At 46.8% G+C, this 72,089-nt stretch overlaps 1 pseudogene; it reads left to right on the top strand.

Annotated features, from left to right (window-relative positions):
• The first annotated feature begins 14,422 nt into the window (after window positions 1-14,422).
• LOC148474660 (fatty-acid amide hydrolase 1-like) lies at window positions 14,423-57,390 on the top strand (annotated as a pseudogene).
• The last annotated feature ends 14,699 nt before the right edge of the window (window positions 57,391-72,089 follow it).

The raw sequence follows: 72,089 nt of genomic DNA, 5'->3' as shown, positions 1-72,089 counted from the left end.
CGCCCCCTTTTCAGGAGCGCGCACCGAAGGTGCCCTGCCTGCCACTGGAGCTAGAGTGAACACTAGTTAAGGTGCATATGGAAAGGCATGTTCAGAGCAACGAGAAATGGGTGTGTGTCATGTTGACACATCCCATTTTTAAGTGACCACATCCATTTTTTTGACGCGCACATAGGGGGGGGTCTCCATTTTTAAATTTGCCCTGGGCTCTAAATACCCTTGTTACGCCACTGCTTGTATGTTGTTCTAATATTAATTATATTTGTATGAGCATAGACTAAGAAGTGGGAGGGGTCATGAATAGTAAGGGGAGGAGGCTTTGCCTGGAGCCAGATGCTGACGTGAGGTGGGTCTGTGTGCTCTTGAAATTCCAGGGCCTCTCTTTAGTCCCAGTCCGGCCCTGGATCAAGGAAAGCCAAGCCTACCAGGTTGGTATCTACAAATCTAGGCTGAAAAATGGCATAAGAGTATTTTGCAAGTATACCTATTTGTGATTTTAGTTGAAATAAATACATTTTGAAAGTAAGAGTCAGAGCAGCAGTACAAACGCACAGTGCTTATATCATACCTCCCAACTGTCCCGCATTTAGCGTGACAGTCCCGTTTTTCTGGGACTGTCCCACTGTCCCGCCCGCGGGCCACAGTGTGCCGCGGTGGGGGGGAAGTTGGGGGAAGCATACACGTTGCTCTGCTATGCGTGTGTGCAGAGGCAGAATAGACGCTGTGCGCATGCGCACAGCATCTATTGAGAGTACAGGGGGGAAGCCCGGGGGCTGCCCAGCATCTCAGAGATGCTGGGCACGCCCCATTAGTGATGCAAATGGGGGCATGTCATCAGGCCACGCCCCCTTTACGACTAGGCTACACCCCCTTTTGGGGGGCGCGCAGGTCCCGACTCTCTCCCAGCAAATGTTGGGAGGTATGTTATATGGATCCACTGGGGTACGGAAACATTCACAGGGGTATGGCCTGCAGCGTCACAGTGCTTATATGGATACACTGGGGTACAGAAACATTCATTGGGGTACAGTCTGCAGCGTCACAGTGCTTATATAGATACACCGGGGTACGGTCTGCAGCGTCACAGTGCTTATATGGATACACTGGGGGATATGGCCTGCAGCATCACAGTGCTTATATGGATACACTGGGGGATATGGCCTGCAGCGTCACAGTGCTTATATAGATACACCGGGGTACGGTCTTCAGCGTCACTGTGCTTATATAGATACACTGGGGTACGGTCTGCAGCGTCACAGTGCTTATATGGATACACTGGGGGATACGGCCTGCAGCATCACAGTGCTTATATGGATACATTGAGGTACGGCCTGCAGCGTCACAGTGCTTATATGGATACACTGGGGGATACGGCCTGCAGCATCACAGTGCTTATATGGATACATTGGGGAATACGGCCTGCAGCATCACAGTGCTTATATGGATACACTGGGGTACGGCCTGCAGCATCACAGTGCTTATATGGATACACTGGGGTACGGCCTGCAGCGTCACTGTGCTTATATAGATCAGGGTTGCCTACCCTCCCGATTCGGGCGGGAGCCTCCCGATAAACGGGTGCAGCTCCCGGCCCCCCGGAAAGGCAGGCAAGCCTCCCGCATGTCTCCCCCTGTCTCCCCCCCGCCAGTACCTGATAAACCCCCTTCAGCGGGGGGCCGCTGACGCGATTTGCGTCATTTTGGCCCCGCCGCCTGCTTTACAATGCCTGTATTTCGGCATTGTGTAGCGGGGGCGGGGCCAAAACGACGCGATCACGTGGCCACGCACCCTGTCACACCCGGAAACTGTCTTCAGCCCGCCCGGCCACGCCCTTTTGCTGGCCACGCCCCCTGTTCTGCCGATCTGGCTGCTCCCTCCCGGAAGGAGCAGCCAGATAGTCGGCAAATATGATATAGATACATCGGGGTACGGTCTGCAGCGTCACAGTGCTTATACGGATACACTGGGGGATGCAGCCTGCAGCATCACAGTGCTTATATAGATAACACTGGGGGGGATTTGGGCTGCAGCATAATAGTGCCTATATGTACAGCACAAAAAAATATACTTTTTAACACTTTTTGTTTTTACTTTTTATTTTATTTTTTACTTTTCTTGACTTTGTTTTACAGCCCCTGGATGGACTGCACACCCCCTGGATGGACTGCACAGCACACCTCTGAATGGATAGCGCAGCACATCCCTGGATGGACAGTACAGTGCCAGATTAATGTCCACATGGGCCTGGAGCTGAAATTTATGAAGGGCCTATTGTGTGCCGCTGCAGGGGGTGTGACCAGCGCTGCAGCAGTGTGACTGGTGATGTGGGGGCATGACCAGTGTGGTATAGGTGTGATTTACATAGGGGTATGCAGGTGGCGGAACTACCGGCGGTGCAGCTGGTGCATTCCACTGGGACCCACTGCATTAAAGGGTCCTGCAGCTGGCTGCATTATAATGAGTTAGATTGAATGATTATACACCACCGCGTGACTCCAACCCGTCCCAGTGGTAACATTATGGAATGATGCGCTGCCTGTGGTCTTGGATGTGATCTGGCTGGAGTTGGCTGGGCCCCCTCTCCTCCCCTTATATCCTCTCTCCTACTTGCTCCTCCCGATCCCGCCCTGCTTTTCCCCGACTGGCCTGGCTCTTCCTCTCTGAGGTAGTCCTTGCCACTGGTGCCTGGGATCTGATGTCACAATTTCGTGACTGTCCCCAATGTTAAAAAAACCCAAGGAGGAGAGGAGGATCCACGAGCTGCAGATCTGGGATCACGTAAGTAAATAGTAATATAAGTAATATATTTGTCATCCTCTCCCTGTCACCCAGTGCCTGTCATTTTCTCCGTCACCCACTGCCTGTCACACACTGCCTCTCTCCCTGTCACCCTCTCCCTGTTACACACTGCCTGTCACCCTCTCCTTGTCACCCTCTCCCTGTCACCCACTCCCTCTCCCTGTCACCCAGTCCTTGTCATCCTCTCCCTGTCACACAGTCCATGTCACCCTCTCCCTGTCACCCTCTCCTTATCAGCCACTGCCTGTCACCATCTCCCTGTCACCCTCTACCTTTCCCTGTCACCCACGGCACTAAGAACTTGTGGTGGGGCAGAGGAGGGGGAATTGGTATGAAATACCGCCGTGCCTAACCATAATCCCCCCTCTAAGTGCCCTTCCCCGCTGCCTACACCTAAGTCCCCTGGGGGGGTGCCTAACACTAACCCTCCCTCCCCCCAGCCTAACCCTAACCCTCCCGGGGGGGTGCCTAACCCTAAGTCCCCCCCGGGAGCCCTAAACCTAACCATCCCCCCCCACGGCTGTCCGCTCGCGGCGCCCGGCATAACTACGATCGGGATGCCAGGCGCCGGTCTCCCGGCATCAGGGAAATGCTGGGCGTCTACATCTAGACGCCCGGCATTTCACCCTTGCCAGGATATGACATTCGGGAAGCCGGCTTCCGGTATTTCGGTATTTAGGCAGTCGGCTTCCCGATTGCATACCGAGGAGGGGGGCCCAAAACATATTTCTGCACATGGGCCCACCAGTCACGAGTTCTGCCACTAGGGGTGTGGCCTGTGTTGTGGGTGTGTTTTGACTGTATACAGTGCCATAACTACAGGTAAGCGACCGGTGATGCTGCACTGCTCTGTTTGCAGCACTGTCGCTACCCCATGGTCCTTGTTACTGGCTAGCAGGGTGCTTGCACCGTGCAGCCAGTATCACTCCTGCAGTGCTGCCCAGTCAGACACTCTGCAGTCTTTGCAGTGTCTTCAGGATGCTCCGGGCGGTGTTGCAATTCCAGGCCCCTCTACAGGACAGCATGACGTCATGCACTTGGGGGGCAGTGCCAGACACAGGGCGGTCTGGAGTAAGCTGATTGCATGTGTGTGTGTGTGTGTATGGGTGTGACATGTATGGATGGCTTGTATAAAACACACTGACCCGTTTATGTAATCAATGTTTCAGAACTTGTATTTGTCCTTTTGGTAATCCTGACAAAGGAATGAATACAAGTTATGAGACGTTGATTACTTAAATGGCTTTTAGTGTGTTTTATACAAGCAGACAGTAAAGCTGACTGAGAGAATGCCACGAGTGTGCAAAGCGGTCATCCAAGCAAAAGGGGGCTACTTTGAGGAATCTAAAATATAAAACATATTTTGATTTGTTTAACACTTTTTTTTGTTTACAACATAATTCCATATGTGTACTTTCATAGTTTTGATGTCTTCAGTAGTAATCTACTAAATAATTTAAATAAACAAAAACCATTGAATGAGAAGGTGTCTCCAAACTTTTGACTTGTACTGTATATATATATATATATATATATATATATATATATATTATATATATATATACTCCTGTATCCACCTAATTTAACACACACATATATATATATATATATATATATACACAAAACATACATAAATAATACACAGAGGCCCTGATTCAGACCCGCTCGCAAGCGCTATGCACTCGTGAGCGGGTTGATGTTTGGCCACTGCGCATGCGCGAGACCCGGCTAGCGATGGGCGCTCCGTCGCTCCGGGTCTCGCACCAAAAGGGGGCGGCTGTCGAAGTTGATCGACAGCTCGCCCCGTTTTGGAGGCGGGCAGGGGGGGTGGCTAGCCAAACAGAGGCGTTCCCAAGGAACGCCTGCCGTTTGGAGGCGGCCCCACTGACATCACGAGTGATGTCAGTGGTGAGCTTCCGGCTCTATTAAGAGCCAGAAGCTCACTGGGGCTTGCGGGATCGAGACCCTACCGCAAGGGTCTCGTCGCAACCCCCGATGGTTGAGACCATCGCGACCATCACCTGGCAGCTCGCAATAGCTGTGGATGATCACCCACAGCTATGCGAGCGGCCAGGAGGCCGCACAAAAATAATAAAAAAAACGCCCTGATTCAGAGCGAGCGCTCTTTCAGAGAGTCCAGCTCTGAATCAGGCCCAGAGGCCAAACCTTACACTGACCTGTTAAACTGAAGTGACATGCTGGGCTGCAGTGCCTTCCATCCTGAACTAGGCGATTGGTCTGGTGCACAGTCACAGGACACAGCTTTGCAGTAGGACAGCCCAGGAGGCGGAGCTTAAGGCACATAGGGGCAGAGCTTCAACTGCCAGTGGTGGGCGGGGCTTAGGTCGACCAGCCGAGAGGGGGTTGTGGGGGTTACGATGGGCTCAGCTTTGTGTGGTCGGGAGGTGAGTGAGCTGGACAGTAAGTTCGGCTGTCGGTGGTGACGGGAAAAAAAACTTTATTCCTGTCTGCACTGCAGTCAGTGTATCCTGTGGGCCTATTTTCAATGGGAGGCCTGGAGCTGTAGCTCCACCCGCCCAATTGTTAATCCGGCCCTGGGACAGTACAGCACACTCAACCAGCCAGCCTTCCCTGCATGGAGACTCGGAACCTGAGCCTGACTTGGATCCTACTTGGAATCATTATGTTTGGGTTGGTCCGGTTCTACACGTGACAGTATCCCACACACGGAATGACAGGGTGGGGCAATAGAACTGAGACTGGTGTACTGTGAGAAGACCAAAAATGAGACAATACAAAAATATCCGCTGTAAATCAACTGAACATAAGTCATGTAAGTCGGTGGGTTAAATATCATTGCGTCAACTGACCCACAACTTCTTGGAGTTAAAGAATTGATGCCCATGGGGCAGCTGGATCATGAAGACATCACACTCTAGACCATTTGGGATTTGGTGGCTTTGGATGCTGTGTTTAGAAGAACTGTTTGGTGGAAGTGTCATGGGATCCAGTGAGATTTCAAGCTTTGCGAAGAGTACTTGGTCCCGTTCCACTGCTTTCAGACTGAGTATTGACTTGTCTTTAAGGACTTGAAAGGGGAAGTACTGAGGATACTAATAGCTGTGCTGGTGTTGATCCCTTGTGATCAGTTGGAACTCTCAGAGACACTCAGTTGATTAGGAGGATTTTGCTAGTTAGAGAATATGGACAAAGGTGGGAGGGTCAACACAGCAGAGAGTGAATTTCATCAAAGCACATATGCTTAGAGGGACAGATTCACATATTTGGAATAACAAGGAGAAAATGATTTTAGCCAATGCAACGCACAGAACAGGTCTTTGCAATATGGTCTCTAAAACAACCACTAGGTGGTGCAACAGGACGGTAATGTAACACTTAGGGGCCTATTCATTAAACATTAAAATTATCTGGAGATAATTAGCTTTAGAACTCTCATGGAGTTCTTGCTAATTATAGGTGGAATTCATCATTCCACCTCTCCATAAGTATCTATTCCGAAAAGCTGTCATTTTTGCGATGACAGCTTTTCGGGAAATAGATACTTTTCCCTGCCTACACTACCTTATCGCATCTGGAAACAGTGCTGCGCATGCGCTGTTACATCTGTAAAACCAGCGCATGCGCAGCACTGCCTACAGATGCGTTAAGTTTCGTACCCCCCCGATCCCGCCCCACCCCTCTCCCCCCTCCGCTCACCTTCCCCCCCCCCCCCGACTTACCTGTCCGCACAGCAGCCTCCGGCTCCGTCCTGCTGGTCTGTCATGTGGTTTCCCGGCAGACCACATGACAGATTAGAAAAAAATTTTTTTTTTTCTTTTTCTAAACTTTCTTGTGCTCTGCTGGGGAGCACACATGACAGACCAGCCTCCGGAGCCTGAGGACGGAGCAGAGCGCCGGAGGGACTCGTCGGGGGACCTGCACACGCTGATACAGGTAAGTGGATCCTGATATTCGCCACCTCACAGTGGCGAATAGTAACTGCATCAAATTCCGAAAATTTATAATTTTCGGAATTTGATGAATACCACAATTTCCACATCCCCATACTAATGTATGGGGAGTGTGGAAATTAACGCAGGGGAACTTAGCAAGGAGATATCTGTGATATCTCCTGTGTTAAGTCTGTTCATGAATACCAAAATAACGTTATTTAAGGAAAATTTCCTTAAAAACGTTATTTTAGTGTTGATGAATAGGCCCCTAAACCAGAAAAAAATCCTTATGTGGTTAAAAGGTTTAAGGCTTTAAATGTAATGTGATAGTTCTATAATATAAAAAAGGGGTTGGGGGTGGAGTCGAGTCCGCACTCTTAGAGAAAAGAAAAGCAAAACGTAACTTTTAAAGAATTTTTTTTTTTTTATAGAAGTTGATGTGCCTTACATTTTCTGTAATGGTTAAAAACACAAAAGGACAGTAGATGCAAGGAGTTTCTACATGCAACCCTGATCGCTTACATCTCTAAGAAAACATACAGTACATGCATGCAAATGTGACTGAAATCACATATGTAATGGGTAGAAGAGACATAGGACCTCATTCAGAGGCGGTCATAAGCGGCCGCTCAGTCGTACGCCTAACGACCGAGAAACTGAAAAAGGAAGCAATCGCACAGCCGGTCGGTCGCAACCAAAGTGACGCCCATACGTGAACAATACACCTCCTCTGATAGTAGCTAGCGATTGAGTCAGTCGTCGTCAGTCGCTGTATGTTAATTTTCTTCTGATGGTTGCGGCCGCTTGTGTTGTGTTGATGCCCACAAAAATTAACAAAAAACCATATAGAATAAACCATCCTCATGAAATTTATTTATTCTTATTATTTGCTAATGCAAACTCAGCTGAATCAATTACAAGCTAATTAACAGTGTTATTAGCTACAACAAACAATTATTAGTTGCTTGCATTGTGTGGCACAAAATAGAAACATCAATCCTAACATCAATAACATTCGATAGTATCGATTGTACTCTGGGGCTTGTGGGAGCTCCTACCCTACCTTAAGCTGTACGATCAGCCAGGCCTCTAACCTGCTCGCAGAGTGACGTTTTACTACTTCCGGCCTTCTATGTCGGTCGTAGCAGGTAATTTATGTACGCCCCTAAAATGCCCTGAAAACGTTGAGGAACGCCTGCGTTTTCAGACCACCACCCCCGTCAACACCCACAAACGGCCTTTCATGTCAATCAACTCTCGGAAGCCACTTCCTGCTCATAAGCCGTATGATCGACAGCATTTTGGATTGCAAGGTCTCGTACGTACATGCGCACAACTAACCGTACGCATGTGTGGTTTTGAAACATCATATGCGTACGACTGAGTGGCCGCTTACGACCGACTCTGAATGAGGTCCATAGGCCGGGATGTACTAAAGGCGAAAATGCTGAAAAACCCCTGAAAGTGCATTTTTCGCGGGTTTTACTGCATTCCCCAAATGTACTAAGCACCGGAATGCGCCCTAAGAGGTATATTTACTACAGTGCAGGTTTTTAGAAGTGGAGATGTTGCCCATAGAGTGTACTGTCATGGCCGCCCAATAAATGGCACCTCTTCCCGGCAGCTGAGAAGCTGCCATAACCATGTACTAATGGAGAGCTCAGTGTCAGACCATCAGCTGCCGCTTCCGTCTATCTATAGCCTGTCTCCGCTCATTGGTATCGCTGCCCCTCAGCAACTTCTTATGCCAGTGTGACACATACGGTGCCCCCCCCTCACCCACAACTGCCTGTCCCACTTTCCCCTGGCAGCAGCCCTAGCCACGGACCTGTGCAGCAGTCCCTGTGCCCCTCCCTCACCCACAACTCCTTGTCCCACTGCTCCCTGGTGGCAGCTCTAGCCACAGACCTGTGCGGAGGCCTGAGCATAAACACGGCTGCAGATCTTCCTGACCTGGATGTCAAGAAGGATGCACCAGATAGAGCTGCGAGTAAGAGGGCATGGGAGGCGGGGGCCTGGGGCACCAGCGACTGAATATGGGGGCAGATCTTTGGTAAAGCAATCTTCCCGGCATGTGAAGTAGGCGGCAGTAGACTGGGAATTTTGCGATTTGTAGTCCCACCACAGTTGCAGTCTTACAATATCTTGACTCAAACTCAGTCCGTGGTTTTCCTCAACAGTGGTATCAGGTGGCTTTCGCCTCCATCAGGCGCCTCATACTAATTGCACTATACAGGTCACTATCTTATCTGTCCAGCTGGTTTGGTGTTGTATTGCAGCGTCTTACGCCATGCATGGCGTGAGACGCCCTCACGCAATCGGAGACGTGCAATAGCGTCTCCATTCAATCCTATGGAGACGTACTCCCGCGGACGTGCAAGTGCGTCTCCATAGAACTTAATGGAGATGCGATCCCGGACGTCCCTGTGGTGCGTGGCTGTATATACTATATGATAGATAAATAGATAGATAGATACCATATTTATTTTCCCTTTTTTAGGAGGGGTGGCCAAATTATAACTTGCCTCCGGGCATCTGGGATGAATTTACGCCACTGCTTTAAACCCCTAAGCTGTAGGACAGTGGCACATCATAGCTGTATAGATAGTAGAGGGTTAATCTATTTCAGTGTGTAGCCAATGATAGCTATTAAGGCGTGGTGTGGGAGGAGCTACAGTTTACTTAGGGCAGCTGCAGATATGAGACGGCCTCTTTTCAGCTTTTTCCCCTCTCTCCCAATTCTTTATTTTAGTTTTTCTTTGCCTATTTTTGATGTTGCTTTTTTTCTTTGACGTTGGGCGGGAAAGAACTGCAGCCGGGAGGTCAGTGGGCTGATTAATAGGTCACTCCCCTTTGATATACCTTTTGGCTGATTGTCGCTGCTGGGGTCAGCAGCCTTGGTTGGCTAACCGTGCGTTGGAAGGTATGGGGCAGTCTCGTGTGACCTATGGACTTTCTGAGTGGGCAATTGGCCCTGCAAGTTTTTCTAGTCATCTGATTGGGTAGTTGCTGACCTCTGATGGCTGCTGTTTCTTTCGGCCATCACCATAGTGAAGTTATTGATTGATTGATATTTAATAAAAAGGCTGACCAGTTTAATATATGCATTAAGTTAATGTACTAGTGTCAGTTGTCGATAGGGCGTTAATCTTTCTTTTTTTACTAAGGGGTCTATTCAGCAATGATTTTTTTTCAGAAAAAATTCAGAAACTATCATTTCCGCATTTTTTATCTAAATCCACTATTCAGCAATGGGATAATGGAGAAGATAACACAATTATCTTCTCCATTAATTCCCATCTCGCAGAGTACCGCACTGTACGGATCAGTCATTGATCTCTACAGTGCTTCAATGCTTTTTTCTATTCAGCAAAACAAAAAGCGTTAAATTGCTTGAAAAATATTTACTTTATATAACGTCATCTCAGAATGGCGTCATACACAGAAAATCCTTACATTTCCCGAAAACTGCAGGGAGAGAGGGAAATTTTCCCATGTCCCTGCAGGATCTTTAAACTCCGCCCAGTCTCCATCCCTGCTTTGTGGTGACCGGCAAGGGTAAGAGTCTTCTACAGGGACGAACTGGGGTTGTAGATCAGCCCCGGCAGTTCCCCCTGTGCGCGCACTGTAGGCACGTGAGCACTCGCAAAAGGGGTGTGGTTATGTTTCACAGGGGTTTGAGGGATCATAGACCCGAAAGTCTCTCCATCACAAAGAGCCGCTCTTACCAAGAGAGCGGTCCTTTGTGGTGGTCATCATGCATACTGGGGTTATGAATGCCGGCATGCATGCGAAGGGCGGCAGGATGCATCCCGCCTGCGATGCTTCATGCATCCCACCCAGTGTGTAAATATTGCTCATCTGGTTTTACGCAGGTTTCCTAAAACATAGGAAAAGCTGACATGCCCATTTGTCATTTAGAATGGGAAATAGATATTAAGGAATGATATAACACTGATACCGTACATTTGGTTCTTATACTGTTCCTTTCAGTAAATAGGTTTAGCAAATCTTGTTGTCCTAGAGCAGGGGTTCCCAACCATGATCCTCAAGGCACACTAACAGTCCAGGTTTTAAGGATAGCCATAGTTGTTCACAGGTAACTTAATTAGTACCTTAGTTATTTTGATTTAACCATCTGTGCTTAAGAATGGACTGCAGGAGAAAAGGAAATAGTGGGAGAGACTGCAGGAGTAAAGGAAATAGTGGGAAAGACTGCAGGAGAAAAGGAAATAGTGGGAAAGACTGCAGGAGAAAAGGAAATAGTGGGAGAGATGGAAAGTGAGGGAGACTACAGTGTAGGGGATAAGGGGACCGTGGGAGAGACTGCAGGGGAAAGGGGACAGTGGGAGAGACTGCAGGGGAAAGGGGACAGTGGCAGAGACTGCAGGGCACAATGGACAGTGAGAGATACTACAGGGGTTAAGGGGACAGCCAGAGGGATTGCAGAGAAAGGGGTCCTTGGGAGAGACTCCAGGGGAGAAGGGGACAGTGGGAGAGACTGCAGGGGAGAAGGTGACAGTGGGAGAGACCTCTGTGGTGTGCACTGCAGTTACAGTAGGGTCAGCCTTCTTTTGTGTGGTGCCAGTAGAAGCAGGGAGGAAAGAGAAGTGAGGAAGTGAAGAGAACTGGGGGTGGGGCTATTGCAGAGCCAAGGAAGGGAAGCTGTTCTGGTGGGGGAGCTTGAGGGGGGAAACTGTGTTAGTATGCTGGCCCCTTCTCATGCTAGCTGCACTGTGCCACAGCCTGACACTGACAGCCAGGGGGCAGGTCGAGGAACCTTTCCGGCTGTCACTGCTAACATCGGCCCCTCACGCACAATTATAGTAGGTCTGACCTTACTCAGATATTGCAAGTCTCGTCACATACAGTAAGTATTCAAGCTGCGTATGCTGTCGCAATGGCTCATTTATGCACGCCTATGTAAGTGTTCAAACGGGCAGGCACGCCTGCGTTTCTCCGACCACCTCCCCCGTCACCACCCCCAAATGCTGACCTGACATCACTCACTCTAGGATGGCTTTCTGTAGTCTGTGTGATCGCAATGCGAGTGCAATGCAGCTATCGTGTATGCGCAGTACGCAACAATCAGCCATCTGCATATGCTGTTGCAGTTGCGATCCATGCTGAATTAGGCCCTAAATTCAGCATTCTGCAAGTGGTGGTTTGTGTATGGGTGCCAGACAACTATAAAACACATGCTACTCTTCAAATGATGGCACTACCGAGACATGTCATCGAAACCATTTCCTCACAGACCAAGGAAACAATTCACTTAATGCAACACCAACCACCCTCTGTGCAGCCATGTAACATCACATACACCGAACACACTTCAGGGCAGTCTGGTAGAGTGCAGGAAGTCTATTTTCAAGAAGGATTAGAAATAAGACAAAGCTTCAGCTAACTACATTTCCCCTACTGCAGAAGAACTACAAGTCCCAGAAAGCCCTGCCAGTCACCAAATACATGCTTCTGGGGCTCTTTATGGTACCAAAATTTGCATAACCACTAGATGCTTGCTCATCTATATGCATTACAGTCACTCTGCTGCATGTTCAAGGTGAATGATTGACAGCTTTATTGCAAGATGTTATGCAGCAGGTCTCTTTGGAGTATGAGAGCTGAGGAGCCAGGGGTCACTGCATGCAGCCAGTTATTAACTGTACCTTGCGGTCCTGGAGGAGATGCAGCGGGAGTCCAGGTCTCCAGGATCTCCACCTGGGCTGTTGTTTGTAGAAAAACAGCCTGGCCTCCATCTTCTCTGCTAATTGGCCGGAGTTTGCGGCTCTCACAGTGTCGGTGCAGTGAGGAGTTGGATCGCGTCTGCGTGAGACCTTCTCGGCTCACAGGGCATGTATTGGTTGCTGCTGGCTCCTGTCTCAGCGGAATGGGTATGAAATACTGCTGGCCGCATGGCCAGCGGTTCGATTCCCGTCAGCGGCAGCCCGACAGGAGCAGAGTGCGACGCAGCGGAAGCCCGACAGCGCTGGAAATCCTGATCGTGGATAGGTAAGTATCCACTAACCTAACCTAACCCCCCTAACCCTAACCCTCCTTAGGGGTGCCTAACCCTAACTTCCCCCCCAAGTGCCTAACCCTAATCCCCCCTCTAAGTGCCTAACCCTAAGTCCCCCCCGGGAGCCCTAAACCTAAACCTCCCCCCCGCGGCTGTCCACTCGCGGCGCCCGGCATCACAATCGTGATGCCGGTCTCCCGGCGTTCTGGGAAATGCGAGCGTCTACATCTAGACGCTCGGCATTTCACCCTTGCCGGGATAAGACAGTCGGGAAGCCGGCTGCCGGTATATAGGCAGTCGGCTTCCCGATTGCTTCCCGTCTCAGCTGCTTCCTCATCAAGTGGTGCGGTGACGGGGAGGGTGAGTGAGTGAAGCAGCTGACTCCGGGAAGGAGCTTACGGCCTGCGGCCCTAGTGCCACGCAATTGTACCGGCCCGGGGGGCATCTGGCACCCTGCCCCCCGGCCCAGCCCGCCACTGTCCCTGTGTATCCAGAATCACAACTCCCTGCTCCTATTGTTGTCTTTCAGATAACTGAGATTAAAATTTGAGGGTGGCTTGTGGTTACTGTTTATGGCTTTTGTCAGCAAATTACTGTATGGGGTAAATTTTCTAATGGGCAATTTAGCATTTTTGTGCAATTTGGTAGCTAGTTTGAAAATCAGAGATTTATTGAAGTCAAAATCGATGCCAAATCGGCCAAAAATGTAACTATAGAGCAGTTTAGAACATCGGAATGACCATCAAAACTTTACATAGATGATGGAGATTTACTAACGGTCGGTTCTGAATTTGACCGAGAAGCATCCAAATATCGACCAGACAATAGACCTGCTTGAGGCAGGTGAGTTTGGGAGAATCACTGCACAGATCACTATGATCTTAAGCCTAAAAACAATTAAACAGCTTTATATAAACTACTTTTATATGTTATGTTACATGTGCATCCTAGACTGTCTTTTATACCGGTATTAGAAAAGCTAATATATACGTTTATCCAGAAAGGTTGGTGCAGCCTGGCACTGCCCATTGGGATGTGTCTGTCCCGGAAAGGACTCTGCTCTTTAGCATGATCCTGCATGCCATGCACACGTGTGCAGGAACACAGGGGTCTGATAAGAAAGTGATAAGGTGCCAGCCAATCAGCTCCCAACTGTCATCTCACAGGCTGTGTTTGAAAAATGACAGTTGGGAGCTGATTGGCTGGTACCTTATCCCTTTCTTATCACTTTTCACTCTGTCTCCTAACACTGCTTAGTAAATAGACATCTCAGTCTGGTGAGATCACCAAATGTGAGACTGAGTTCTGCAACCTGGCAACTGATCTAATTTGCTGCAAAGGCTTCCTGTTACAGACAAGTTACTGATGGGATGCGCCAACTAGTGACTGCCTGACAGGCCTACTCTTATTAATATAATCAGGGTAGATCTGAACAGAGGATGGCGGGCTTCGAGCGGTTGCCATAGGCCACAGGCTGTACGCTTTCCACGGTCTGCGGTTTGTGCACCATTGTTCTGCTTCTATAGTACCGAAATCCTTTTATGAATTATTCACCGAGCCTTTACACTGGTAGATGGTATGCAGTCAAACTTTTGCCTAAGCTATTAGCTTATGTTCTCTTACAAATAGTTGCTGAATACAGCTTGGTCACTATATAGCTCAATTAATCCAATGATTTTAATTATATACCATAGTGCATGTTCACATGCACATCACATGTGATATTTCAGTGGTTTAAAAATTGTTTACAGGGCCTGATGCAGACCCGCTCGCGAGCGCCATGTGCTCGCAAGTGGGTCGATGGTGGGGCACTGCGCACTGCACTCCGGAGTTCGCTACAAACGGGGCGGCTGTCGATGTTGATCGACGGCGTGCCCCGTTTTGTAGGCGGGGAGGGGGGGTGGCCGGACAAACGGAGGCGTTTCTGAGGGAACGCCTGCCATTTGTGGGCGGCCTTACTGACATCACTCGTGATGTCAGTAGTGAGATTCCTGCTCTATTAGATAAGCGCGTTTCGCTTGATGAACTTTTTTAAGTCGGAAACCCACAATAGCAATAGAAATAAATTCTAAACCAGACTATAGCTGTTTTAAATCAGTCAAAGGCGCAGATGACTGGTAGTTTTGACAACCCATTTCTTAGTAAATCAGGCCTAACATTAAGCAGACATACTGTATGCATAAGTAATAAATATTCCATAAGTATTCTCAGAAGTTTGTGACATAAGAGTGCATATATGGAGATTGCAGTTTAGCGCACAGTCTGTGCAGCTTAAGCAGGCAAAGTATTAATTCAACATGGTATAGCAGTTTGTGAGACTGGTCCACATTAATCGGCCCCAGCGACCCGTCTGTATAAACCTCGGCAGTGGGGGGAGGGGGGAAGTGACGAGATTTGCGCTGAATCGTGTCTTCGTGGCCCCGCCCCCTGCTTCACAATGCCATTAATCTCGGCATTGTGAAGAGGGGGCGGGGCCACAATGATGCATCATTTGCTGGGCCACGCCCCCTTTTGCCGCATTACGCCCTCCGTGTGGAAGCCTGACAGCTCCCTCCCGGAAGGTGGGAGCTAAATGTCGGCAACCTTGTGTTATAGTATTGATCAGCAACAATAATGAAATGATACTCACAGTAGATTGAATGGGAAGTTGCCTGCGTCACGGCAGTCAGCATGCTGGTGGTCAGAATCCTGCGCCGGAATCCAGACAGCAGTAGGAATCCCGGTTCCAGAATCCTAACAGCTGACATCCCGATGCTGAGTATTAGGGTTAGGGAAAGGGCTAGGTTTAGGGTTAGGTACTAGGGGAGGGTTAAGGTTAGGCTGTGGGAGGGGAGGGTTAGGCTGCGGGAACGGTGGGTTAGGGTACTTAGCTGCACGCAGAGCCGGTCCTAGGCATAGACAAATTAAATAAATACCTAGGGGCATGCATTCCAAGCCTAGGGCCAATTCAGCTTCACAGCAGGAAATGAAGGGACTGGGACAGGTGGACGCACCTCTGCTCTTGCTGTCCTAACGCGATCGGAGGTCTCAGCTCAGCTCTGATTGGGCGGCAGCTCATACAGCTGGCAGCAGCGGGACTGGGGAGCAGAGACAGCGGGCAGTAAAAAAAATTGCCACTGGAGGAGGGCTGCTGGGCATGCCCAGCCACAGCAGCTCCTCCTACAATGGACCTTTGCGGAGTCCAGTAACCTGAGACAAACAAGGGAGTGGGGGCGCCAATGCTCTTGCTGGCACAGGGCACTAAAATGTCTGTGGATGAGGATTGCAATGGGTATGGGGTGATGGATGTTGCTGACTGCTGCTGTGATCTGTGCTGCTGGTTGATAGGTGCTGTGCTTGGAGAGGGGTGCTGGGTCAGAGGCGGAACTAGCGATGGTGCTAGGGGCATCACCCAAAATCTTGCCTAGGGCATCAAACTGGTTAGGGCCGGCTCTGGCTGTACGCGTCGGGAGTCTGTCGGGATGTCGCTGTCTGTATCCTTACCACTGGCATCCTGTACCCAACCCAACAGAACATAAACTGATTGCTTTCTATTGAGTGCTACAGAATACAACTATATTAAGCTAGCTGAGATTTTGTGTGTGTGTGTGTGTCCCGGAGCCTAACCCTATCCCCCCGTGGTGCCTAAACCTAACCCTCCCCCCATGGCTAACACGTAACCAGGCCCCTCTATACTTATGTTTGGGGCGCCGGCTGTCGATATTCCGCCGAGATTTAAACAGCAGGCAAGGTAACTACATCTCTGTTCATCCATTCCCCAAAACTCGCCTAATAGGAATGGAATAGTCTCTGAAGGACTGCCCCTCCCCCCCACCACCTCCAAGTGACTATATGGACCAGACAGGAGGTCCCTTCAATTGCTTTTAGTCTCCATTTTTGGGATCCGTATGATACACTAATACAGTTATAGATACATTTGTTGCATTGGATTCAGCACTGATCTATTGCATGGACACAGCATAAGCCTGCCTCATACCTGTAACTATGCAGACAAGGGAAGCAATGATACATGAGCATTCTTTGCTTCATTAAGGGGCTCATTTATTAATTATTGGGCTTATGACCCAATAATTATAATTTCTTATCTCCGCTATTCGCGCCAATAACAATTAAGTATCATCCAGAAGTATCAATCTTCACAGACAGGGACAGGGGGCTCCGATAGGATCCCGTCCCTGCGATATGTATAAGTAAAGTGATCGCATTAGACTCTGATTAATGTCTTCTCACACAGGCGCTGGAAGTAAATGACAATCTGAACTGCGTGACCTTTTTTATGCCGGACATAGAGGCCCAGCTCAAAGGACTTCTAGAGAAAGAGGAAAAGGGTCCACTGTACGGAATCCCCATCTCTATAAAGGAACATGTCGGTTATCAGGTAACTATTATATTATATATTATGTCACAGGGCATCACTTCTCCCACTGCTACATCTCCGACCCCATCTCAGAACACACTCCCTCTCATCTTCTCTGCTCTTCCTCTGACTGTCACCTGGGCTTGGTATAAAAGATAGTCAAGAATAAGATAACCAACAGATGTTAGACAGACAATAGGTTGACAGGGACAAAAGGTCAACACAGAAAAGGTTAACATGGATGGAGGTCGACAGGTACAAAATGTCGACAGGGTCAAATGGTTAACACAAAAATAGTAGACATTTATTTTCTAAACCCTATCTGTAACCCTCCTCTTGGTACCTAACTCTCCCTCATGGTGCCTAACCGTAACCGTCGAGGTAAGTGCGTAACCCAAATGGTCCCTTCAACTGCCTATCCCTAACCATCCGGAAAGTGTCTAACCTTAAAAAAAAAAAAAAGTGCCGACCATATTAGTGTCAACATCTTGACCTTGTCAACCTTTATCCATGTTGACCTTTTCTGTGTTGACCTTTTGTCCTTGTCAACCTATTGCCTGTTTAACATTGTCAACCTTTTTCATAGCTATTATTATTATCATTTATTTATATGGTGCCACAAATGTTCCGCAGCGCCTTACCAAGTACATAAACAAATTGTAGACAAGCGACTTACAGAACAATACAATACAGGACCAGGACATGGATAATATATATTGCTACATTAGCGACCATAACACCCAGATAAGCAACAGAGCAGGGCCGTAGCTAGGGTAGTGAGGCCGGTGCCATCGCACAGGGCACCACAGGTCAGGGGGCGCTGTTTGGGCCTGTCAAATTTCTGTTTATTATCATTCTTCCTCTTATTTCATCCCCAGCATCTCCTGGCCTCTCCTATCTCATCCCTGGCCCTTCCCCATGAAGCCATGGCCCTTTTTTGGGTGCATTATTTGAAAAATGAGGGGGGCGCCAATGCTCTTTTTGGCACAGGGCACCAAACAGTCTAGTTACAGCTCTGCAACAGAGCATAAGCAACCAAGTGTTAGGTGCCCTTGTGGTGAGTAAGAAGTAGATGAAACTAAAGTAGGGAGAAGCACAAGAGGGTAGAGGGCCCTGCTCGTAAGAGCTTACACTTTAAAAGGGAGGAGAAGACAAACAGGGGTGACACAGATGGGGTAGATGGGGAGGAAGGAGCATGTAGCAGGTTAGAATGATATCTATCTATTGACTGGAACCCTGCTTTTGTGCTCCTCCCACTTTGTCACCTCCTCCCCCTCCCATGCTACTGACTATTCTCATCTGCACTGGACTACCACTCATCTGAGTGTCCCGGGGGGAGGGGGGGGGGCTGGGGGCATGTAGGCTGTATTGTGGGCTATTCACAAATGAACGTGCAGGTATCGGGCTGGTGTTAATGCGTGCTGATAGTGATGACGACTGCTTTCACCAACAGACGGATAGGGGTGGTTCTGCCAAATTTGAATACAGAAGAAGATTTGCATTTATTTTAGACCACACAATGTGGCAGCAGCTTCGGCAGCCTTGAGGGAAATTCTGAATCAGGATCTTAGTGCCTAAATAATGTAAAAATTGTAAATTATAATTTGGTACACACTCACTACTATACCATCAGATAACCCAATATATAACAATCCAACTTGCAGCAAGTGCCGAAGCAAATCATCATTGCTCCGACGCGGAAACAGCTGATCCAAAAATCTCCTGTCTCTCCGAGTCTTTAGGAGCAGTGAAACTAGTGCGCCTACGTGAACTAGAGTTCACACTCGCGCAAAAAAGCCCCGGCGTCTGGCGGAAGCAGCCAAACAGGGGTTTCGGATCCCTCTTTGCAACCCGGAACTCCTTCCAATATGGAGGAGCGAGGTGTGCGCTGCGAGCGGGAGCAAATATCATCTGAAGATGGCGAATGCTCCCGCAGGCAATCTCCAAAAATATAGTATTTCCGGCGCTCAATGAATTTGTCTCCTCATACTAGTGTATGGGGACAGCGGGCCATTCCCTGAGAGGAGGATAAGCAGGAGATATCTGTGATACTAGTATATAGGGACAGCGGCCATTCCCTGAGAGGAGGATAAGCAGGAGATATCTGTGATACTAGTATATGGGGAAAGCAGTCCATTCCACGAGAGGAAGGAAGGAAGGTAAGTAGGAGATAGATGTGATACTAGTGTATGGGGACAGCGGACCATTCCCCGAGAGGATGGATACTAGTGTATGGGGACAGCGGGCCATTCCCTGAGAGGAGGATAAGCAGGAGACATCTGTGATACTAGTATATGGGGAAAGCGGCCCATTCCATGAGAGGAAGGAAGGAAGGTAAGTAGGAGATAGATGTGATACTAGTGTATGGGGACAGCGGACCATTCCCCGAGAGGATGTGATACTAGTGTATGGGGACAGCGGGCCATTCCCTGAGAGGAGGATAAGCAGGAGATATCTGTGATACTAGTATATGGGGAAAGCGGCCCATTCCACGAGAGGAAGGAAGGAAGGTAAGTAGGAGATAGATGTAATACTAGTGTATGGGGACAGCGGACCATTCCCTGAGAGGATGGATACTAGTGTATGGGGACAGCGGGCCAATCCCCGTGAGGAGGGTAAGCAGGAGATATCTATGATACTAGTATATGGGGACAGAGGGCCATTCTGCGAGAGAAAGGAAGGAAGGTAAGTAGGAGATAGATGTGATACTAGTGTATGGGGACAGCGGGCCATTCCCCAAGAGGAGGGTAAGCAGGAGATATCTGTGATACTAGTATATGGGGACAGTGGGCCATTCCGCGAGAGGAAGGAAGGAAGGTAAGTAGGAGATAGATGTGATACTAGTGTATGGGGACAGCGGGCCATTCCCCGAGAGGAGGGTAAGTAGGACATATCTGTGATGTCTCCTGCATTACCTTTTTGATGGATGGCCTGAAAACGTATTTTCTACAAAAGCAGGTGAAAATTTAAATTTTCACCTGCTTTTGTAAAAATAAGTGATAATGAATAGAACCTTTAATAAAAGGCTCAAACTGACTCACCTGTGAAGCACGGACGCCCTTTTAACAGCACCTTTGTTGGATTTTCAGGGCCATCCTTCCACTTGCGGCCTTGTGCAGTACCTCGATGAGGTGGAGGAAGAGGACAGCGTCCCGGTAAAGGTTTTTAAGAAACAAGGAGCCATTGTGTTTGCCAAGACAAATGTTCCTCAGACTCTTTTATGGTAAATTCAAGAAGTCTCTGCTGTTTTTGCTGGTAGTTCCTATCCACAGGTCTATGTGATGTGGGTGCTCGATGGCAGTGTACCTAGCTGCCTATTCAGTGTTCCACGTGGCTCAGACTCATCCCATGCAAACTGCACAAAATGTGTCCAAATCTACATCAGCCCCAGTATCTCTATAGTTCAAGTTTCCCAACTTCAGTCCTCGGGGACCATCAACAGTGCATGTTTTCCAGATCTTCTAGTCTGTACAACGTACTGTTAGGGAACTCTGAGGACTGAGGATGGGAAACACTGCTGTAGTTCCACATGTGTCTAGCTCAGCTCATCTCCCACTTGAAACTCTGCTTATTGTATCTCGTATCTGCTGCTCTCTCTCTGTAAGCCTGATTCTCGTGATATGTAGCTGACTGCCCATACACAGTCAATATTCTGAATGTGGTCGCATTTGGACCTGAGTGTGACTTATATTCGGGTCCTGTATCTGTACTATTAGTCCTCATCTCCTCGTCCATCCAGTCAGACAAGGTCAGAACTATCCTGTTGGGCTTGAACTCCATTGAGGCACTGATCATACTGATATAGACTTCTTAGTAGTTTGGTTGGGGTTGGATTTTAAACTACTTAAACTCAATTCATTGCACTTCTATTATCTCACACTCTTCACACATAAATCCCATGGGATTGGAAAGATCATTTATTGTTCCTTGCCCTGGAGTGCAGCTAACAGTCACCCTTACTATGGGGCTCAGTCCACTAAGCAGTGCACAGTCTTATACTGGCTACACACTTAACGATGAGCACCCAGCTGATGTCAAGTAAGGCGGATCCAGGTGGCAGTTCTGACATCGGCAAGTGAGTATGCCGGGAGTGACTTCGGGGGCCATTCGGCAGCATGGCCCCCAGTTGACGATATTGCCTGTCGGACCTGCATGCAGGTCCGATGGGTGACTACGCTGCCGATGCCCAGGAGCCAGCATCGTCAGTGACATATTGGTTGCACACTGCCCGATGTGGACGATATATAGTCCGATCCACAATATCATCTAGTGTGTACCCGGTTAAAGGGGATTTAAACAGGATTTACACATGTCCATCCACTACTGGCAGAGGATCATGGGTAAGGTAATGCATACACAACTCTTTACCAACAGTCTGCATGGAGAACACTGGACTGTAAAATCTACTCTTGTTATATGAAACTCTTATATGCACATAATATATAATTTCCACCCTTTGCTGAATATTCTAATCAGACATCGATTATATACATTTTCTGTATTAGGAATTTATTCCAATGCTATGTACTATTACATAATACTCTCTACCGCTTTCTCCTACTGTAGCTGTGAAACCAGTAACCCAATATATGGACACACACTAAACCCCCATAACAGAGCCAAGGGGGTATAAGGATCTTTCGGTGGGGAGGGGGCATTGATTGGTGGTGGAGGTTCAATTCTTGGTATTGGAAGTGACCTTGCTGGCAGCATTCGCCTCCCGTCCAGTGTTTGTGGAATTGCTGGATTTAAGCCAACTTCAAGCAGACAGAGGTGAGCCCTATTCCTCCTGTATATATTGCTATAATAATTTCCTACTGTCTGTCCCGTCTCCTCAATGCACACGGAGTGTATGCCGATGTGTGAGCCCTGACCGCTCCCATTGCTAGGGCGGAGGAACAGACCTAGCAAAGGAGGACCAGACGCGGGGAACGGGGTACCTAGTATCAGAGGAGCAGTGTGGAACCATGACGCCCAGAGAAAGTGCATGTCGTAGCGCCCCCTCCCTGTACTCAACTGTGCCAGTGGGGTATGGCCAGCCTGCAGGGGAATACTGAAGTGAATATAAAAACAGCAACAAGTGGCAGTATCACATTGGGCGTTGAAGTCCCATTGGGAGAATAGAATGCTTTGGTGAGGCACTTTCTGACATTAAGGGGTAGCTGCTTTGGCACTGCTTTATTTATGTATAGCACCTAGGATCTGACTTTTATTTAATTTGAATCATTGTGATTAGTCAATAGAGGAGATAGTATTATATATTCTGATCATTTAACTTAAACTGACAGAGTACATGTGCTAGAGTGAGATTCCACAGGGTGCACAGCTAATTACTCCAATTACTGCCCCAAGCAGCTTTCACTGGAGTGGGAACACCTATGGGAAGCTCCATTCTCAGCTATGCTCCTACTTCACAAATATACATTGCACCTATATTAATGTGAGTACAACTAACCATGTTCTGTCTACCACCATTATTCCAGGTCTCCTAATACAGTATCTATTAAAAGATCTTTCAAATAACACTTTGTGGTCATGCCTAGGAACACCTCATTACTTTACATAGCAAAGCAGTGACTTTTTTTAAAACTCATACCTGCCAATAAGAAAAGGAGAGGGGTGGTGACAGAAGCCAATAAGAACGGAGAGGGGAGGGGCAAAGAGCCGATCTCATGGTAGATAGGGGAGGGAATTAAAGAGGTGAGAAGTGAATGTAATGAATCTGACAGGAAAGGGGAGGTGACAGAAGATGATCACAGAGGAGGGGGGGGCCGGAGGGCAGGCAATCTGGGCAGCTTGAGGGAGCATGAAATGTAGAAACGGATCTCCAATCCGTAACTTATTTAGGATATAGAGCAAAGAAACCGAGATAAAACTAACAGGTGACCGTCATACTGTGCAGCGCCCCATGAATTCCGGGAAACCTGGATGGCGCCCTCTGTCCATTTTGGCGCCCAGAGCTCATGCTCCACTGGAACCACCCTCGCTATTCCCCTGCCTAGTATCAGAGGGAGGCGGGTGAGAACAGTGCGAGCAGCTGCATCACTGCTGGGGCAGGGTGGAGCAAAGCTGGGGAGGTGATAGCATATGCCAGGGCCAATATACTTGTTAATATAATAAATATATATCACTAAATTACAAAGAAAGATAGGGGGCGCTCCATAGTGCATAAATGTTTTAATTGCATAAAAACATTAAAAGGACACTCAGTTACAGGTGTACTGGTACCAAGTATAGGACAGTGTAGGCTGGTTATCACATGATTCAATGCAAAAATTTCCATCGGCAATACTGCTCACCTCCCACTCAGGAATGAACTCGAGTCCACCATCCATGCCGGGCCTGTCTGGGAGTGTCGTTGCATGGGGTTAAGTGCAAAGACACTGAACCGCTCGCAGGGGCGTATCTACAATGGGTGCAGGATGTGTGGGGTACCCGGGCCCCTGGGTCCAGGGGGGCCCCGCACTGCACACCCATTTTCCCGGTGACCTGTGCAAACTCTATAGACTCTGGGCACACCCTAGTGCCCAGAGTCTATAACTTCGGCGCTGGCCGCGCACAACTCAGTGCGCTGCCGGCCACCGGAGAGAGAGGAGGGGGCCCGTGTCGGAGATTGCAGCAAACACTCACTAGAAGCCCCGGCAAGTGCTGCTTCTGTTGTAGAACACACAGCACCATGGCTCCGCCCCCTCACACAGCACCACGGCTCCGCCCCCACACACAACACAGCACAGCAGGGCTGGGGTCCAAGGTCAGCCTGTAAGAGATGACAGCCACTGCAGCAAGAAGAAACTACTGTATACATATACTGATACAGAGCTGTCACTTGTTGACAATCAGTGCAGAAATGATGTGCATTGACTGTCAGTGATTGACAGCTCATAGCCTACTTATTAATATAGTTTATTCTTGCATCTCCTGGCTCCTGTCCCTCGGACCCTCACTGATAAAGGTTTGTGCTGCTAATGCTAACGTGAACTTTTAAGTAAATTCAGATTTTTATTTTATTATAAACTACTGATTGATTGATTGATTGTTTTTTTGGGGGGGCGAGGAGAAATGGAGACACAACAAAAAGGGGGAGGGTACTAGCGAGTATTGCACACAGGGCCACTTGTTTCTTAAAACAATATATTAATAAATTGTTAGTATTCTGTATTAATAAAACATATCTATATTAGTGCTGTTATTGAGGTCATGTGACAGATTGTAATCAATGATATATTTTAAGAGGAGCAGAAAATGGCCTCTAAAGCTGGGTACACACCATACGACGGTGTGACCAAACGATGTGTCAAGCGATGTAACAATACATCACGTGCGCCGTACACAGGGGCACCAAGAGGGGGGTGGAGCGGGTACAAGTTAACAGGTTTTTTTTGGTGAAAATAACTAGTCCCAGCAATTTGGGGTACATGAGAATGGGTGCTAGCATATTTTAAAGTTGCTAAAGTGAAGTTTAAAAAAACGTAAAATATCCACCTGCCGCAATCTTAAAAACACCTGGGACATACTTGGAGACCCCCTTGGAGTCTATTTCGCTAGTTTTTAAGTTTGTCTCCCAAATTTCGACTTTTTCGCCCCCAAAATTAAAGTAAATTTTTGGGGTGATCTAAAGTATTTTTCTAAACTTTTTTTGATGCAGTTTACCTTTGCGGATCTGTCCCAAGCTTGCAGGGGGGTTCTCGCTACTTTGCACCCCAAAACTCCAATTCTGCACTTTTTTTCAACACCTATTAATAGGCGGAACTTTTTCGCCTATTCCAATACATTGACTTTCCGCAGCGGCGAAAAGTCTATGGAATTCTGGGCCTGATTCAGACCTGCTCGTGAGTGCACAGCACTCGCAAGCGGGTCAATGGTCCCCCCCTGCGCACGCTGGAGCCAGCTCCGGCGTGCGCATGCGTGAGACCCGGCCAGCGACGGGCGCTCCGTCACTACGGGTCTCGCACCAAAGTGGGGCAGCTTGCCCTGTTTTGGAGGCGGGCAGGGGGAACACCTGCCGTTTGTGGGCGGCCCTACTGACATCACTCGTGATGTCAGTAGGTGTACTTCCTGCTCTATTAGAGTAGGAATTCCACTGGGGCTTGCGGCCACGAGACCCTACCACAAGGGTCTCATCGCAAGCACGATGGTCTTGACCATCGCGACCATCACCTGGCCGCTCGCATAAGCTGTGGGTGGTCTCCCACAGCTATGCGAGCGGCCAGGAGGCTGTCTTTTAAAAAAAAAAGGGACGCCCTGATTCAGAGCGAGCGCTCTCAAAGAGTGTCCGGCTCTGAATCAGGCCCTGAATACGGAGGAAACTTTTCACATGGCGAAATGACGTCACTCGCAATACTTTTCTGCAGAAACTGACTTTTCGCCGCTAATTGAATATGCCCCTTAATCCACTGAGCTGCTCAAAGTAAAAATAGAACTATATACCATATATATTGTTGTATATGATACAATTATCTATATATACGGACCCTATATTCACAGTGAGCACATGGGCCACACTCCCTCACACAGTTGGCACCCCCCCCCACACCACACATGTCAATCATGGTGCCCCCCCTGTCATTTTTTCCTGGATCCGCCCCTGTACCCCTGTCATCCAAAGTTACCAGCGTCGCGGATCCTTGACAGGCAGTTGTTCACCTGATGAGCTGGTTCAGGGGTGGGACAACTGCTGCTCTGCTGTCGGTACTCTTGGATGCAGAAACAAGAAGACGCAGCTCAGCTGCTATGACTCTCCTGTTCAGGAGCATCAGCCATAATACAGCCTAGACAAGCTCCCAATTAAGGGAACCCTGGAGATCACTCCACAGCTCAGTGGGGAAGAAGGGGTGTGTAGTGTGCTGCTGGGGGGCTATTCAAATTTCCATACCCCCACCTCAAAATTCCCACTTCGAGCACTGATTTTAGTATAACTTAAATGTATTAAAGAGCTTTTGGAGCAGTTTTCATAAAAACTACTCCACGGCCCTTAAATTTGCACTGTTTTAGTAAGCAGATTGCCTTTCCCATACTTGGAAGGGAAAATGTGATCTGTTTCAGATTACTAAAAGAAATTGTGAAAAGATGCAGGGGATGGAGTCCTGCTATAAGAACGCTATTTAGAGATGGTGTTATGCAGGCTTTCCCCCATTTTCCCATCTCCAGCTCAGCCTTCTCTGCCTGCTGACAGGAAAAGCAGGGCCCGGAGCAGGCTTCTGTAATCAGCCATGTGTGTCTGATAGACCACAGGCTGATTACATAGAAAAATAATCAGAATAAAATAAATAAATAACACTCACCTGCACCAGGGGCTGGTGATCAGTGAGCACCTTCGGGACTCCTGTCAGCTGATCGCTGGGCTCATGCTCTGTGACCCCAGTCAGCTGCTCCTGTGTGCTGTAAACTGAGATACCGGTACACAGCACAGAGTATTATATGTCTGTTACTTCAGTGAGGGTAATGGGGTACAAGAGAGGTACACTTTTAATGGGAGTCAATGGTGACATTAAAAACGTGTAAGAGAGGGTGCATATTTGTACAATGTGTGTGTTATATCTATGACAGTAATAGGATGTAACAGGTACTGTGTACATGTGTTGCATGTGTGTTATTTCTATGATAGTAATAGGATATAAGAGGTACGCATTTGTTGCATGTCTGTTGCACAGATAGTAATACATTATATTGGGGTTGGACGTTTTTTTTGGTATCTCCTATTGCCCAGACTGCGATGGAGTGTAAGAAGGGTGAACCTTTATTATGTATCTGTTATTTCAGTGTCACTATGCACAGGACCTATGGCGAGAGATGTGGACACTCTGGTACTTTCCATGAGGGCTCTATGGTGTGATGAGTTTTTTCGCCTGGACCCAAATTTGCCACCCCTTCATTTCAATGAGGAGGTAATGAGACACACACACATATATAATAGGTGAGGAGTGTATGGGGATAGGGGAATGGCTCCCTAACTCTGATGTTCCCTTGGGAGGAGTGAGATTTATACCGATTTCCACAGAAAACCATAATAATATCATGTTTACAGCAGAAAACGGGGTATATCTTTTGGGAGCTTAGTACAGAACTTATAATTCACTTAGTGACCAGCACTACGACACACCCTCATCTCGCTGATCTTTGTTCTATAGATTTACTCCTCTACCAAACCTCTCCGAATTGGATATTATGAAGAGGACGGATATTTCCAGGCGAACCCCGGTATGAGACGAGTTCTTCTAGAAACCAAACATCTTCTAGAGGATGCTGGACACAAGGTGAGCGGAGCACGCAGATGGGGCCCTGTCTGGTACATGTCAAGGTTCAGACTGGCCCACAGAGGTACAGAGCAAACCCCTGGTGGGCCCTACTGCCTGGGGGCCAATCTCTCCTCTAGGGATCAGGTTCCAAGCTGTGCACTTGAATTATACATATATTATAATTCACAGGACTATGATGTATCTTCTATAATGCATAGCTGTTCTTAATCTGGTACATTATCATGCATGCACTAGCAGTATTTACTATATATATATATATATATTTTTTTTTTTTTTTGGGGGGGGGGGGGCAGTTCGACATGGCGCCTCTGCGAAGCAACTTTGTAAAGCTGTCAAGTGGTCCTCTGCCCATACCTTTGTGAAGTTCTATTCCTTTGATACCTTCGCCTCTTCTGTTGGGACTTTTGTGAGAAGAGTTCTCAGCGCAGCTCAGGAGCGTTCCCTCCCTTAGGAGATTAGCTTTGGGACATTCCAGGGTAAAGCCTGTGTCCCCTATGGAGAAAGCAGAAAAGGAGATTTATGTGGGACTTTGCTCTGCTTCAGGTTCTCCTGTCCGCATCTGCTTTGTTTTTGGACCTGTATGTGACTCGTTCTTCCTTCTCCTCCTTCTTTCTTTAGGCATGTTAACTTAACTGAGTTGCCTGTGGCTGGGAGAGGGTCATGGGGGTGAGGGAGCAGGGGCTCATGGGTAAAGAGTTTTAACTATTTGGTGCCTAGACTCCTACTCACCAACCTATACCAAGCGTAAAGCCTGTGTCCTATGGATTTAAGGGGTGAGCGGATTCGGTTCTACTCGGTTCCGTTCGGATTTAAAAACCGAATCTTATTGGCTATCAGCTGTCACGAGTATTGGATAGCTAATAAGATTCGGTTTTTAAAACCGAACGGAACCGAGTAGAACCGAACCCGCTCACCCCTAGTTTTAACAGGTAAGCACATAAATGTCCTTACTAGAATATTCCGTATTTTGGAATGATTGCATACCATAATGAAATATCTTGGGAATGGGACCCAAATCTAAACAGACTGCATTTATGTTTAATATACACCTTATACACACAGCCTGCATGTAATTTTATATAATATTTTCAATAATTTTGTGGCTCAAACAAAGTTTGTGTACAAATGTAAAATTAATTTATGTTTTATATATACCTTATACACAAAGCCTGAAGGTAATTTTATACAATATTTTTAATAATTTTGTGCCTTAAACATACTTTGTGTACATTGAACCATCAAAAAGTATAGGTTTCAATATCTCAGTCATGCGAAACAAATTCCATATTTCGTAATATTCCGTATTTCAGAATATTTGGATATGGGAAACTCAACCTGTACTACATTATTGCACTTTCTATCCTCACCTATAGACTGTCTCCTGTATTGCATTTACATGCTTCTGAGTGTCCTTTGCTTTGCCAAGTCTCATTTGGTAAAGTTTTCTTAGGAATAATTTTCTGTTTAAACTGGATCATTCATGCAGCTTCTGTAGTGCATCCCACATGCCCTTTGCAGTATTCTCGTGCCAGGTATGGTGACTGGGATGCATGGTGCCTGGTCCTATAACCTTGCTTCTTTGATCAGTCATCAAACAAACATAGAAGGTTTATGAAGCAAAACTGTAGTATGAACAGTGCCGGTTTCTCACCGTACAGACACAGCATAACTAGTAACTAACATTTAGTAGATCTGCACTAGACTGAAAGACCATCTAGTAACATGTTGGTAACAGCACCACCTGCAGTACCTCCAGTGTAACTACTTAAGCAATGTTAAGACTAGAATTGTTGTAGTATTCCAACAACAATTTCCTCTTCACTTCTACATTTACTGCTTACATTACTTATATTTCACCAATTTTAGATTATATAACATTATTAAAATTAAATTTTTCTTTTCAGCTCATCTTGTTCAGGCCTCCACGAGTGGGTTATGCATATGAGCTGCTCTGGAAGGCGTTTCTTGGAGACAAAGGGAAAACCATAGCAGATAAGTTGTAAGTGGCATGTGCTGAGTACAAGCAATGAAAGATGGATATTAGGGTGAGGGCTAAATACATTTAAACATAGCACCCTGGAAGAATATTCATTTATTTATATAACACCACCAATTTACTCAGCACTGTACAGAGAATATTTGGGTTTCATATCAGTCCCTGCCCTGTTGTAGCTTACAGTCTAAAGGGGGATGTACCAAGCCTTGGAGATACAGTGGTGTTTGAAAGTTTGTGAACCCTTCAGAATTTTCTATATTTCTGCTGAAATTTGGCCTAAAACTACCACAGATTTTCACACGAGTCCTAAAAGTAGAGAAAGAGAAGCAAATCAAACAAATGAGACAAAAAATAGACGTGCTCATTTGTTTATTGAGGAACATTATCCAATATCACATATCTGTGAGTGCCAACAGTATGTGAACCTTTGCTTTCAGTATCTGGTGTGACCCCCCTTGTGCAGCAATAACTGCTTCTAAATGTTTCCGATACTTGTTGATTAGTCCTGAACATCGGCTTGGAGGAATTTTACCCCATTTATCCGTACAAAACAGCTTCAACTCTGTTATGTTGGTGGGTTTCCTCCCATGAACTGTTCGCTTCAGGTCTTTCCACAACATTTCGATTGGATTAAGGTCAGGATTTTGACTTGACCATTCCAAAACTTAAAATGTATTCTTCTTTAACCATTGTTTGGTGAAATGACTTGTGTTCTTTGGGTCGTTGTCTTGCTGCATGACCCACGTTCTCTTGAGATGCAGCTCATGGACAGATGTCCTGACATTTTCTTTAGAATATTCTGGTATAATTCAGAATACATTGTCTCATCAATGATGACAAGTCGTCCTGGGCCAGATGCAGCAAAACAGGCCCAAACCATGATACCACCACCACCACCACCGTGTTTCACAGATGGTATGAGGTTTTTATGCTGGAATGCAGTGTTCTCCTTTCTCCAAACATAATGCTTCTCATTTAAACCAAAAAGCTCTATTTTGGACTCATCTGTCCACAAAACATTGTTCCTATAGTTTTCAGGCTTGTCCAGGTGATCTTTAGCAAATTGCAGATGGGCAGCAATGTTCATTTTGGAGAGCAACGGCTTTTCCAGCCATGCATAACATTGTTGTTCAGTGTCCTCCTGATGGTGGACTCATGAACATTGACATTAGCCCATAGTGAGAAAGGCCTTCAGTTGTTTAGAGGTTACAATGGGTTCCTTTGTGACCTTGCAAACTATTTGAGGCTTTGCTCTTGGCGTTATCTTTTTTGGCCGACCACTCCTGTGGAGGGTAATAATGATCTGGAATTTTCTCTATTTGTACACAATCTGTCTGACTGTTGATTGATGGAGTCCAAAATCTTTAGAGATAGTTTTGTAACATTTTCCAGCATGATGAGCATCAACAACTCTTCTTCTGAGGTCCTCAGAAATCTCCTATGTTCATGGCCTGATACATTTCCACAAACGTGTTGTGATCATCAGATTTTGATAGATCCCTGTTCTTTTAAAAAGACAAGTCCACTCACACCTGATTGCCATCCAATAGATTGAAAATAGCTGACTCTATTTTCACCTTCAAAATACAGTATCTGCTAACAGGGTCGCCATCAAGGGGGACGGCCGGGCCTCGAGTCCCGGGCCCGGACAGTCTGGGGGCCCGCCCGCTCCTCCTACCGCCTGTCCACTACTTCCACCCTGCTAAACTTACGTTCACTGACAGGCTCGGCCGGTGGTCCGCGCCTGCCCGCGCCCACTACTACAGTATACCCTCTCACTATCTCTCCAAACGCCCGTCGCTGCTGCTATGTATGTGGCTGGCTGTTGGAGGCAGGCAGAGTGGATGCTCCCAGCCTGCTCTGTGCTGCTAACCAATAACACAATCAAGCAGACGGGAGCTTCCTCTCTGCCTGCCTCCCACAGGCAGCCATAAACACCACAGCAGCGGCGGTTGGAGAGGTAGGGAGAGGATATAGTACTGGGCGCAGGTGGCGCCTGTCAGTAAATGTAGATTTAACAGGGAAAAAGTAGTGGGTGGGAAGGCCCCGGGGCCCTCGTTGTGCGGAGGGAGGGAGATTACTCGGGGAAGGGTGAGGCTCTGTATAATGGGGGCTGGGGGGCCCTGCCTATTTGGCCCGTCCCAGGCCCCACATACTTTTGTAACTATGATATTGGATCATTATCCTCAAAAAAATTTAAAAATTAGCATGTCTAATTTATTTGCCTCATTTGCTTTTGTCGTTATCTAGTTTTAGGACTTGTGTGAAAATCTGAGGTAGCTTTAGGCCAAATTTCAGTAGAAATATAGAAAATTCTGAAGGGTTCACAAACTTCCAAGCACCACTGTAGATAAAGTGGTGTAATTGCCCAATGCAACCAATCAGCATCTAACATTTCAAATGCTGCACTAGATAAATGACAGGAGCTGACCGGTTGCGTTGCGTAACTTTATCCCACTCTGCGGCTTGAAACATCTCCCCCTAAATTCCCTAACATACAGACATGGAGACTAGTGTTAATTTTGAAGGAATCCAATTAACCTTTCAGTATGTTTGTGGCGTGTGGGAGAAAACCATGCAAACATGAAGAGAACATGCACACTATACACAGTTAAGCCATATCCAGGTATTTAAGTATTGTAGTCAGCAATTATCTGAAAAAGTGAAATGCGAACATTAATTCCGGGACCATGTTTTAGACTGTGTATAAAGTACATTTATGTGGTGTCTGCACTGATTGGCTGGTAACAATCACTGTCAGGGTATGGTACATGAAAATGCTGCTCTGTGTTATATAGGGGTCTATTTACTAAGCCTTGTTAGGAGATAAAGGGCCGTATTCAATTTGAGGCGTTAAGTCCGGATCTGCGGTAATTTACCGCTGATGACGTCATTATCGCCTGTTTTGGTTTTACCCCGTATTCAACTTCAAAGACTTTCCGCCTAGGCGGTAAAGTATAGCCTATGAATGACAGGCGGTAAAAAGTGCAGAATTAGGGTTTTGGGGTGCAACGTTTCGGGAAACCCCCGTGCAGCCTTCAGTCAGTCCCCCAAAGGTAATCTGTGTAAAAAAAAAACACCAAAAAAACTTAAGGACACCCCAAACATTTACTTTGAAAAAGGGGGCGAAAAAAAAAAAGTTGGGGTCCCCAAGTATGCCCCAAGTGTTTTTTTGATTGCAGGTGTTTGCACCAGGTGGATTTTTCACGATTTAAGTCACTTTAGCATGTTTAAAATATGCTAAACCCCATTTTCAAGTACCCCAAATTTGATGGGCATAGTTGTTTTGCCCTAAAAAAACTTCTAAATGCTCTTCTGCATCACCTTATTCAAAGCCGCATTTATGCACCTGCCGCGGCTATTAGAAACCCCGACTTCCTTCAGGAGTTAAAAATGGGGGTACCCATAGTGATCCCCCATATCTGCACATCTTTAGGGGGTTCCCTAGAATATTTCCCGAAAATTCCCCTTTTGTTTAGCCTGTAAAAAAAACGGGGTAAAAATTTACAAAAAAAATTACATAAGGTCCCCCCCCAAAAGCCAAGCCAGCCCCAGGCTTGCCAGCCAGTGGTGGTCTCTAAAAATATGGGGAACAAATTGTGTATGGTTCCACCGTATTTTAGAAACCAACCCAAGGCTGCAGGGACCAGTTCTGGTTTAAATATAGGTGGAAAAAATACGTGGGGATCCCCCTATATTTAAGACCAGCACCAGACCCAACCGACTGGGGTGTAATGCCACAGCCAGGAGACCCAATCACTGGGGCTCCAGGTCCAAAGCATTAGCATCCCAAATCGGTCAGAGCAAGCCGGTGATCTCTGGGGAGTCGGGGGCCCCCCAAAGAAGGGTCCCCCCTTCCCGAGCACCACAGGCTTATGCTGAAACCTGGGGCTCTTCCCCATACCCCTGGTTTGGTGGGTATGGAGGTAATGGGGGGCCAAATAATGTAAAACTATTGTGTTCTACAGTGGAACTACAAGTGACAGCATGCCTGCCATTTTGCACTTGTGGAACAACAAGTGCCAGCAGACATGCGGCACCTGTAACTTCACTGTAAAATAAATAGTTAAAAAAAGACAAAACACACACACCGTGACAGTATAACTTTATTACACACACCTACCCATTCACACATACTTACTTATACCAGATGTGTCTGTCCCCTTGTCCAGTAGATTGTCCTCAATGAATGCGTCTGCAAAGAAAAATTCATACTCACCTATATCCTGGCGCCTGTCTCCGCAGTAATCCAGGAACTTAGCAAAACAAAAAAACGAGTTTACACGACCCACGCAACAGCTATCAGTATGTGTGTTGCCACACATACTGATAGCTCCCGAATGCCAGCTGACGGATGCCAGCTGACGGAACATGCATGGAGCTGGCACTTCCCGAGAGCCAATCAGCGGCCGCACTGACTGTAGAACGGCCGCTGATTGGCTCCGGCTACTGACAGTTCCCACGTGGCGTAAATCGCCCAAACATGTGTAGACATGGGGGATCACTATGGGTACCCCCATTTTTAACTCCTGAAGGAAGTCGGGGTTTCAAATAGCCGTGGCAGGTGCATTTTTGCAGAATTTAAAAAAATGCGTTTTGGGACTTAAAAATATGCTAGTACCCATTTTCATGTACCCCAAATTTGATGGGACCATTTTTAAAAACGAAAAGAATTAGCTAAGTGCTCTTCTGCATCACTTCTTCAACGTCAAAAGAAAAACACCTGCAGCGGCTATTTAAAACCCGATTTTCTTTTGCAGCCAAAAACGGGGGTACCCATAGTGATCCCCCATGTCTGGACATCTTTTGGGGGGGTCCTAGGATTATTTCCCAAAAATTCCAGTTTTTTTAACGCCGATCCAAGTATCGCCGTTTGAATACGGGGATACGCGGGCACGCGCACGATACTTTAACGCCTACAAAACAGGCGAAGGCAGCGTTAAGTCCGGGCCGCAGCTCGGATCAAATTGAATACGGGCCAAAGTGAATGGTGATAAGGTACCGTTCACTTTATCTCCTTACAAAGCTTAGTAAATAGAACCCCTTTTCATATTGAAGTGAAAAAGAACAAAAAAAATAAAAAGGGTTTTGTCATATTTATAATTATAATATGACAAAAGTATGGAAAAACCAAGAGAAAACATAAAAATATGAGAGGAAAGTCATAAACACAGCCATGACCAATGATCACATCTTCCTACAATCACTGTGAGGAGCACTGCTACACAAGGGAATAATGGGAAGTTATACACCTTGACAGGATTAATTATCACAGCTTCCTACAGTCACTGTGAGGAGCACTGCTCTACAAGGGAATAAGGGGAAGTCATACACCTTGACAGGATCAATTATCACATCCTCCTACAGTCACTGTGAGGAGCACTGCTCTACAAGGGAATGAGGGGAAGTTGTACACCCAGACAGGACTAATGATCACATCTTCCTACAGTCACTGTGAGGAGCACTGCTATACAAGGGAATAAGGGAAGTTATACACCTTGACAGGATTAATTATCACATCTTCCTACAGTCACTGTGAGGAGCACTGCTACACAAGGGAATAAGGGGAAGTTGTACACCCAGACATGACTAATGATCACATCCACCTACAGTCACTGTGAGGAGCACTGCTACACAAGGGAATAAGGGAAGTTATACACCCAGACATGACTAATGATCATATCCTCCTACAGTCACTGTGAGGAGCACTGCTACACAAGGGAATAAGGGGAAGTTATACACCTTGACAGGATCAATTATCACATCTTCCTACAGTTACTGTGAGGAGCACTGCTATACAAAGGAATGTTGTACACCCAGACAGGACTAATGATCACATCCTCCTACAGTCACTGTGAGGAGCACTGCTATACAAGGGAATGTTGTACACCCAGATATGACTAATGATCACATCCTCTTACAGTCACTGTGAGGAGCACTGCTATACAAGGGAATGTTGTACACTCAGACATGACTAATGATCACATCCTCTTACAGTCACTGTGAGGAGCACTGTTATACAAGGGAATGTTGTACACCCAGACAGGACTAATGATCACATCCTCCTACAGTCACTGTGAGGAGCACTGTGACACAACGGAATAAAGGGAGCCAGAGGCCCATGTGCCCTGCATAGCCTGCACCCATTATAGATACGCCCACCAGTGACCCTCCTACAGTCACTGAGAGGAGCACTGCTACACAAGTGCAAGAAGGGAAAGTCACAAAAAACAGCCATGACAAACAATCTCTAAGGGGAGCATTAGGAGAATGAAGAGAGAGACATACATGGAGACATGGCCATTGGCCTCCACCATCTGTAATCACTGAGAGGAGCTATGTGACCCAAGTGAATGAGGGAAAAGTTATTCAGTACATATAATTATCGGAATCGGTATGAAATACCGCCCCCGCATGGCCGGTGGTTCGATTCCTGGCAGCGGCAGGCCGACACTGGAACAGATCCCGGCAGCGTGAGCCCGACAGCGCTGGAAATCCCGATCGTTGTAAGGTAAGTATAGACTAACCTAACCCCCCTAACCCTAACCCTCCTTAGGGGTGCCTAACCCTAACCTCCCCCCAAGTGCCTAACTCTAATCCCGCCCGTAAGTGCCTAACCATAACCCCCCCTTCCCCGCTGCCTAAACTTAAGTCCCCCGGGGGGGTGCCTAACCCTAAGTCCTCCCCAAGGGTGCCTAACCCTCCCTCCCCCTAGCCTGACCCTAACCCTCCCGGGGGGTGCCTAACCCTAAGTCCCCCCTGGGTGCACTAAACCTAACCCTTCCCCCCCACGGCTGTCCGCTCGTGGCGCCCAGCATCCCTTCGATCGGGATGCCGGGCGCCGGTCTCCCGGCATCGGGGAAATGAGCGGCGTATACATCTAGACGCCGCCCATTTCACCCTCGCTGGGATATAACAGTCGGGGAGCCGGCTTAATGTCAGCCGGCTTCCGATTGCATTCCTAATTATCACATAATTTGTCCTGCGTCACAGGAACTTTTTCTGGATTTCCCTAATGTTCTGGATACCAGATTCCATGCTGGACACCTCTAACAATATACAGTATATATAGCAATTAAGTATTTTTTATTTATTTGATGTTTTTTTTTTACCTCAGAGAGAGCCAATAATATTAGAATGTTGCCAGCTGTGGAATGGAATCTCCAATGGATCAGAGCACAGGGATGAGGATAATTCTCTAGTTATATATAGATAACATTGCAGTAAACAGACTGGAGGGCACGTAGGAGAGCGGGAGAGAAACCCTTTATGTTACGATGAGTTGATGTGCATAAGGATCCTTGCTCAGCATCTCTCCCCTAGCAGAGCTCTTAAAGAATATCTTATGACAATCGGCGTAACTATCAACGGGGGGCCTCGACAGTCTGCAGGCACCACGTGGCCACCTGTGATGCTTTCTGGCCTTGCTCCCCTATGCGGCCTATAGTCAGCAGGGACCTAAATGTTCAGCTGTGGGACTGCTGAAGCTCTAGAGTGCTGTGCACATGAGGCAGCACTCTAACGGATCCATAATAAAATCCTGGCCAGCGTTTGTGGGGCAGTCTCTGATGCCATGACCTCTGTGATCAGGAAATTCAGGGGGGCTAATAAAGATGGCGGTGGCTGATAACCTGGCATAGTATGTATAGGCAGGGGAAACTAAAAACCTTTGCGTCTGATTCAGAGCCGGACGCTATTTGCGCTCGCTCGTTCAGAAAAAGGGGTGGCTATTCAAATGAACCGTTTGCTCTTTGCAGTCTGTTCACGCCTCTATGTCTGAACGAGCGAACAAAACTTGCTGTCGTAATTTTGAAAAAAACGCCCCCTGGCCGCTCGCATCCTACGTCATGTCCGCTATTTAATAGATTAATCGAGTACATCGAACAGCGTCTGAACTGCTCGCTATTCTTGTGGTTGGTTTTTCCTACCACAATCTTGCGAGCAGTTCTGACTATAAAATAACCAAGTGACGTGGTCAATGACGCTGCTGTATTAATTATGCACACCCTTAAAACGCCCGTTTTGACCTTTAAGCACGCCTGCGTTCTGATCTCCACTCCCCGTTTGCAAGCACCTTCCCCTGTTACCACCCACATACGCCTCCTCCTGTCACTCAAAATAGCAGGCATTCGCTATTTAGCGAGCACACGATTTTCGGCCGCACTGACTGGTTCGTGCATGCGTATTGCAATCCGTACGCATGCGCAGATGTGTGAACATCGATCATAACGAACGAGCGGCCGCTTACGAGCGGCTCTGAATGAAGCCCTTTGTCCATACGTTGCCAACTCTCCTGGAATATTCGGAATACTCATGCATTTCAGGGGTAGTGAATAAATGGGGCCACTTTATATAACCACCTTGTATTTTATTCCTGTTAGTAAGAACACCTTCATAGACCCCAACCTGGGGGAATGCGCACAACTCTGTAAAATGCCCGATGTGGTGAAGAGGATCCTGGGCTTCATTTTCCGGCCAATAGTAAGTAGATACGAAAAAAAAAAAAAAAAAATTCTTACTGTAAGTAAATTTGTGAACTTAATTCAATTTAACACGGACAATTTCATTATAAACAAAAATGAAAAAAAACAACATAATTATAAACACTAATTGGTCTATTCAATATGTTAATTATCATTGTTTGAACGGACTTCGATAGTTAACGTTTCTTCTCGACGAGCGCGCCGGAGGAATTCATCAAATCAGCTGTCTTCCCGAACACTTTCATTGCTCCTCTCGGAGCAGGTCACGCATGCACACAAGAGCTCCGACGTCCGAAAGGATCCCTTTTCACGACCCAGGACTCCTTCCCATACGGAAGGAGTGGGTAGCGGCAGCACTCGCCATCTGAAGATGGTGAATGCTCCAGCAATCAAGCTCTGAAAATATTGTATTTATGGTGCTTGATGAATTCTATCCCCATACTAGTATATGGGGACAGCGGGCAATTCCGCCAGAGGAAGGTAAGTAGGAGATATCTGTGATACTAGTATATGGGAACAGTGGGCCATTCCGCCAGAGGAAGGTAAGTAGGAGATATCTGTGATATCTCCTGCTTTACCTCCTTAATAAATGGCCCAATAACTTAATTTTTACAACTTTTGTAAAAATTAAGTGATGATGAATAGGTTCCTTAGAACTCTATTCATCAATCAAATTTCTCCTTAAATAATGCGGAAACGAGCAATTCATTCCAGAGCTTGGCCCTGGTAGCTAACGTCCCGAAAACTGAAAGCAAAGTGGTCACATTAGCGAGTGCATTTAAATACATGCATGCGGTACATCATTCCTTATTGGCAATAATCATTTTCTAATTATTGGGTCTAAAACCTGATAATCAATAAACAGGCCCCATATTGTAGCTATACTTTTATCCCACTAATTAATAAATTATTTTTCTATATGAGAATATATAACATATCTAGCAAAAGCCCATAACCTGAATACTACTGTAAAGAAACAGACTGCTCCTGTCCCCCAACCCCTGACCCTGTGTTTGGTAAGTGCGCCCAGGTGCCCTAACACTGATTAGTAACTTTCTCACTCTACAGCATAATTCCGAAAATCTATCATTGCTCCGGCAGACACAATGGTTACATAAGTGAACATGTTATGTTTTATTGCTTCACTTAATACTCGCTAAAATCCTAAGTGACACTTTGATAATGCCCTGACATGGGTTTCCTAGCCCCAATAGTAATCCTTAGACCTTGAGTCCATGAGAAGAAATTAGCGGTGTGTAAGCAGCAGGTACATTAAGTTGTGACCAATGGGCATTTTAACTTTTTAACCCAAAGTAATGCCCCGTATACACAATACCCACAGTAGTAGTGCCCCTAATACACATAATGCCGACAGTAGTAGTGCCCCTTATGCAGTGCCCGCAGTAGTGGTGGCCCTTATGCAGTGCCCCCAGTAGTGGCAGTGGCCCTTATGCAGTGTCCATAGTGGTAGTGCCCCCAGTAGTAGTGCCCCCAGTAGTAGTGCCCCCATATGCAGTGCCCCATGTAGTAGTGCCCCACGTAGTAGTGCCCGCAGTAGTATTGCCCCCAGTAGAAATGCCTCCCAGTAGTAATGTTCTCTGTAGTAGTACCCCCAATAGTAGTGCCCAAATAATAATGCCCCTAGCTGTAATGCCCCCTGTAGTAGTGCCCCCAATATTAATGCCTACAATAGTTATGCCCCCAATAATAATGCCATCAATAATAATGCCCCCTGTAGTAGTGCCCACAATAGCAATGCTCCCTGTAGTAGTGATACCAATAGTAATGCCCCCAGTAGTAATGCCGCTTACACACAAAAAACCCCCAACACAATACTTACCACAAGAACCGTACCTGAATCCCCGGCCGTCCAACAGGCTGCTCCTCGGAACTATGGGAGAGACCTCATGACATCTCTCCCATAGTGCACACTTCAGGAGCTGGAAGCCGGAGCTCTGGAGTGAGCTCCACCCTCCACCTGCCAGTGTCATTGTGGGGAAGGAGCTGGGCGCCCGCTGGTAACAGAATATCAGTGGGCGCCCAGCAAATGGAGCCTCCCTGTGGCGCTGGGCTGAGGTGGGCCGGAGGAGGCGTAACTGGTTCCGTCTCCAGATATTTGGCCGCTGTTGGTTAGCTACATAGCCATTGATTATAAGACTTCAGCATTCAGAGCAGATCCTGAACCATCTGTATAGTACATAGAACTCAGTGTTGCAATGCGGCATCTAATAATAACTTGAAGATAAAATATTTTAAAATTTATAGTGATGCTGATATTTTTTCCCTGTACGTAAATCTTATTTTAAATATTTCCAGTATCCGAGGATTTCCAGGTTTCTAAATTCCAGTGTTGGTGCAAGGTAAGACCCTGTGTGCTCTTCCAGATTATCTCTCATATACAATGTACACTATGTAGACAAAAGTGATTGGACACCTCTGCATTGCAGCTTGTTTAGCATGGGTCCGTGCATGGTCACATTAACTCTGAGAAGTATAAAGATGTTCATTGTGGCAGTTCTACAGAAGCAATGAATGTTTTTATCAGGATGACAATGCCACCTGCCATGTTTCCAGGGTGACGCTGGACTAGTATACAGAAAATGTGGTAACCTGGATGTACTGGCCACCTCTGACTCCAGATCTTAACCCCAGTGAGAACCTCTGGGACGAATTGGAACGATGGGTGCGTTCTAGGCTGACTCGACCTTCTTCAGTGTCACAGTTGGTCAGTGTACGTAAGGCGGAATGGCAAAACATACCCCCTGCTGTTATCCAGTAACTTGTGGACAGACAGTTTGCCAAGAAGGGTGTCTGCAGTAATCACTGCACATGGTGGACCTACAAAGTACTGACGTCAATAAAATATTGTTTATCTATGTCCTGTCAGTGTCCAATCACTTTTCTCTACATAGATATATTACCCTGGTGGATTATTCCACATAAATTCCCACCCGCTCACACTCTGCGTCCTGAGGTGGAAGACTGTTATAGGTAACTGACAAGATGGAGGGCTGTGACCATGATGAAAGGAGCTGTCCAGCTCCAAGTAGAGACATAACATAGGGGATATGATAGATAAGTAATAATAGGTGATCAGGACGGCAGCATTCACATAAATAAGAGGGTTTCTAGAACAAGGTGACACTGTGACAGCAACTGTGGAATAGAAGGAGGGAAACCTGAGAGGAAATAGGAAGAACTTTTATACAGAGCATACTTGCCGCCTTTTGCTTTCCCTCCCCAGTAGAAGCCCGGGGAGAAGAAGCCGGTGGGTGGCTGATTGTCAGCATCATTAAGCCCCTCCCCATGCGGTAAATTGCCACGATTGGTGCAAATTTAAATAGGGGCGGGACCAAATGACTTGATTATTGCAGAATAGCATCATTAAGCCCCGCCCCTACACGGGAATCCACGTTTGCTCTAGAAATTCTCCCCCATTCTGCCTACTTCACTAGGAAGTGGGCAGGAATGCAGGAGAAGTGCCTACTCTACGGGGTGTGCAGGGAGTTACCCGAAAAATCTTGAGCCTCCCATGACTTCCGGGAGAGTAGGCATGAATGATACAGAGGGAGTGATAAATCTACGGATACAGCTATGGAAGAAATAGCAGAGCAGCGGTGGAAGGAGGCCCCCAGTATGATTAAGATTGGGGGCGTGACGTATGACAAGGCCCCCAAATTTACGTGCGACCCTCCCAAATGTTGGGAGGTATGAGGAATTGTCTACTGACCATTGTGGTTGGGGCTCACACAGTAAAAGAATTGGGGAATACATGGTGTAAACATGCGGATATTTTTAAGACCAGTCTAAAATGCATGTAGTCAGGAAGCCGGCAGGCAAAATGCCGACCGCCGGCTTCCCGACTGTCATATCCCGCCGAGGGACTAATGATAGACGACAAAATTTTGCCGCCTATCATTATCCCTACGTCGGGATCCTGACGCCCGGCACACCGAATGAAGGTAAGCCGGGCGGCGGTTGCGGACAGCCGCAGGGAGGGGGTTATGTTAGGGGCTCCTGGGGGGGATTTAGGATTAGACACCCCCCTGGGAGGGTTAGGGTCAGGCTAGGGGAAGGGTGGTTTAGGGTTAGGCAACCCCGGGGGTAGGTTAGGGTTAGTCACCCCACCGGGAGGGTTAGGTTTAGGGAGCGGGGAGGGGGGGTAGGTTTAGGCACTTACAGGGGGAGAATTAAAAAGCAATGGGAAAAAAGATCTAAGGCGATACAGATAAAATTATATTTAAATCGTGGAGTTCGTTGATATGGAGGTTTTTCCTTTTCTAGAGATGATCCACTCCGTGGAATACAATATGAAATTTAAACACAAACATAAAAGATCATATGTGAAGTAATGTCAAAACGTAAAACCACAACAAAATGAAATAGTCCTTTTGTGTTTCTGAAGAGGAAAAGGGTGATATCTGTTTTTTTCCAAAAGTTAATGTCAATCAAACAAATCAGGATAGATCCTCACCACCACAAATCACAGAGATGGGCGTACCATAAACTCACTTAATACGTGAATGGAAAATATACATAAAGGTATCTTTCAAAATACTTCACCGTGTGTCAAACGAAAGATTGAAGGATAAGCGTACCCCAACTCACGTAATAAGAAGTTGGGATCAGCATAGAAAGGTATCTTTTCCACAAAAAATGAAAAAACCATAGGTAAAGAAGACTTTTGATGAAAAATATAAAGATCCAAGGAGGATCGAAACGGCGTTGGTGGAGATCCAAGGAGGATCGAAACGGCGTTGGTGGAGAGATTTGTGGGCATTCTATGGATTACAAGAGAGACTTGGACTTATATTTTTGAGGTATATAGTAGATCCATTACGGGTTCAGTCCGGACCTTTTACCTGTAAGAGGAGATACTACTGTTAATACTTCTAATTTTCATCTTTACTTGTTCAAGGATTTTTTATTTTATTTTACATGTTTTTAATATTTGTATTTTTAATAAACCTTTTTTGAAGTGATACCTCATCCTCTATTTTAAATCAAAAGTCTTCTTTACCTATGGTTTTTTAATTTTTTGTGGAAAAGATACCTTTATATGCTGATCCCAACTTCTTATTACGTGAGTTGAGGTACGCTTATCCTTCAATCTTTCATTTGACACACGGTGAAGTATTTTGAAAGATACCTTTATGTATATTTCCCATTCACGTATTAAGTGAGTTTATGGTACGCCCATCTCTAAGATTTGTGGTGGTGAGGATCTATCCTGATCTGTTTGATTGACATTTACTTTTGGAAAAAAACGGATATTACCCTTTTTTTCTTCAGAAACACAAAAGGACTATTTCATTTTGTTGTGGTTTTACGTTTTGATATTACTTCACATATGGTCTTTTATGTTTGTGTTTAAATTTCATATTGTATTCCACGGAGTGGATCATCTCTAGAAAAGGAAAAACCTCCATATCAACGACCTCCACGATTTAAGTATAATTTTATCTGTATCGCCTTAGATCTTTTTTTCCCATTGCTTTTTAATTCTGTATGTTTTACTTGTCTGGGCAGGTATAGGATTGAGATTGAGCTGACAGTTACCGTGCGCCGGAGTTATACCTTTTTTTCAATTTTGTGATAATTATACAGGGGGAGGTTAGGCATTAGGGGGGGTTAGGCACCCATAAAGAAGGCTTAGGGGGGGGAGAGGGTTAGAAATAGTACAAATACTTACTCTTCTAGTGCCCTTTCTATAGTACAAATACTTACCCTCCTAGGGATCTTCTAGTGCCGGTCTTCAGGTATCGGGATTTGAACTCATACCGATTCTGTCTAAAATATACAATAAAAACATAGAGCCTGATTCATTAAGGATCGCTATTGCGATTCCAGCCTCATAATCGCGCGCAGGTCTGCTGTGAAAATATTCTAATGATTGCAGTCACAATGCCTTCACGCTGCCTGCATAGAGACGTCCACTGCCTCCTATTACTGCTAACTCACATCCGTAATACCTTGCAAACCTCCATAAAAATCGGTAATATCGAGTACCATCGGCCACTCATGCAGAATTACAGCAGCCCTGACTCTACTTAGATATTGCTAACCTCATTGCACGCAGTAAGTACTCAAGCTGCTTATGCCATCACACTGGCTAATTTATGCACGCCCATGCAACGGCGTTCAAATGGTCAGGCACGCCAGCATTTTTTTTCTGACCACCTCTCATCACCACCCCCAAACGCTCACTGCCTGTCAGTCACTCCGTGATCGCTCTCCGTGCTCTGGGTGATCGCATTGCGATCACAGTGGTGTCTTTGCACACTGCGATTCATGCACAGTACGCAACAATCGGCCATCTATGTACGCTTTAGCAGTTGCGATCCTTAATGAATCGGGCTCACAGAGAGAGCAGACTCGGTGGATCTGTAGGTTTTCTTCCATCAAAGTTTCTGTGATTTTGTGTTTTCTCTGTTATGTTTTGCTGTTATTGTCTGTATTGATCTCTCTCATTCCTCCATCTAGATCTGTGAAGCATCTCTGGGAGGAGCAGATAGCCTTGCAGGTAGTATACATTGCGTTTATATTAATAATAATGTCTTCTTCAGGGTCCATAGGGATCCACAGGGATACCATGGGGGGGGTGTGGTTGGAGAGATCCACGCACCAAACAGTTAAAGCTTTAGCTCCCAGGATGCCCCGGTCTTCCTCCACTTATACCTCGCCCCCAGCCACAGGCAGACAGTTTTTCATTTGGTGCCAGCAGGACCGGTCGCACCTTTAGACAGGAGGACTGCTTAGGCAGCCCCAAGATTTTTTATGAGGTTTTTTTGTTGTTTATCTGAGCAAGCAGCAAGGCGTCCTAATGGGTGCCTGTACTGCTGCTCCAGCTACCTCCGCCAGCACTGCAACACCGGTGAGTGGTCCGGTGATCACGGTGGGCGCCAGCGGGGCTCTGATTGCAGCTCCACTGGGGACCCAGGACTGCAGCCAGACAGATGAGGAAGAACAGGTAAGGCATGTTGTGCAGTCCTTACCTCCGGCGGTGGAGATCTGCCAGAGGACGCTGCAGTGGGGTGACTGCTTCATCCGCTCCCCCACTAGACCAAAGGGGCAGTTAAAAGCTGGCATCGGGGACCATGAAGAGGTCAGCGGCACCCAGCGGTTGGTGTAGCAGCGGGGAGGTAGGCTCTCCCCCGGCATCCTCTCCCCCAGCCCAGAGCACAATCCCTCACTTTGAGATTTCCCGCTTCTGAGCTGTTCCTCCTCCTCACCCTCTTCCCTATAGGCAGGGCCGGATTAAGGTCTGTGGGGGCCCCAGGGCAACAAACATGTGGGGGCCCCTATTACGTGCCCTTTATGCAGTGCACCCAGTAGTAGTGCCCCCAGGAGTGTTGCCCCTTATGCAGTGCCCCCTATGCAATGCCCCCTGTAGTTATACCCCCAGTAGTAGTGTTCCCAATAGTAATGCCCCCTGTATAAATACCCCCAGTAGTAATACCCCTGTAGTTGTGCCCCCAGTAGTCATGCCCCCTGTGTGTGCCCAATAGTAATGCCCTCAGTAGTAATACCCCTGTAGTTGTGCCCCCTGTGGTAGTAGCACCAGTAGTAATGCCCCCCCCAAGTACTGTCCCATGTAGTAATGTCCCCCCCCCGAGTAATGTCCCCTGTAGTAATGTCCCCCTCGAGTAATGCCCCCAGTAGAAATGCCCCCCGAGTAATGCACCCAGTAGCAATGTCCCCCCCGAGTAATGTCCCCTGTAGTAATGCCCCCAGTAGTCCCCCCCGAGTAATGTCCCCCACAGCAGTGGAAAAGCCGCTTGCGCTAAAAAGAGAAAAAAATAAAATCTTACTTACCTTAAGCCCCGCTCCCGCTGCCTTCTGATCCGCTCAGCTGGCGCTGCTCCTCTGCACTATGGGAGAGACGCATGACGTCTCTCCCATAGTTCACTGCCTGAGCCGGAAGCCGGAGCTCACGAGTGAGCTCTAGTCACCGGCTCTGGCTGCCGCTGCGGGGAGGGAGCCGGGCGCCCGCTGGTTACAATCTAAGCGGGCGTCTGGTGTCTCCGTGCGGCACTGGGGTTAGGTGTCCAGAGGAGGCGGAACTGGTTCCGTCTCCTCTGGTTCACTTTAACCCCGATGGCTGGGTGTGGGGGCCCAGGGATGATCGCCCCTGTCGCCCCCCCTTTAATCCGGCCCTGCCTATAGGAGACACTCAGCAGCCATTAATTCTGAAGCTACAGGTCTCAGGAGATTTGGGTCCAGTCTTCCTGTATAACTCTGCCAGCCCTTTGAGGCTTGAGTAGTTGGTTTAGTGCCCATTATAAGTAGATTTGTTTATGTGCATTATACTGTCTTAAAACGTTCCGTCAGTTATATCTATCCCTGCTGCTCTTATTTAAACCCTCAACTACCAGGCGTGTAGGGGTTCATTATTACTTCACATTTACTTGTATTTGTGATAGGTGTCACTCTGCATTACTAGTCATACACTGATTATGTGCTGCTAGCTGGTTATTACTATGTCTTCTAAGGGTAAACAGGAGCCTGAGGCCCCTGTGCTGGTTACTTGCAGATCCTATTCAGCGGGCTTGTCCCCTTAGGATTTCATGCAGAATGGTCTGTGAGTTATTTGTTATGTACCACCTCCTCAGTCCACCATACCAGCCCCTGTCCAGGAGCCACCTTTGGTGTGCTCCTTATCATAGGTTATGACGCAGCTAGTGGACCTCTTATCAGCCCTCATGCTGCCTTCCACCATGGGGTACCCACAGCTATTACAGCCTACTATGTCAGTACCCCCTATGCATCCTCCTTGAATGGATGTTTATGTCCACTCAGTGCAGAATATGGCTCAATCATCTGCCGCCTATCAGCAAAAGGCGGACAGACAGCCACTAAAACACTTAGGCGGACTGTATCATCCTCTCAGTCCACCCCGCTTTCGGATTCTAATGCATCATCTGTGGAGGCAAATGATGCACAGGGTTCTCTCTCCGGGTCGCACTCGGGCGAGGAGAACCGTCATTCAACAGTGGATGTCCCTCCTTTAGTGAGGGCGGTTATATCGATCCTGAATGTAGAGGATGATGAGCCGGCCCCTAAGCCAAAAACCCAGATGTTTAAACGTCAAAAGGTGGTTAAGGCTGAATTCCCTCAATCAGAACAGCTCACTGAGCTCATGGGGGAAGCTTGGAGTACTCCTGGCAACGGTTCCAGGTCCCAAAAAGAATAGTGTCTTTTTACCCTCTTCCTAATAGTGAGTGTGCTAAGTCAGAAATCCCTCCTACTGTTGATTCGCATGTGGTACGCTTTGTCAGAAGTTCTACTCTGCTTTTACTTGTCTCAAGTCAGTCTGCTCGCTTTCTGGCGCTATCAGCAGGCCAGCTACAGTATGGCTGTGGCCTGTGTGGCTAAGGCTATCGAAGGATGGGCAGAGGCACTGGAAGAGAGCCTGCCATCAGACCCTACCAAGGTAAAACTGACCTACATCTTCCATATTTAGGAAGAAGCTGTCCCTAAGCCTAGGCTGTCCTCTTCTCTGTTCTTTAGCCCTCAGGGTAAGGCAAGTGAGCAGTCCTTTCCCAGGCAGTCTAGTTCTCACAAGACCACTAAGCCGCGATCCAAGCAGTCTTGGTTGGCTAGATGTCCAGCTTCCAAGTTTGACGACAAACTCTCCGCCTGATCTTGGCATCAAGCAACAACAGATGCTTGGGTCCGAGAAGTGATCTCTCAGGAGTACGCCCTCACCTTCCTCAGGTGTCCTCCCCAGCTATCGAGGCCCTGGCCCTCCAGGAAGCTAATCACTCCATGCTGCGTTCATGTGTGAAAATACCGGTTCCTTCGGCTCAGCGAGGAACTGGGTTTTTATTCCACTCTCTGTTTGATTCAGAAGCCGAATGCGTCTCACCAGCCTATTCAGAATCTCAAACCCCTCAACAGATTTATCCGAGTACCCAAGTTCCACATGGAAAATGTGTGATAAATTGTCCTGGCATTGGAGCCTGGGGATTTCATGGTTTCTCTCGACATTCAGGATGCATATCTGCATGTACCTATTACTCCAACCCACCAGCAGTTCCTACAGTTTGATGTTCTGCAGCAACATTACCAGTTTCGGGTGCTGCCCTTTGGTCTGTCAACAGCCCCTCAGTTATTTACCATAATAATGGAAGTTATGGTGGCCCACCTCAGGTGCCATGGAATCAGAATCCTGCCATACCTAGATGACCACTTAATCTTGGCACATTCACCAGTTGTGTTACAACGACATCTCCACCTGACCGTTGACTGCCTGCAAACACACGGCTGGCTCATCAATTGGATAAAGTCCTACCTATCTCCGACATAGCGGATTGTACATCTTTGGGCACTCCTGGATTCTCGAATACAGAGGATTGTTCTGCCAGCGGACAAACTTTTTATACTACACTTGCGCAACTTGCTCTACAATCAGGGGGTATCCATTTACTTAGCAATGCAGGTCCTGGGGTCCATGGTATCTCCTTTGATATGGTAGAATACGCCCAGTTCCAGGCCCCTTCAACAATTGATTCTCTCCCGGTGGAACGGGCAGTATCATCTGATCTGCTCCCAGATGATCCTTATCTCTCCGGAGGTTCGGTTTTCCCTCTCATGGTGGCTACAGACGTCCAATCCGGACAAGAGTCGCCCCTTCTAGATTCCAAATTGGGGACTTCTCACTACAGATGCCAGCCTTCGCGGATGGGATGTGGTAATCGGTCATCATACCTTTCAGGGACGGTGGACAACCGAGGAAAGTCGCCTGCCCATAAACATTCTGGAGGGGCAAACAGTGTACAAAGCGCTCTCTCTGGCACAAGATCTGCTCCGGGACAGGCCAGTCTAAATTCAGTATAACACCCGACTGTGGTAGCCTACCTCAACCATCAGGAAAGCATGCGAAGTTGGGCAGCCATGCGGGAAGAAGCACACATTCTGGTCTGGGCCGAATGTCATCTCCCGGCAATCTCGGCAGTGTTCATCCCCAGAGTGCTCAACTGGGAAGCGGACTGCCATCAGGACATACACGCCGGGGAGTGGGCTCTACATCTGGATGGCTTTCAACTCCTGGTGGACAATGGCGCCTGCCAGACATAGACCTGATGGCTTCACATCACAACCACAAGGTCCTCAGGTATGGGTCCAGGACCAGAGATCCCTCAGCTGCCTTCGTGGATGCTCTGGCAGTGAGGTGGAACTTAAATCTTGCATACCTCTTTCCTCCAATCTCCCTCCTCTCGAGAGTTCTCCAAAAGTTCAAGCAAGAAGTCGGAATGGTGATACTAATAGCCCCAGCCTTGCCCAGGCGACATTGGTTCATCGACCTACGAAGTCTCTCCATAGACACTCCATTCCCACTGCCTCTATGGCAGGATCTACTAGCACAGAGTCCTTGCCTGTACCCATACCTACCTCATCTGTCTTTCACGGGATGGCTCTTGAGAGACCCCTTTAAGAGCCCAGGGGGACCATACAGTTTTTAGGGTCTCCCGGGTGCTTGCCTTTCTGCAGGCTGGGTTAGCCCTCGACCTCCATCTGGCCTTCCTTAGAGTTCAAGTTTCTGCTCTGTCAATCTGGTTCCAGTGAAGGATCACTCCCCTGTCTAATTTTAGAACATTCTTTCAAGGTGTTCTCCGCCTTCAACCTCCTTTTTGTCCCTCCGGTGGCTCCGTGGGATTTGTCCTTGATTCTCCGGGCTGTACAGGCTCCTCCATTTGAACCTCTGGACTCAGTAGACCTCAAGTGGCTGACAGTGAAGACGCTCTTTCTCTTCGCTATCTCCTCTGTGAGCAGGGTATATAATTTGACAACGCTCTCCTGTCACTCCCCATTCTTGATCTTTCATCCGGACAGAGCTGTCTTCTGTACCAGGGCTGGTTATAACCCTAAAGTGGTATCCCGGTTCCATTTGAATTAATAGATTGTGGTTTCGACCTTCCAGTCCTCAGATTTTTCTGCAGGTGAAGCCTCCTTGGATGTGGTTCGTGCTTTTCGGATCTACTATTTCCTTTAGGTAATCAGATTCTGTATTGTATGGCAAATTTGTATTGTATGGCTTTCATAAGTGAGGCTGGCCAGCTAACAAACAGACTCTGGCTGGATAGCTCCGAATGACACTCTCTAAGGCCTACACACAAGCTAATCTTCCTGTTCCAAACAGGGTTACAGCACATTCTACTCGGTATGTGGGACCCTCGTGGGCAGTTCGATGTGGCGCTTCTGCTGAACAATTGTGCAAGGCAGCCACGTGGTCTTCCGTCCACACCTTTCTCATGTTCTACACCTTCTTTCTGTTCAGGAGCGTCCCTGGCCTTAGGGGAAACTGCTATGGGACATCCCCATGGTATCCCTGTGGATCACCTATGGACCCTGAAGAAGAAATTGAGTTATGGTAGACTTATCTTTGTTAACTCTATTTCTTCAAATATACAAATAGTTGATACCAGCGCTATATATAGTTTTTGTATATAAAAACTCAGATACGGATGTGTAGTCAATTAATATCACATTTAATACATTACAATATAATAAAATTTGTTATATGGAAAATAATAAAATCCACAAAATAAGTGCTGTATTAAAAATAGTTGCAGTCATATGTAATCGCTACTAGGGGAGGCTGGTTAATCCATATTCGATAAAGACACTAGCTGTGGGACAAATTGTTGGTTCTGTGTAACTAGGTACAGCAAATATTTACCAGGTGGTGTATTCTTAATCTCAGTCCAAAGAAATTATCATGTGTAAAAATCCTGTTGGTTTTATCACAGAGTATAGACTGGATGGGATCCACTTGTAGCTGTTATCCTGTGGAGTTGATGCAAATGTCCCAAAATCAGGAAAATGTGTCAAAGTGTCCAAGATGAATGGATATAGATGTACCCCAAGGGTTGTAGCGATGGTGGAGAGGCTTAACGCGTTTCGCTGGTAAATCGATATCCAGCTTCTTCAGAAGTATACCTATTTCTTCAAAGTCCATAGGATCCACAGGACGCCCACAAGGGTTCATTAGGGCCTTACAGAGTACACAAACAGAAACTGGATGAACAAAACAAGAAAAAAATAATTACAGTACAGAACTTTTGGTGCCATTGTTGGGCATGGGGAAGAGATGATTGTATAAGTGAGGAAAGGAGAAGCACATGAGGGAAGAGGGTCCTGCTCATTAGAGCTTACAATCTAAAGGGGAGTGGGAGACAGATGGGGGTGACACAGAGGGGAGAGACAGTGAGTAAGGAGCATGGAAGGTAGGATAGGATAAGAGCTGGAAAGCTTTGATAAAGGAGTGGGTCTTGAGAGCCTGTTTTAAACTTTGTATAGATGTGGAGTCTGATAAGGAAAGGGAGAGCAAGAGAGTTCCAGTGGTAGGGAGCAGCACAGGCAAAATCTTGCAGGAGGGAGTGGATGAAGTAATTAGTTGGTGAGCATTAATTTGTGGAGCGAAGTGGATGGGCGGGAGGGGATACAGTCAATATCCCGGCAAAGGGGATGCTGGCAATTAGAATACCGGCGCCGTAATCCAGACACCTGTCAGAATCCTGTTAGGAGGAGAGTTAGGGGTTAGGGATAGACACTAGGGGGAGGTTTAGGGTGCAGGGAGAGGGAGGTTAGGTTTAGGCACTAGGAGGGAGGTTAAGTTTAGGCATAGGGGAGGGAGGGTTAGGGGAAGCATTAGGATACCGACTGACAGGTGTTGGTATCCTAACCCTGTCGGGAGGAAAGTGTCGGGACTCTGACCACCGGCATCCCGTACCCAACCCGGGCAGGAGTGTGCAGGGAGATAAGGTCAGAGATGTAAATAGGAGAGGATTGGATATATATCTGGTAAACAAGGTATATATGGAAAGTGTGTTCATATTTAATTAATATATGTAATTCTAATTTCAAATTATTTCTCAGTAATGTCTTTAATGACACTGTTAAATTTTATTCACATATTAAATACCTATAATTCATGTACCCCAGTCTGTTCTCTGAGGTCTGTCTGTGATTGTCAGCTCTTGTGATAAGTCTTTTCTTTTAGGAATACCAGACAGAATTCCTCACTGAGTGGAGAAAGCTGAATCTAGATGTGGTCCTATGTCCCATGTTGGGCCCGGCCTTCAACATCGGTTATCCGGGGAGACTTTATGGTATTTCTATAAGTCACTGTGCTTCGTCACTAATTTATTTATATTATTATACAGGGTGTAACTGGAGATTTATGGGCCCCACAGCAACATTTATTACGAGCCCCTTTGTACATTTTGTCCGCTGGAAATGGTGTGGCTTAGGTTTAATAGAAAACCATTCTCAGCTGTGGGGTCCTTGTAGCTGCACCCCCTCTCACTACAGAAGGACCACCTTAGGTCCTCCGATGGGTGTCCTGCAGTGTATAATGACAGTGGCACATGCAACACTCACTAATCATTAGCAGCCAATACAGCAACATGAGATATAGAATGTGCTTAATGTAATGATAATGATATAACTGGTTTACTTCATATAAGATATAAGAAGTTCTTATTGCAGAATAAAAGGGAGATCTCAGCATGTGCGCTATGGTACATAAGGATATATTTATTTCAGTACAGAGAAAAAATATATATTCAATGTTCATGACAAAAGAATTATCAGACTCAATTGTCTAACCTAATTCCATATGGCCAGTATACCCATAGAGCTTTCTATGCTACCAATCTAATGTGCCCCATATGGCCAGTATACTCATAGAGCTTTGTATGCCACCAATCTAATGTGCCCCATATGGCCAGTATACCCATAGAGCTTTGTATGCCACCAACTGAAATGTGCCCCTTATGGCCAGTATACTCATAGAGCTTTGTATGCCACCAACCCAAATGTGCCCCTTATGGCCAGTATACTCATAGAGCTTTGTATGTCACCAACCTAATGTGCCCCGTATGGCCAGTAGACCCAAAGAGCTTTGTATGTCACCAACCTAATGAGCCCAATATGGCCAGTATACCCATAGAGCTTTGTATGTCACCAACCTAATGTGCCCCATATGGCCAGTATACCCATAGAGCTTTGTATGCCACCAACCCAAATGTGCCCCTTATGGCCAGTATACTTATAGAGCTTTGTATGTCACCAACCTAATGTGCCCCGTATGGCCAGTATACCCATATAGCTTTGTATGTCACCAACCTAATGTGCCCAATATGGCCAGTATACCCATAGAGCTTTGTATGTCACCAACCTAATGTCCCCCATATGGCCAGTATACCCATAGAGCTTTGTATGTCACCAACCTAATGTGCCCCATATGGCCAGTATACCCATAGAGCTTTGTATGCCACCAACCTAATGTGCCCCTTATGGCCAGTATACCCATAGAGCTTTGTATGTCACCAACCTAATGTGCCCCATATGGCCAGTATACCCATAGAGCTTTGTATGCCACCAACCTAATGTGCCCCATATGGCCAGTATACTCATAGATCTTTGTATGCCACCAACCTAATGTGCCCCATATGGCCAGTATACCCATAGAGCTTTGTATGTCACCAACCTAATGTGCCCCTTATGGCCAGTATACCCATAGAGCTTTGTATTGCATCAACCTAATGTGCCCTGTGTGGCCACTATACCGATATAGATCTTTGTATGCCACCAACCTAATGTGCCCCGTATGGCCAGTATACCTATAGAGCTTTGTATGCCACCAACCTAATGTGCCCCTTATGGCCAGTATACCCATAGAGCTTTGTATGCACCAACATAATGTGCCCTGTATAACCACTATACCGATATAGATCTTTGTATGTTATCAACCTAATGTGCCTCTAATGGCCAATATACCCATAGAGCATTGTATTCCATCAATCTAATGTGCCCCATATGGCCAGTATACCCATAGAGCTTTGTAATCCATCAACCTCTATGTGCCCTGTATGGCCACTATACCGATATATATCTTTGTATGCCACCAACCTAATGTGTCCCGTATGGCCAGTATACCCATAGAGCTTTGTATGCCACCAACCTAATGTGCCTCTAATGGCCAGTATACCCATAGAGCTTTGTATTCCATCAACCTAATGTGCCCTGTATGGCCACTATACCGATATATATCTTTGTATGCCACCAACCTAATGTGCCCCTTATGGCCAGTATACCCATAGAGCTTTGTATGCACCAACATAATGTGCCCTGTATAGCCACTATACCGATATAGATCTTTGTATGTTACCAACCTAATGTGCCTCTAATGGCCAATATACCCATAGAGCATTGTATTCCATCAATCTAATGTGCCCCATATGGCCAGTATACCCAAAGAGCTTTGTATTCCATCAACCTAATGTGCCCTGTATGGCCACTATACCGATATATATCTTTGTATGCCACCAACCTAATGTGCCCCTTATGGCCAGTATACCCATAGAGCTTTGTATGCCACCAACCTAATGTGCCTCTTATCGCCAATATACCCATAGAGCATTGTATTCCATCAATCTAATGTGCCCCGTATGGTCAGTATACCCATAGGCAACCAACCAAACATGCCTCATATAGTCATACTCATAGAGCTTCGTATACCAAAAGTATATGGCAGTGGTTCCCAAACTCTGCCATTACAGTCCAGGTTTTAAAGAATATCCATACTTGAGCACAGATGACTTAATTAGTACCTCAGTCAATTTGATTTAACCATCTGGATTTCGGTATGGCTATCCATAAAACCTGGACTGTAAATGGCGGAGTTTGTGAAACTTTGGTATATGGAATAGTTTTAAGCACTGTAATTATGGGGATCAAATCCAAGACACAAATACAGTATACCACAAGCCACAGACACTGATCAAAGATCCATCCTCATTTATGATTTATACTACAAAATGTTACGTATAGAAGCACACATCAAAGTACACTGAGCAGGGCTGTAACTAAGGTAGTGTGGCTTGTGCCATGGCACAGGGCACCACAGGTCAGGGGGCGCTGTTTGGGCCTGTCAAATTTCTGTTTATTATCATTCTTGCTTGTAGCTTCCTCTTATTTCATCCCCAGCATCTCCTGGCCTCTTCTATCACTTCCCTGGCCCTTCCCCATGAAGCCATGGCCCTTTTTTGGGTGCATTATGTCCCTATTTGAAAAATGAGGGGGCGCCAATGCTCTTTCTGGCACAGGGCACCAAAAAGTCTAGTTACGGCTCTGGCACTGAGTGATTGGTCTGTAATGAGCAGGTGTTTGGGGACAGTACATATACAGAGCATTGGTTTTATACAAAGGAGAAATGCTCAGTAATATTGTAACCTCATTTTGTACACAATGGCAATTAGTGTGCAACAGTGACAAAATAAGACGTATGATGTGAAGCTCACAGGGGATACAGTTAATATCCTAGCAAAGGGGATGCCAGTGCTTAAAATACCGGTGCCGGCATGCCGACACCGGTCAAGGTCCTGGCGCTGGAATCCCGACCACCAGCATTCCGAAGGTGAGTAGCGGGGTTAGGGGGAGGGTTAGGGGTTAAAGTTAGGCACTTGGGGGAGGATTAGGGTTAGGCACATGATGTCACAAAACCCTTCCTAAATGATTTATTATTATTATTAACATGTATGTAAATAGCACCAGCATAGTCCACAGCGCTGTTCAATTATGAAGCAATACAGCTATAAGTTTGGGTTTGGGTATTAGACAAACAAAGCGATAAGAGGGCGCCACTTAGAAGCTTACATAAGTCACCAATCTCTCTTATGTCTCTCAGCTCCCATTGCCTGCACAATGCTGTACAATGTATTAAATTATCCGGCTGGAGTCGTTCCTGTCGGTTCCGTCACTGCGGAGGATGAGGAAGAGCTAAAAAATTACAAAGGTTACTGTAATGATCCCTGGGACAAACTGTATAAGAAGGTAATTATTATAGTGGTTTTTAAGATATAGGTGAGGTTTATTTGTGCTATCTCTCATAGGGCTCTATTTATTATCATTATTTTTACTAAAATAGAGTGAAAAAGGGTGTTTTCACACCCTTTTCACATTATTTTAGTTTCACCTAAAGTTACTAAATGGCAATTGGAGTAGAATTAGTAAAATTCCCTGTGAGATTGGGCTCTATTTACTACAATCCGCATATTAAATGCGGATTGTAGTGTGATATTACCGAGTGAATTCGTACTACTATAAATCCCTTGCAGGGACAGAGCTTGTGATAAAGCTCTGTACCTGCGGATCCCATCCGCACTCTAGTCGCGGTATTTTCGGAAAAAATACAGTGACTAAGAGCCCGCGCATGCGCCGACCCACCGTCGCTGCTACCCCCCACCAACGCTAAGCCCCGCCCCCCACGATCGCGGACCCCCGCGACCACTCCTCCCCCAACGCGACTCCACCCCTCCCTTCATTACACTTACCTACATCCTCCTGGCCTCTGGTGATCTTCTCCGGGCTTCCCGATCAGGTGATCTCCCATACTGCACTGGGGCCCGATCACCTGATGACCGGGCAGCAATGCACTGTGGGAGACCAGCTGACCAGAGAGGAGCCATCACCGGAGGCCCGATCACCGGTCCCTGGATTCAGGTAAGTAAAAAAAAAATGTTTCATTTTTTTTTGATTTTTTTTTACAGCAATCAGCTTGCGGTCTATTTAGACCACATAGCTGATTACTGGTACCGGCTCCCGCCTCTGCTCTCCCCGTTAGAGCAGAGCAGGAGGCCGGTAACCGGGGGAGACCCTGGATAACGCCACCTCCAGGTGGCGTTATTATCACAGGGCTTCCCCCGGTATTTTTTTACAATTTATTTTTAGTAACTATGGTCGGATCACATTTCCCATTACAATTATGGGAAATGCGATCTGCTTTACTAAAAATAAGTGATAATTAGGGGTTGGAGTAGAATTTTACTAATTCTACTCCAATTGCCCTGTAATAACTACAAGTGAAACTAAAATAATGTGAAAAGGGTGTGAAAACACCCTTTTTTACTTTATTTTAGTAAAAATAATGTTAATAAATAGAGCCCATTGCCTGAATTCGCAATACGAATTCAGTCGGTAATATCACACTACAATCTGCATTCAAAATGCGGATTCTATTAAATAGAGCCCATAATACTATTGTTATAAAGTGTTTAATCTCCAGGATTGTGTTTATTTATATATATATGAGTACAAAGCCTGGACAGGTGTCTAAACATTGCTGGGGCTCAGTGGTTATGTGCCATGTCTCTCTTCCTCCCCCTACTGTTTACTCTGTGTAACTGCTTCTCTATCACTATCTCTGCAGGCTGTGGAAGGAGGGGTGGGTCTACCGCTGTCTGTTCAGTGTGTGGTGCTTACCCACCAGGATGAGCTCTGCCTGCGTCTCATGAAAGAAGTCGAGACCCTCAGCGGCCATCCCAAAAGAGGCGATAAGCCCCTGCCTAGCTCTTGGGCAACTCATTAGAGATGACTATAAACATATATTATTAGTTGTTATTTCATTAGAGAAACCTATATCGCTACTCTTTATTATTTTGTTATCTGTAGAGGGTTACTAGTCGTTGACTGATCCTCTTCATGGACAGCAGCAAGTGACAGCCATAGGTAGACTGAGCAATGTGGATTCTTATAGCAAAGCAGTTATTTTCATCTGTATCGTGTGTAATATAACTATGAATGTTCAGCTATAATAAACATATTTACGTTAGAAAGATTTCAAATACAATGGAGTGAATATGTGTTTAACTGACATTGCAACGTTCTTTGGGCCTGATTCAGAGCTGGACGCAATTAGTGCTCGCTCGTCCTGAAAATAGGGGTGGCTATTCAAATGAACCGTTCGCTGTTGCGTTCTGTTCACGCCTCTAGGTCTGAACGAGCGAACAAAACTTGCGGTCGTTTTTTGGGAAACTACGCCCCCTGGCCGCTCGCATCCTACGTCATGTCCGCTATTTATTAGATTAATCGACTACATCGAACAGGGTATGAACTGCTCGCTATTCTTGTGGTCGGTTTTTGCTACCACAATTTTGCGAGCAGTTCTGGCTATAAAATAACCCAGTGACGTGGTTAATGACGCTGCTGTTTTAATTATGCACACCCATAAAACGCCCGTTTTGACCTTTAAGCACGCCTGCGTTCTGATTTCCACTCCCCGTTTTCAAGCACCTTCCCCTGTTACCACCCACAAACGCCTCATTCTGTCACTCAAATTAGCAGGCATTCGCTATTTTGTGAGCACATGAATTTCGACCGCACTGACTGGTTCGCGCATGCGTATAACGATCCGTACGCATGCGCAGTTGGCCAAACATCACTCGGAGCGAACGAGCTGCCGCTTAGGAGTGGCTCTGAATCAGAACATTTGGGGGCCCCTATCAGGGCCGGATTAACAGTGGGGCGGGTGGAGCTACAGCTCCAGGCCTACCATTGAAACTAGTCACACAGGATACACTGACTGCAGTACAGACAGGAAAAAAGTTTTTTTTCCTGTCACCACCGACAGCCGAGCTCACTGCCCAGCTCACTCACCTCCTGGCCGCACAAAGCTGAGCCCATCGTAACCCCACACCCCCCCTCTCAGCTGGTTGACCTAAACCCCGCCCATCACTGGCCATTGAAGCTCCGCCCCTACGTGCCTTAAGCTCCGCCTCCTGAGCTCTCCTACTGCAAAGCTGTGTCCTGTGACTCACCAGACCAATCGCCTAGTTCAGGATGGAAGGCACTGCAGCCCAGCATGTCACTTCAGGTTAACAGGTCAGTGTAAAGTTTGGCCTCTGTGTATTATTTATGTATGTTTTGTGTATATGTATGTATCTATATATTTATTTACATATATATATATATATGTGTGTGTGAAATTAGGTGGATACAGGAGCATATATTATACATATATATTATTTATAATATGTGTATATATATATATATACACACATATCATATGTGTGTGTGTGTGGGTGTGTATATAGAGAGAGAGAGAGAGAGAGAGAGAGAGATCACACACACAGTGGTAAATAGGGAGGGTACAGGAGCTTGAGACACACTTATGGCGACTAAAGCGGGTGTGGTATGATATGTCGACATTCATCATGTAGACTGTGACGGAATAGCGACATATCATCCCTGTTGGCCCACTTACATGCTCCTGACGGCTGTGGCAGCTCCAGCGCAGCTTCCGGGTCCCAGCATTTATGACCTGACCTCTGCTGCTCCTGCCTTCCGGTGAGTATTCCCCCTATCCCTAAACCTAATCCCTACCCCTCCCTGCAGTGCCTAACCCACTTCTTCCCCTGCAGCCTGACCCTAACCTTCCCCTAGTGCCTAACCTGTGCCTAACCTCCCTGCACAACCTAACCCTAATCCCTACCTCTAACCCACCCTATAGTGCCTAACCTTAGCCACCCTCCACAATCTAACTGTATCCTCCCCTAGTGCCTAACCCTCCGTGCAGTGTCTAAACCTATCCTCCTCCCCCACATCGTGCAGGGGTGGAGAACCTCAGGTCTCGGGCCATATAAGGCCCGCAGAGTCATTTGGTCTGGCCCTCTGAACTTTTCTCTGCTAGCCTCATCTGGCTAGCAGGGGGCCTAGAATGGCACTCTGCAGCCAGAATCTATGCAGCAGTGCCACCAGGAGCTTAGGACGCCTCAGACGGTCACATCGCTGCCCTTACAGCTCCCTAGAGAATCCTCAGGATGCTCCGGGAATTACTGTAATCACCGGCGACATCACATCAAGGGAGAGTAGCCTGGACCGGGCCCGTGAATAATGTTATATATATCATAAAGTTCCCCACACCTGCCCTAGGGCCTAACCCCCCCTCATACACAAATACACCGAAATTTTATCATTAATTTTCATGTCAACATGACTGTCGGTTTGTATAAAACACACCAAAATCCATTTAAGTAATCAATCTCAGAACTTGTATTCATTCCTTTCTCAGGATTACCAAAAGGACAAATACAAGTTCTGAAACATTGATTATGTAAACGGGTCAGTGTGTTTTATACAAGCCATCCACACATGTCACACCCATACACACACATACACATACAATCAGCTGGCTCCAGAGCACAACACACACACACACACACATACAATCAGCTTACTCCAGACCGCCCTGTGTCTGGCACTGCCCCCCAAGTGCATGATGTCCCGTAGAGGGGCCTGGAATTGCAACACTGCCCGGAGCATCCTGAAGACGGTGCAAAGACTGCAGGGTGTCTGACTGGGCAGCACTGCAGGAGTGATACTGGCTGCATGGTGCAAGCACCCTGCAAGCCAGTAACAAGGGCCATGGGGTAGCGACAGTGCTGCAAACAGAGCAGTGCAGCATCACCGGTCGCATACCTGTAGTTATGGCATTGTATACAGTCAAAACACACCCACAACACAGGCCACACCCCTAGTGGCGGAACTCGTGACTGGTGGGCCCATGTGCAGAAATATGTTTTGGGCCCCCCTCCTCTGCCCCACCCCAAGTTCACAGTGCCGTGGGTGACAGGGAAAGGTAGAGGGTGACAGAGAGATGGTGACAGGCAGTGGCTGATAAGGAGAGGGTGACATGGAGTGTGTGACAGGGAGAGGATGACAGGGACTGGGTGACAGGAAGAGGGTGATAGGGAGAGGGTGACAGGCAGTGTGTGACAGGAACTGGGTGACAGGTAGAGGGTGACAAGGAGAGGGTGACAGGCAGTGTGTGACGGAGAGGATGACAGGGACTGGGTGATAGGGAGAGGATGACAGGCAGTGGGTGACAGGGAGAGGGTGATGAAGAGGGTGAGAGGCAGTGTGTGACATGCAGTGGGTGACAGGGAGTGGTGACAGGGAGAGGGTGACAGGGAGAGGTGACAGGGAGAGGGTGACAAATATATTACTTATATTACTATTTACTTACGTGATCCCAGAACTGCAGCTCGTGGATCCTCCTCTCCTCCTTGGATTTTAACAACGGGGACGGTCACGAAATTGTGAAATCAGATCCCAGGCACCAGTGGCAAGGACTACCTCAGAGAGGAAGAGCCAGGCCAGTCGGGGAAAAGCAGGGCGGGACCGGGAGGAACAAGTAGGAGAGAGGATATAAGGGGAGGAGAGGGGGCCCAGCCAACTCCAGCCGGATCACATCCACGACCACAGGCAGCTCATCATTCCATAATGTTACCACTGGGACGGGTTGGCGTCACGTGGTGGTGTATAACCAGTCAATCTGACTCATTATAATGCAGCCAGTTGCAGGACCCTTTATTGCAGTGGGCCCCAGTGGAATGCACCAGCTGCACCGCCGGTAGTTCCGCCACCTGCACACCCCTATGTAAATCACACCTACACCACACTGGTCATGACCCCACATCACCAGTCACACTGCTGCAGCGCTGGTCACACCCCCTGCAGCGGCACACAATAGGACCTTCATAAATGTCAGCTCCAGGCCCATGTGGACATTAATCTTGCACTGGATGTAACCTCCTATATATTGCATCACTTAGTACTCAGATATATTGATAATAAAATACACATATTGTGGCCAGTGGAGAGGTGGATGCAAAATCGGGCGCAATTGCTTCTGCATTTTAAGCACAATAAATGCGTATTTTTTATCTGTATAAAGAGCAGTTGATGTATCAGCAATCCCAGTAGTGTCACTATTATCACCGCCAAATAGCGCACACATAACAACAATATCTTCCCTTTATCTGTCACCTAGACACAGGGCAAGCAGGTGCTCTGAGGGCTGAACCAATATTCCTCCTACCACCTGAGAACTAGTGACATCAGAGGCACAAAGTGTACGTCAGTAGTTCCTAGTGTACTGAGAGGCAGCATTACCGGTCATTCTACCTGTATAACTACTGATACTTATACAGGTCACTTATTATTGAGGTGCAGTTTCCCTGTAAAGCAGACTACTATGACATCACAGTGTGTGATGTCATTACTGCCATATAACCTCCCCTCCCAGACAAAGGCCCCTGATTTGCAATGAGGTGTACACAGAGCAAGATGCTTTGGATCCTATGCTGTGAGTATTCCATCATTTAGCTTGCAGGCATGTAACATTATTTTTTCTTTATTTTATAAATGTAACCAAAGAGAGGCAGGCACATTTCTCGGGTTCCTTTACATAGACGCCACTTATCCCTGGGACATACATGCCACAGTTAGGCTTTTATATATCATATTTGCCAGGGCCGGACTGGGACCAAAAATAGGCCCTGGCATTTAAAGCACACAGGCCCACCTCGTATCAGCATCTGACTCCTGGCATAAACTCCTCCCCTTACTATTCCTGACTCCTCCCACTTCTTAGTCTATGCTCTTACAACTATATATAATATTAGGACATAGAAGTGTACATTATTCTCTGTATTAAAATACACACACTACAGAGCTCATCCTGCAGGGGATTCATACATGTGCTATAGTTAAACATTTGGTATTTGGTTGGTTCTGTTAGGTAACGCTGGCACTACATTGGCATAACTCCCAACTTTTGAAGATGGGGAAGAGGGACACTTGTGAGCAACGCACCCAAAAATAGGGCTGTCATTCTCAAGGGCTGCTGCAGGCGGCAGGGCGTGCGCCAACAAATCCAAAGACCGACATTGGTCGGGCCGGTCCAGCCCATCTGGGCATTGGCCCTTCTAGCATTTGCCAGAACTTCCAGATGGGCAGTCCAACCCTGATATTTGCCAAGATTGCCCAGCCAGAAAGCGGAGCAAGCTGTGCATGTGGGGCTCACACTAAAAGGGGGGTGTGTGTGGTTTCCAATGTTTATTCATGTGTATTTATTAGAAAACGTACATAGCAGCACATGAACATAACACACTATTGCATAGTCATATATACACAGGTAAAGGCTGTAACATCATTCTTACATATGTATACACACTTTCTTTATACTCTTTTTTGTCAATCATATTTCGCCTTTATTTTTGGATCTAGCTACTATTTTAATTAATAAGAATAAAAGTTATATTTTAAATATATGAACCCAAAGCTACGAAAGGATATTTGGATCCCATTAGTGCACCAGATAAAATCTTATCTTTTCTTGTGTTTTTTCAATAGTGGTAACCATAAGATTACTAGGTAGCACCTTCATATATACAAATCATTTCTCAAATCAAATAGATGAAGTGGATGGGTCTTGAAAGATTATAAAAAAGTACTATTTCTTCGTAACTAATATACTGATATATTTATTTTTTGGTGTGAGATTATACTTGTTGTTAGTTTTAAAGGCTGTAACATGTTGTCTTTGTACTTACAGTCCTTGCATTTCTCCCTGGCATACAGTGCCAATTGGAAGATTATGAATATGATGGAGATATTGTGAGTATCATTTTGTTTATTCATATTCAATAATATTTAAATATTTTGTGACACGTGCATCAAAATGTCATTGAGTTATGAATCATACTTGCCAACTCTCCCTGATTGTCAGGGAGACTACCTGAAGTAATAGCAGATATCTCCCTGACTCCCTGAAGAGTCCAGCAATCTCCCTGATTGCACCTTACTCCATTAGGAAGCTGTTATATACTTGGGAAAATAAAATTCAGAGACATATACATTCAAATGGGCTCATCAGTGTCATTTCCCTGCATTGAGATGTGTGGCTCGGTCTTCCAGAAATACGAATCCATCCGAATTTCATGAATCCGGGTAAATCCAAGTCACGGTTCTGATCTCCTGAGTCGCGGTTCTAATGTTTTCGTGGTTCGGAATTCGGATTTTAAATCCGAATTTTGGGTTTTGGATTGCATAAATTACATGATTTTAGCTGTTTTTATTTATTTTTTAATCTATTTTGTTTTTTAAATTCACATCCAAAATCAAAACCAACACACTTAAGGGTGGTTTTGCAAATCCAAAACCCCCAAAAATACAATGATGAATCCAGCTCCAAAACCAAAACACGGGGGTCAGCAAACATCGCTAATTTTCATATAAGGTTTCTTTCGGCCTCTTATATGGAACCCCTTGTAAAACACAATACAAGAGCAAGCCCTGAAAAGTATCAGTGTGATTTCATTAACAAGTAGATTTTACTCATTTCTTTGGGGCTTGTTTACATGTGGATGGAAGTCAGTTTTATAGCTCGCCTCTCAGATATAGCAGTACACACCCACTTTACCACCGCGCTCATAGGTGTTACTTTCACAATCTCCCTGAAATGCTTTTTCAAAAGTAGGCAAGTATGGTTATCATGTAACAAGTTGCGTAGAAACTACTTTAGTCATTAGAGCTCAAATACTATGAATAAATGTTATTATTAATATTGCTATTATTATTGTTGTATCTGATTTGTAAAACATTACACTGGGCAGCAATAGACAGAAAGGAAAACACATGATAATTAAAACAGGGACATAAATGGTAGACAAAAAAAATAAAATGGTTTGGGAGGGCCCTGCTCATGGGTTAGATTACAGTCTAAGGAGAAAATGTCACATTTTAGATGGAAAGAGTGAGACTGACTCAGAAAGAGGATTAAGACAGTTCCAAAAATGGGATTACTGGTGGATTTTGTTATAGGTAGAAATAGGGTAGGTGTGAGGCTGTACCAATGTGAGTAGTATAATTGGGAGTAGGGTAGGTGTGAGGATGTACCAGTGTGAGTAGTTTAGTTGGGAGTAGGGTACGTGTGAGGGTATAACAGTGTGAGTAGTATAGTTGAGAGTAGGGTAGGTGTGAGGGGGTACCAGTGTGAGTAGTATACAGTATGTGGAGTAGGGTAGGTGTGAGGGTATACCAGTGTGAGTAGTATAGGAGGAGTAGGGTAGGTGTGAGGGTATACCAACGTGAGTAGTATAGGTGAAGTAGGGTCGGTGTGATCATATACCAGTGTGAATAGTATAGGTGGGAGTAGGGTAGGTGTGAAAGTATACCAGGGTGAGTAGTATAGGACGAGTAGGGTTGGTGTGAGGGTGTACCAGTGTGAGTAATATATGTGGGAGTAGGGTAGGTGTGAGGCTGTACCAGTGTGAGTAGTATAGGTGGGAGTAGATGTGATGGTGTACCTGTGTGAGTTATATAGTTGGGAGTAGGGTAGGTGTGAGGCTGTACCAGTGAGAGTAGGGTAGGTGTGAGGGCATACCAATGTGAGTAGTATAGGTTGTAGTAGATGTGATGGTGTACCAGTGAGAGTAGTATATGTGGGAGTAGGGCAGGTGTGAGGCTGTACCAGTGGGAGTAGGGTAGGTGTGAGGGCATACCAATGTGAGTAGTATAGGTTGGAGTAGATGTGATGGTGTACTAGTGAGAGTAGTATAGCTGGGAGTAGGGTAGGTGTGAGGGCATACCAATGTGAGTAGTATAGGTTGGAGTAGATGTGATGGTGTACTAGTGAGAGTAGTATAGTTGGGAGTAGGGTAGGTGTGAGGGCATACCAATGTGAGTAGTATAGGTGGGAGTAGGGTAGGTGTGAGGGTATACCAGTGTAAGTAGTATAGGTTGGAGTGGATGTGATGGTGTACCAGTGAGAGTAGTATATGTTGGAGTAGGGTAGGTGTGAGGCTAAAATATTCACAGTCTGGCTACTGATGACAGTGCCACATACTCTTAGAAGTTACCTGTGGACCAATTTTCATAAATGTCCCATTGTATGTTATATATACAGCAGCAGTTTTTAACTTGACAAAACATTTATCTTTATAGTTGTATCACTGTTTTATATTTTTATCTTTTATTTATATAGTCTCCCCTTACACACCCTGAAGGAGAGGTTAGTGCCCCCAAGGACACCATGGGAGAGGCCAGCAATTCCAAGACCACCACAGAAGAGGCCAGTGCCCCTGAGACTACCACCAATGAGGCCAGTGCCCCTGAGATTGCCTTTGTAGAGTCCAAAGACTCTGACATCACCATTGGTAAGGCCAGTGCCCCCAAGACCACCGGAGAGGACAGTGCCTCTGAGAACACCTCAGGAGAGGCCAGCGCCTCTGAGGCTACTATGGATGAGGCCAGTGCCCCTGAAATTGCCACAGTAGAGGCCAGTGTCCCTGAGGCTGCCATGGGTGAGGCCAGTGCCCCCATACACATTAGAGAAGCTAGCACCCTCAAAATGATCACAATTGCTGCTAAAATAATTGAAAAAGCCAGGGTCATTGGAGTGGCCAGAACCCGCAAGAACAAAGGAGAGGCCAGTGCACCTGAGTCAGCCATTGAAGAGCCCAGTGCCCCTGAGATCACATCTGTCAAGTCCAGTGACCCCGACATCACCATGGATGAGGCAAGTGCCCCCAAGACTGCCACCGGAGAGGCCAGTGCCTCTGAGATCACCTCAGGAGAGGTCAGCACCCCTGAGGCCACTATGGGAGAGGCCAGTGCCCCTGAGATTGCCACAGTGGAGGCCAGTGTCCCTGAGGCAGCCATGGGTGAGGCCAGTGCCCCCTTAAACATTAGACAAGCTAGCACCCTCAAAATGATCACAATTGCCGCTAAAATAACTGGAAAAGCCAGGGACATTGGAGTGGCCAGGTCCCACATGACCAACGGAGAGGCCAGTGCCTCAATGCCCCCTGAACAATACCAACCTCCTTCAAATTATCTGCAGTTTTGGGTGGTGATCTTGTGCATACTTATTCTTGTACAGGCGCTGATATTTTGTGTTGCAATTGTGTCACACTATCATTACAATAACAAGAACCCCAAACAAGACCACAGCCCTGACATTCAGGAGCCATGAAGAGAGACATGTGCTCCCACCACCACCCTGAATGGCATGTGCCCCCACCACCAACAAAGATGCACAACCCCCACACCCCCAGGGTGGCATGCCCCACCACCATCATTGGGCTCCCACTATCAACCAAAGAGCCATGAACCCTGAGGTCCACTTAAACATCGTACTCAGAAATTGGTGTTTGGAATTTCTTTCCCTAGCTGGAGTGGACTGAGATAAATGCTTGAAACATTTATGATTCAAATACATGGCTTTAAACTCTCTTAATTATATGTGTGTTAATTACCCCCTTTGGTTATAATGATTTGGTGTATAAAGATACTACACTTATGGTCCTGATTCATTACGGAACGCAATTGTTATTGCAATAGTGATTACGCACACAGGGTCTCATTCAGATCCGCTCGCGAGCGCAGGATGCTTGCAAGCGGGTCAATGGTGCCCTAATGCGCATGCACACGACAGAGGGAGTTCCATCGTGCGCATGCGCGAGACCCGCATAGCGACAGCCAAGCTGTCACTATGGGTCTCGCACCAAAGGGGGCGTGCTGTCGATGGTGACTGTGTTTTCATGTTATTACACCTTTTTGTGTTTGTTTGTTATTGCGGACGTCACCATGTCTCAGTAAGGTTCTACAAGTGGGCCGCCCTAGAATAAATTGGAGAACATTTTTGTGCACACTGAAGTTTAAAGATATTAAAGCTGAAAGCAGCTGCCCTGAACAAAAACAGTTTCCTATTATCTGCAAAAAGAAAAACAGCCTAAACCTGCTTTGGGATATGAGAGCTGACAGCAATGGGCCTAATACAGAGATAGATGTAAATATCTCCGCCTCTGTCTCTTTCTTTCTCCGAGGCTCTGCTAAAGTATGCAAAAGCCACAGGAAGGTGCTTTCAGTTATAAGATTCCCACTGCCGGCTTCTGTATTCCGCTGCTGCGTCTGAGGACGCGGCATCGAATCAACTGCATGACCATTGGACATCTGAGTAACAATCAGGTTATCAGGATGTCAAGTTAAATAACACAGGGCCTGATTCAGCAAGGAATGCAACTGCTAATGAAATTGCTAATACGCACGCAGTTCCACTGCGATAGTATGCTAATTCTGATCGCTATGCCGCTGCAGCACTACATAAGGATGCCCACTTTACCTTACACACATCTGAAATGTTAGAAAGAGTGTGAAACCATCGGTATAATCAAGTACCATCGCAGCCTCACGCACACTTGCACATGGTCTGACCTTACTCAGAAATTGCTAACTTTATCGCACACTATGAGGCCTCAGGCTGCGTAGGGCATCTCAGTGGATACTTAAAGCATGCCCCTGCAATGGCGTTCAAACGCCCTGGCGCGCCTGGGTTTCTCCCCCCCCCCGTAACCACCCACGAACGGTACTTTCTGTCAATCACTATGCAATGGGTCTGCGTAGTCACTGCGATGGCAGTCCGGATTGGAGTGGCCGGTTCGCGCACGCACACTGTGATGCATTCGTATGCACAGAACGCAACAATTGGCCGATTGCGTGCATATTAGCAACTGCGATCCAAGCTGAATCAGACCCACAGTAGGGTCCTTACAAAGAAGCAAGATATCATGTTACTGGAATCCAGTTCATACCAAGTAACGCCTATGTCAAGATACAAACTATTAGCTCAGTCCCTTTGCTGCAGATTTTGCCCTGGCCACCAAAAAACATCCTGCAGATGCCAAGTTCTGCACTTTCCTGACCAATTACTGACTCCATAGGGAGAGCGCAGTCCTGATCCACATTACCTAGACACCACAAATAGTGCCAGTGTTGGATTGGATTTTTGCATTATTCTTAAGCGTTCTGTTCCTGTGCACAACTGCTTTCAGGAACTCCTCTGGCTTCTTCAGAACCGGGCAGAACAGCAGGGATAAAATGTAGGGCCAGAATGTATTATTGCCTTACTGTACATCACTTATTTAATGGGCCCTGCTGGTCAGCACTGTTGAAAATGGAGTACACGCTACTGCTCAGACTCCATGATAGTTCCTATGGGGAGGCTTCATTCCCTATCCAAGATGGCTGCTGAACCTAGCACTGTGCATGCACTGTGCCATCTTGTCACTATGTAAGAGCGACACAGTGGTACACGGCTCCAGTGAGATCTGTGATTTACCTACTCCAGAAGCATTTTCAGAGTGATCCTGCATCACTACCCACATCCTGCATATACTCACTGGCTGGTGCGCTGTGTGACTCCCGCTCAAGCTCCACTGCATCCAACTAGTGTGTATCTGAGTACTGCTGTACCCATCACTTCTTCAATAAACCACTATACTGGCCACAACAAATGTACAGTGCACACTGCCATAGAACACATAGTGAAGACAGCACAGAGGCCCTGATTCAGAGCCGGACGCTCTGACAGAGCGCTCGCTCTGAATCAGGGCCGCCCTTCCTGATTTTAGAGTGGCCTCCTGGCTGCTCGCATAGCTGTGGGTGACCACCCACAGCTATAGCAAGCGGCCAAAAAGATGGTCGCGATGGTCAAGACCATCGGGCTTGCGACAAGACCCTTGTGGTAGGGTCTCATCTGCCGCAAGCCCTGGAGTGCTTTTGGCTCTATCAGAGCCGAAAGCACTCCCACTGACATCACTTGTGATGTCAGTGGGGCCGGCCCCAGATGGTAGTCATTCCCATGGGAACGCCTCCATCTGGCCAGCCACGCCCCTGCATGCCCACCAAAGGGGGCGTGCTGTCACTCACCATCGACAGCATGCCCCCTTTGTAGCGAAACCCATAGCGACGGCTTGCCCATCGCTATCCGGGTCTCGCGCATGCGCACGACGGAGCCGGGTCCGTCGTGCGCATGCGCACTGGCCCAACATCGACCTGCTTGCGAGCGCTCGCGAGTGGGCCTGAATTAGACCCAGGGTCCCTGATTCAGAGCCGGATGCTCTGACAGAGAGCTCGCTCTGAATCAGGGCAGGGCTATTTTTTTTTTAGAACGGCCTGGCCGCTCGCATAGCTGTGGGTGGCCAGGAAGATGGTCGCAATGGTCATGACCATCGCGACCATCGGGCTTGCAATGAGACCCTTGTGTAACAGAGCCGAAATCTCTCCCACTGACATCACTCTTGATGTCAGTTGGGCCGGCCCCAAACGGAGGCGTTCACATGGGAATGCCTCCGTTTGGGCAGCCACTCCCCCAGCCTGCCCACCAAAGGGGGCGTGCTGTCACTCAACATCGACAGCACGCCCCCTTTGGTACAAAACCCGGAGCGACAGATTGCCCGTCGCTATCCGGGTCTCGCGCATGCGCACGATGGAGCCGGCTCCATCGTGCACATGCACACAGGCCCACCATCGACCCAGTTACGAGTGCACAGCACTTGCGACCGGATGAGAATCAGGCCCAGAGTGTTTCCAGTGCAGCATAGTAGCAGCGAAGCATAGAGCACACAAGCTGTATCATTATGCAATGATTATGCAACATGCATACAGCCATAAATGGGTTTATCAAGCTAAAAGGTGCAGAAAATTTTATGACCTGGAAATAAATGCAATTAAAGTGTGAAAGGTTGTAGACGGTCACAGTAGACAAACATACTTCCAGTGGTGTGCTACCAGAAGTTTTGACCCTCAAGTTTTTAGAGTCTCTAGAGTCCTGGCCCTCCTTCAAGCAGGACTGGACCTTGGTCTCCGCCTGGCCTCGCTGAAAGTGCATGTTTCTGCTCTGTCCATTTGGTTCCAGCGCATAATTGCTCCACTGCTGGATGTTCACACCTTCCTTCAGGATGTCCTCCGAATTCAACCTCCCTTCGTTCCTCCGGTGTCAATGTGGGATTTGTAAGTGGTTCTCCAGGCCCTTCAGAGCCCTCCATTTGAACCCCTGGAATCTGTGAAACTCAAGTGGCTCACAGTGAAGACTTTCTTTCTCCTGGCTCTTGCGTCCTCCCATAGGGTGTCAGATTTAGTCGCACTTTCCTGTCACTCCCCATTTCTGATCTTTCATCAGGACAAGGCTGTTCTTCGAACTTGTCCTGACTTCCTTTCCAAGGTTGTTTCTCATTTCCATATGAATGAGGAAATCGTAGACCTGGGCTTCCAATCACCAGACCTCTCGGCAGGTGAGGCCTACTTGAATGTGGTCCGTGCTCTCAGGATCTACGTGGACCGTACAAGTTCTCTTCGGAAAACAGATTCCCTATTTGTCCTCTATGGATTCCACAAGAAGGGCTGGCCAGCTAACAAACAGACTCTGGCCAGATGGCTTCGCATGACTATCTCACAGGTTTACACACAGATGAGCCTTCCTGTGCCGGCTACCATCTCTGCTCATTCTACTCGCTCCGTGGGACTCTCGTGGGCAGCTCGCTGTGGTGCCTCAGCTGAATAGCTTTGTAAGGTGGCCACGTGGTCTTCTGTCCACACCTTTCTTATGTTTTATGCCTTCGATACCTTTGCCTCTCAGGATGCTTCATTTGGACGCAGGATACTCCTCTCAGTTCAGGAGCATCCCCACCCTTGAATACTGCTATGGGACATCCACTGTGGATCCTTATGGACCCTGAAGAAGAAAATGAGAGTTATGGTAAAACTTACCTTTGTTAACTCTCTTTCTTTGAAGTCCATAGGGTCCACAAGGCACCTGCCCTGATGCCCCTGGCTTCTCTGGGTTGGGTTTCCTGGTCACCAGGTTTCCAGTCTCTTTGATGTGAGAGTGTGATTCTTCTGTGTACCAGTCTTCCTTCTCTCCTCTCCTCCTCCTGCCTTCAGCTTGTTAACAAACTGATTTGCCTCAGGCTCAGGGACGGGGTTTACGGGGGAGGGACCATTGCTTCCTGGCAGTTGAAATCTTAGCTGTTTGGTGTCCGGTCCATATCCACCACCTACACCCCACAGTAGACCCAGGTGCAGATCCAAGCCCAAACGATATACAGTATGTCAGTGGTTCCCAAACTTTTTTGAATCATGGTGCCCTAAAGCAGTTCTGGCCAACCTGTGGCTCTTCAGCTGTTGTGAAACTACATGTCCTAGCATGCTTTATCAGCTGATCAGTGGGAGGGTATGCTGGGACTTATATTTTCACAATAGCTGGAGAGCCACAGGCCTGCCTAGAGTATCATCAGTTTTTATTATGATATCTTTGTCTTTTACAAAGGATTTTTCTATTGTGGAAGATGCAAAAACTTGCACAACCTCCAAATACAGAACTAGCAAACCTGTGACTTCATTCGAATCCAATACAACAAAGGACAAGTATAAAATTGAAGATCAAATCACCTGTGATACCAGCGGAGTAATGTATCTGCTAACATGCCCATGTATGAAACAATTTGTAGGTAAAACAACAAGATCTTTAAAACAAAGGATACATGAGCATCAAAAAAATATACTGCAAGAATTCGATGAACATAGTGCCTCACATCATTTTAAAAAAGCGCACAATAACCCTACTGACCGAGACTATACATTTTTCATTTTTGGACAATTTTTTTTTGCCCCATAGGTTCTTACATCTCTTACAACATACCTCTATTGAACCATTGACTTGGTCTGACCATGCCCCGGTCACTCTTACAATCTCTACCAGTCTTCTTTCCCCTAAACCTTGCACTTGGCGCTTAAATGAAAGTCTTCTTTCGGATGCTTATTGTAGACTTCAGTTGGACCAGACTCTCACTGACTAT

The sequence above is a fragment of the Taudactylus pleione genome, unplaced genomic scaffold, assembly GCF_031769625.1.
Source record: "Taudactylus pleione unplaced genomic scaffold, aTauple2 ptg000824l, whole genome shotgun sequence".
Lineage (NCBI taxonomy): Eukaryota > Metazoa > Chordata > Amphibia > Anura > Myobatrachidae > Taudactylus > Taudactylus pleione.
The sequence above is the reverse complement of the archived record's forward strand: the minus strand, read 5'-3'. Positions and strand labels throughout refer to the sequence as shown.